The following is a 71,895-nucleotide window of genomic DNA, read 5'->3' as shown; positions in this document are numbered from 1 at the left end:
AGGGATGCTAAGACTCAGTTGAAACTCAACACCAAGATACTGATCAACCTGAGCAGAGATCACAACTGCCTGGTTCCTACTCATCAACAGGACCAGGCTCATCCAGGCTCAGCAAACCCTGTTCATAAAGGTAGACCAGAACTCCCTTCTGCCCTGGAATCCTCTCTTGGGCCTGAAGATATCCTGCGGATCACAAATAACAGGACAAAAACTTGATATCTCTACCATCATTTACAACTCTCTGCTTTGCTGCTTAGATAGTGGGTCAGAGTCCTGCTCAACTCTACACAGATAAATCAGACATGCAGGGAGTGTTCATGCCAAGCCGGCAATCCTCCAGCTCAAGGCACCGAGGGGTCCTGTCCCATGCCACCTTGTGCTGGTGGTTCTCAGCTTTCTGCTAACTCAGTAACCTATTCACTGCCTGAGGTTTATCTGGGCTCCAGCACCACACAGGGGATACTCAGGTTCTGCAGTTGGCCTCACCAGAACAGCTACCTGTATATGAGGCCAGGATGGTGGGCAGGCTCAGTGTGCAGCTCTTATTTGCTCCTGTGCCCACTCTGGTGACCTTCAAAAAAAAAAAGACTAAATTCCAGGATTAAAGTCAAAAGATGCAAGCAGAAAATGGCAAGCCAGTAAGTCAGTATGAGGCCTTTGAGAACCTGCAGCTGTCCTACTGTGTTCTTGAGGAGCGTGGGAGAGCCTACCTGTGCTCTAGAAGGAACTGTCTTGGCTGTCATGGAGCACTTGAGTGGATAGGACATGTGACAGAGTATACAACTACAGAGGGGATCAGGGTGCAGTGAAGGTCCCTGACGCTAGACACCTGCTACCCTTCCACAGCCAAATTTCTCCCTATAAACGTCCTTGAGAGAAGCCTGCTACTGTCAGGACAAACTCACAGTGGACTTGCCTGAGAAGGATCTCTGACCTGCCCACTGTCTACTTGCATCTGCTCAACTCTGCTCTCCCTCCTGTGGTGAATCCCTGCACCACAGCCTATGAGACTAGATTCCCAGCTTCTGTATAGTCAGGCCTGTTACTGCAGATCTGGCCCCTCCTCCCACTCAGAAAAGAAAAGCTCACCTCCAGATCTGACTGCTGAGCGCTGTGCTCACAGCTGCCTGTGTGTATCAGGAGTCATCAAATCCACATGCCACCGAGTCTTTCTCTCCCTCTCCATCTGACCCTTGGCTTTCTGGTGAGCCTGGGACATTGTCTATAGCATCCCCAACTTGGGTGACGTGGACCACTCCCTGTGAACCTTCTTCTAGGTGCTGAGTCCTCTAGGAGTTCCGTGAGATTCTTATTTTCACCCAGTCCAGGACTTCTCATCCCACATCTATTATTGCCAGAATCCTCAGCAAAACCAATGGTTTCAAATAAATAAATAAATAAATAAATAAACAAATACGGCTTCCGTGTGTCTTTCCATTCAACTATCTATCCCTCTATTCACTGGCTGTTTAACCATCTATCTTGTATTTATCTACTTCTTTTTGGAGGCAGGATCTTACTATGTACTCCAGGCTGGCCTAAGGTCTCTGAACTCCTCCTTCAGTCTCCCAATTGCTTTTCTTACGGGTGTATGCCAACAGCCACCACAGCTTGCTTGAACTATTCTTTTCCATCCATTCCTGGACATGACAAGGTTCCGGAATAGAGGAACCGATTGGAACATTCACAGAGAATGGCTCACCTCACCCAAGTTATGATGGCTGCAGACTATGTCCCCAGCTCTCCAGCATGTCATTTGCAGGGTCAGAGGGAAGGAGAGAAAGGAGACTCAGTGGCATGCAAATTTGATGGTTCCTGATGCAAACAGCCAGCTGTGAGCACACCACTTGGTCATCACTGGACATGAACTTGTGTTTATGCTACAAGGGAAGTCTTCCTGAGCCAGAGAGCTTCTGGTTCCAGGTGATGTGGGGAAAAGCCTCACCATTGAAGGGTGGGACTCGTGTGCCAGAGACACTCATGTGACAAGCTGTTTGCTTTAGCACATTTTAGAACAAGGGGACTGGCCTACCTCACTGAAGTTGGGGATGCTGCAGACAATGTCTCCAGCAAGGTGGAGTCCAAACAAGATTGGAAAACATCTTTCCTTTTCTTTTCAACACTAGGGACAGATGCCAGGGCCTCATGCATGCTCGGCAAGAACTCTACCACTGAGCTATACGTCAGCTTCAGGGACTTTTGAATATGGGTGAAGAGTTAGTCACCCATCCACAAATTAACATATATATGGACAGAATTTTACAGGATTGCTGATCCCTGCAAAAGAAAACATTTGCATAAAGAATATTCTGTAATTACGTCTCAGTCTCTTGGCTAATGTCAAGCGAAGACTATTCTTTAAATAGTTTTTCTTTTAAATGATAAGGGATACTGTTTTCTTCTTTAAAAAACAAAAAAGAATGTTCTTTTTTTTAATGGCAAACCTTTTTGTTTTTTTTTTTTAATTTTTATTTATTTATTATATGTGAGTACACTGTAGCTGTCTTCAGACACCCCACAAGAGGGCATCAGATATCATTACAGATGGTTGTTAGCCACCATGTGGTTGCTGGGATTTGAACTCATGACCTCTGGAAGAGCAGTCAGTGCTCTTAACCACTGAGCCATCTCTCCAGCCCAAGAATGTTCTTTATTTGTATAAAGCATTAGCGTTTTCAACAGTCTCCAATCACTTTCAACAAACTCTTTACTTTATTCCCTCAACTATTTAACATTATCCAACTGTTACATCACCTGTCAGCCTCAGGTGCTCAACTAAGACAGAGACAGTGCCTGGAGCAGCAGGTGGGGAAAAGGGAAGGCCACAGACACTTTCAAAGCTCCAGTAGCGGTGCTAGATTCCTGAGTATCATCACACTTACCATAAGGTTCAGGGGTGTTTTGAAATTCTTTTTAAAGGACAGGAGATTAGGACTACGGAATCTGAGGAACTTGCACTGTGGGTTTCTATGTAGGTTATCAAAGCCCCTAGACTGGAAGACGAAATTAAGTAAAAAGAGGAGAAAGCAGAGCTGGGAGGCAGAGGCAGGAGAGATGGAGAGCTTGGAGAAGATGAAGTCTCTGGTACTTGTCATAAGATCAGGGAATGAAAAGTCGCAGCCACAATTCTGGGAGATGGACTAGAGGAGAGAAAACCTGGGACTTTATACCTCCCAGGAGGTGACACTAAATCCTACCTTGGCAGGCGCTGAGCTACCTCTAAGATTAAACCACCTGCTTTTAAGAATTGTCACCATTCTTTGACAGATTCTAACAGACACTGAGAATTTAAGAGTGTATGTCACAGGAGTGCAGCCACCCCAGAAGGCTGAGCATCTACTCAGTAAAGGACTATAAGCTAATTAAGTCTAGAAAGCAAGAAACCAAGCAAGTACTGCTACCATCAAGTGAAAAGATTTCCTTCACTTGGGGCTTTTTATTCGTTTTCCTAAGAGCAACCATTCTGACCATTAATACCTATTGTCAGTTACTGCACAACCAAACAATTTGCCAATTACTGTACAATCAAACAATTTGCCAACTACTATACAGTCAAACAGGTGACCATGATCAAAGCCCCATTTTCCACCCTGAGCCTTTAGTGCCTCTATGACTTGGAACACAGCAGGCAACATGGAAGTTATTGCTTTTTTGAAGGGAAATGGGATAAAAAACTAGCTAGCCATATACGTAAGTAAACAACCGATACCAAACTATACAGCCATTCAGAATCCCTTACAGTAAAAAGTCATAACCTCCAGGTTGATGAAGCAAAACACGTGTGATGGTTTGTATATGCTCGGCCCAGGGAGTGGCACTAGTAGGAAGTGTGGCCTTGTGGGAGTAAGTGTGTCATTGTAGGTATGGACTTTAACTCCCATCCTAGCTGCCTGGAAGTCAGTAGTTTCTAGCAGGCTTCAGATGAAGATATAGACCTCTTAGCTCTGCCTACACCATGCCTCTACCTTGGACACTGCCATGTTCCTGCCTTGATGATAATGGACTGAACCTCTCTGAACGTGTAAGCTGCCCCAATTAAATGTTGTTCTTTATAAGACTTGCATTGGTTATGGTGTCTGTTCACAGCAGTAAAACCCTAACTAAGACAGCAGGTATCTGTAACTCAGATGCTCTGAGTCTGGGAAGAGCTGGTTTGGATCTTTTTGTCCAGGTTTTAGTTTGATCTCAGGCATCTGTGCTGAAGACAGCTGTGCATTGCAGGGAGAGGCATCACAGGTCTCAGGATCTCAGGGTGGTCCCTTCCACCGTGCCGCAGTCTGCCCACTCTCTCCATACAGTTCTCCCTCTTCATTCTGTCCTTCCTTGTGCAGTCCTTCCTCACCCTGTTTTTGCCCTTTTCTTCTAAATCTGATTTTTTTTTGTCTTTTTCCTTCTTTTGCTCAGAAACTTCCTTCTTGCCCCTCTGCTCCCGCCTGTATGCTTCTAGAGCGTCTCTCAATGGTGTAATGAACCATTGGAATCCCATCTCTTCCATGGCTGACAGCACATCACTGGCATTGAAACTTTCATTGTGAAGTTATCCACACAGAATGTGGCATACAGAAGGAAGACACCGGCGGGCAGGAGGTGGCACTTTGGCTTCCTTGGAGATGTTAATGCGGTCCAGGAACGCCTCCTTGTTGATCCTTGTAATGTAGGTGGTGGTGGGCAGATTTTGGTCCTCAAGCCTCTCCGCTATTGCTCGGGCCTCAGGCCTGAGAGCTTCCTCCATCTCAGGCATCCTCTTCAGACAGGTCTGGGGTTTGGACTTCCCACGTTGCTAAGATCTCGCGAATTTTGTTTTCAATACTGACTTTTTGTTTGTTTACAACAAATTACAGGGTAGTCGTATATATATTTAGTTATGTGAGTTTCTACCAAAGACAAATTCTAGAGAAATCTAACTTTTATTAAAAATTCTGTCCCCAACATGTCTGATGATAAGTGGATTACCTTCCATGGAGCATACAAAACCAACAACAAAGCGTTCTATGATATATTTTTTCTTAAAATGGAAGAAAAAATAAGTAGGCCTAGACAATAAACAAATGAGAGACAAGTTTCAATATGGGAGTAGATTGGATTCAGCCAACAGTGAGACTGACTGTAGGTACCGTTGAGTGCCCACTATGTGATTCTGAAAACCATCTGTATTTGATGCAGACATTGGACAAAGTACTTATAGCAGACATGGTTTCAAAAGCCTTATCCTAGTTGTTGGTTTAGGACCACAGGACAGGGGACTGAGGTGAAAATTTACATATCAAAGCAGACCTGGCCTCCAGGTTCTCCCAGCATCCCTCAGTCCCTGCTTGGCATAGCCTGCCCCCAACCCTGAACTTTCCAGCCCTTCCCAGAGGCTCTTACCTGTATAATCCAGACATTTTGGTCTCCTCCCTTCTCTCTCTTTCTCTTCTCCCACCTCCACCCCTCTCCTCATGCTGACTTTCCTAACCTCTGTCCACGGGGCCAGTGAACTCACCAATAAATGAGTAGTTTCCTAATAAACCCACCTTTAATATATTTTAATCTGGCTTGAATTGGCTCGTCTCACTGGTAGAGAAATAGTTTATCAGTGGTGACCTTTGAAGATGCTTCACAGTGCTGAACCAGGGGCGTGTGGGCTGAACATCCAAACCCAAGCAGGGATGGGGAGTGGTCATTCTACAGTAAGCGAGCTGATTCATCTGATAACTGGGCAGAGGGAAGAGGGAAGGCAGAATATCCAATCCCAGTGATGGGGGGTGGGGAGGTCCCAGGTGAGGGAAGAGAGGAAGAGAAGATGTGGACAGACCAGGTCAAGGAACCAGGGGGAGTTCTCAGCATCACCTGGCCAGCTTCACAGGTTCCAGAAGGCAGCTCAGCAGATGGACAGGGAGAATCTTAGCCCCAGGAGCAAGGCTGTGAATGGAGACTCAGACCTCACAGTAAGCAAGAAGGAGGAGCCTAAGAACAGGCTGGGGCTGAGGGAGGCAAGTGGGCTGTGTCCTGTGCCAGGGCCAGTTGTTATAACCCTGGCTGTGGAGCAGAGCACACAGGAGGAAATACCTTTAGAGAGCCCTGTAAAAGTAATTTGGGGATGGGGAGGTTCTTTCCCCTTCTCCGAAATAATTGCCGAGTGTTTCTATGCCCACTTTAGCCCGTTTTAGCTCCCGAATGAACAACACTGAGACCTAATAGATTTATTAACAAGCTGGCAGCCCTAACTGGGCAGATATTAATTTATTCTAACCCTACAAGGCTAGCTTGGCTAGTTCCCAGCCACATGGTCCTTGACCTGTAATCTGAGTCTTGCTCAGACTTGTTCTATTCCATGTGCAGCCTCATGGTGACTCCACCTGGTCTGTCCACATCTTCTCTTCCTCTCTTCCCTCACCTGGGACCCCCTTCACTGGGATTGGATAGTCTGCCTTCCCTCTTCCCTCTGCCCAGTTATCAGCTGAATCAGCTCTTTATTAACCAATCAGAGGTGATGGAAAACAATTTTTACATAATAGTGAGACCAGAGATGCTTGACTGGGACCAGATGTCTGGGCATAGAAATCAGCATCTGAATACACGGTGCACAAAACCATCCCCCAGCAGAGCCCAGACAGCCGGCCCTGCCTGACAGGATACTTCCTTAAGTCTAGAAGCTCCTGTCATCAGCTCATGAGGATAAGGGTGGTGGCCAATCAGAGTCCAGAGCTGGATTCAAAGAAGGCTTGCTAGTGGCCTCCTGGATGTACCCTCAGTCAAATGCATATCAGCTATGGCCTTGAGCCCTAATGTCATCTTTGCAGGGTACCCTGGGCTCTAAGGGTCCTGTTAGGTTACAGAGAGGTATCATCTGTCCTCCCAAGTTCTGTGCAGGACAGGAGGGCAAGAAGGTATGTGGCTCACATCAATGGCTCTAGCAAGGTCTAGTGTAAAAATATTTTTAAAAATCCCGGCACATTTTTTTTTCTCCCATTTTTGACCGTTTATCTTCCCAGATGAAAGACATTTATAGCCTTTATATTTTTAAATATGCCTTCGGCAGCACGATAGCTGGGCAACTGCCTACCCTCCATGTTGTTTGAACCCACTCTCCTTCTGATAACTCTAAGTTACTACTTATCAATTTCTATGTTCTGTCTGTGCTACTCTTAAGTCCAAATTGGCCATCCCACATGCCCATGCTCTCCTGGATCAGCTATCCTGTTGTGGCTCTCCTCCCTCCTGTATGCTCTTCCTCTTCTGTGCTGGCTCCTTTCTCTCTCCTCTGTCCTCTTCCTTGTGGTCTCAAGCCAGGGAAACCTAAGCCCCGCCTATGTCTCTTCTCCCCAGCTATTGGCTGCTGGCATCTTTATTTACCAATTAGAATTAACTGGGGGCAGGGTCCCTCAGTGTCTTATGTGTAGACTTTCTCATCTTTGGGGCAGTTTTGGGGGACCCAAATTAGCATTAGAATACAAACAGCATTAGGCTAACCCACTACATTTCCCCCTTTTGTCCAATTAAAAAAGCTCTTGAACAGCCTTAATGAGACCTTACATCTGTGGGGCAGCAGACAGGCTAGGAGTCTGGAACCCAACCGTGGACCTAGGACACTACTGGCTGTATTGCTGAAGTCCTCCTGGTCCCTTTCCATCTTGGTAACAGGAAGTGACACCCAGGTGGTTCCAGAGTAGAGAAGGGGGAGGAGGTCCAAGGCATCTGAGGTTCTAGGCCTCTCCCTCTCTTCCTCTGTGCACAGCCCATCCCAAGACTCATGAGCGCACCTCTGTTGGGAGGCATCCTAAAACTTGAGGCCTCCTCTGGCTCAAACTAATTCCAGTACCAAGACTTCACAAGTCAGAGCTGCAGTGGGAGAGGGGAGGTCAAACACCATAGCCCAGACGCCCATGCAGCCTAGTGCACACAGTACCTTCCTTGCCCATGTCCTGTCTCCCAGGATCCCACTTCATCCATCATCACTGAGTAAAATAGGAAATACCCAGACTTGCTGTAGTCGTTGTTTTTCTTGTTTTTGTGATTAAAGCAAAAAGTAAGCCAAAGAGAAAAGGGTTTCTCTGGCTCCAGTTCAAGTACAGTCCGTCACGGTTGGGAAGGTGTGGTGGCAACAGCTTGGGGCTGATGTTTATATTGCATCTGCCATCAGGAGGCAGAGAAGCCTGAGACCATGACATTAGAACCTCAGGTAGGTCATTTCATTCCATGCTTCTCTGTCTGGTCATGTACATGCTGAATAAATGAAGAGACTTAGACCTGGAGTCTGAATGGATGATCAGGGGCAGGTGGGATTCAAGAGGCCCTCTTGCCTGGCTCAGGTCACCAAATCGCCAGACTGGTGATACTGCCCAGTCTGTAAGGCTTCACAGGTCAAAGCTGGACTAGAGGAGACGACCAGAACTCCGGTCCCTCTCACTAAGACATAGATACCTAGAAAACCACACTTTTCAGATGCCTTGAACCTGAAACACCGGTAGGCATATAACCATAGCAACTGTGGTGGTCTGGAGTCAAGTGCCAGGTCTTATTACCTAGAGGTAGCTGGGAAGGACAGTAGCTCTGCCAGCCTGGCACATGCTAGAGGCATCTGTAGTTGTAGCAACCCAAAGGCTCTGTTCTTTTGGCTTCCCACACTGGTACTGTCTGGATGCTTCTGGGAGCCTCTAAGGCCGGAGAGGAGGCCTGAGTACTGCTGACAAGAGGGTGGGATGCTGGCCAGTTTAAAAAGGGAAAACATGATCTGGAAGTGTTTAAAGGAAGAGAAGTAATTATACCTGTTATATGTATATTCAAAAGGCTTGGCAGCTTGGAACTAGGGCCCGGATCTGCCATTTCTTCCGATTTCCTGTAATTTCCCCTGCTATTGTCCAGGGCTCCCTGAAGCAGCTCGCCCTTCTCCCAGATGGTCCCGTCTCCTCAACAGCTGTTGGTTCCCAACCAGCCCTGCCAAAAGACTCACTTTAGGCCAAGGAGACTAGTGAAAGGGGGTGGCTCCTACTCTTAGGGAGCACTAAGCATTGACATCAGGGGTGACCAGGGTCACCTTGCTGGCCACAATGCACCCCTGGGCTGCAGAGACTTGACAACAGGCAGCTGGTAGCTGGGTAGCTGCATGGGGACTCCTGAGGGCAGAGGTGTCTGCCACATGAGATCCAGGGCATCAGGGGCCAATTCATTGTGTGGACCTTGAGATTCTCTTTGTCCAGAGCCTATCTCCAGGTTGAGCAGCCCTAACCATCCAGACCTCCTCAGGGTCTGTCCTCAAGACTGCGCAGTCCACAGGTCTCAAGACTCTGGACGTGCTCTGTAAAAGCAAGACTCCACTGACAACAGCAAGAGCCCCTGAAGAGATGGATTCAAGGGCTGAACTCGAGCAGGACACCTATGCGACAACGAGACACTTCCCACTGGGCTGTAACCAGAGGGTATTGTTCGGTCATGTCCTTAGCTGCAGCTATGTTCACCTCCCAAAGTGGCAATATGACTCATGTGACCTTTAAAAAAATGAATCTGAGCTGGTGGTGGTCTGGGAGGCAGAGGTAGGTGGATCTCTGGGTTTGAGACCAGCCTGGTCTATAGAATGAGTTCCAGGATAACCAGGGCCACACAGGGAAACCTTGTCTTGAAAAAACAAACAACAACAACAAAAAAAACCCTACCACTACCACCAACAAAAACAGACTGGAAAATGGTCCTAGGTCGGAGACATGTGCTCAGGTACCATGGCTGATTGGGTACCAGCTAATGGGGTACTTTTTTTTTTTTTTTTTTTTTACCTCCGCTGACACTCTTAGGTGCTTAGATACAAGATGAATGAGCGCTAAGGAGGCAGGGATATCAGCAGTGACTCCTGGTCCCTCCCAAGGCACAGCATACAGAGCACAGGGCAGGAAGCATATTGACAGTTGGATGTCTCTACAGAAATCACACAGGACCTCCGAGCTGCTGTGTGCCAAAGAGTATCTAAGAATGTTGAAGCTTCCTTCTCTTGGTGGCTACAGTTCCTCAATGAGTTACTCCTGTCTTGTGACAAGAGTGAGCTCAGGACCTGAAGGTTGGCTGTGATGCTGATCAGTAAGGCTTCTCTCCCACTCCAGTGTGGCCTTTAACTCTTCTCTCTCACAAGGAAGGAAGTGTCCTTCTTTCATTACCTGGGTTTCACCAGTAACAGGGTCTGGGGGCAGCCATTCATTCTCTCCAGCCCAGTCACTGAGAAAGTCGGAGTTGGACCAGCCAGTGCATTAAAAGGCTGACAATACAAAGACCCTTTTCAAAAATAACTGTTTTGACAGAGGGCCTGTAGGATGAGGTGATTAAGGGCAGGGGCACACATCTGGCCATACCTCTGCACCTGTGGGGCCCCTACCAGGTGTAACCACCCATTTCCTGTATAACCACCCCTGGACCAGTTTCCAACCAAGAGGGTCCTTCAAGACAGTGCTGTTTATTTGACTGTCCAGCTCTTACCCATAATGAAGCTCTCTCTAGCTCTGTCTCACCCCTCACCTCTCCACTGCTCCGCTGTGCTTCAAGCAACCTGAACCTCTAAAGGTCAGACTGAAGGATGGAGCCAGGCAGATCTGTGCTGCTTCATGCAGGGAATGCCAACTACGTGGACTCCCTGTGCCTCCGGAGGCAAGGGGTGGTCCACAAGCATAGACAGCTTCAATTTGAAGCTGAGCTTGCATTTCCCTGCTGCAGGCTGTGGAGAGGATTGAAGGGTGTGGGGAGTGGTAGTGATCTGAGATGGAAGGTCCCCACATTTGAATCTTACCATCTGTTGGGCTGTGTCCCCTGGGACTGTGAGGAGGGAGGCTGGTGTGTGTCTTTGTCTCAATCTGGTTCCCAGGTTGGCTCCAAGGTGGCAAGTTTCATTTCTTGCCACTGACCTGCTGCCTGAGGCCCCATTCACATGCCACTGCTATGTCCCACCCCTGGAATGCCCTGGCTCTGGGCCCCTTCCATTCACTCTGCCACCAGGCTACTGAGTTTGGTAGGAACACAGGGGCCCTCCACTTCTAATCCACACAGCATGAAAAAGACCCTACTGCTGTTGGCACCACCCTTTCTAGGAAATTGGAGGTGTAAAAGATTTGTTTGATTGACATCCTGTCAGAATACTAAAAACTGTCGCAAAAGCCAAGCACTTATGGGTGCCGATGCTATCGTGCTTTGAAGGTCCCTTGCAGTAAGCCTATATTGGAAATCTCTGGTCCTAGGGTGTCTGTTGAGAATTCCAGAGAGAAGAGGACACACTAAAACTCACAGCTTGGGCCTCCTGACAAGGAGCCCAGGACATACAGCTGAAAAGGGTACTTTGCCTCGAACTCTGGTCTTATCCTAATCCTGGGTTTGCCTTCTTTCAGATGAGCTTCCCTCTAAAGAAACCCAACAGGAAGAAGAGACCTGAGGGTTGAGGTCCTGGTAGAAGCACTGTCCTCAGGGGCTGGCTTTACATTTAGATGCAAAACCCAGTGTGACTCACGCTCTTCTTCCCATTCACCCAGCTCTGAGCTGTCTCCTTTCAAAGCCCAAGTTACAGCCCTAACCTTGCTGACCAGCTCCAGGGCAGGCCTGTCTCCTGGGCACCAGCACACACTGCTCACAGCCAATCCAGAAGTCCCTTTTTGTAAACAGAACACAGGATGTTTCCAAGCAATTAGGAGCCAGCAGGCTTTAGAAGAGGGCCGTATAAAACAAGAGAAACTTGTTCATTCCTGTTGCATTGCACAGCCAGCCACACACTTACATCAAAGTGTAGCCCGACTGCAGGTCCTTGGACGCCCTGGTATCCTTCATCCTACAAGTGGCCACCCAGTCACATGCTGCCCTCACTGAACTGCTTTGCCTGGTGAGTGGCTATTTGCCCTAGCACTATGGCTGTGTGGTGGGTTGCAATTGGCAGCAGTCAGACACCTGGGGAGTATGCCAGCTGCTACCAGGCTGCAGGCTGACCCTAACTCTGCTGAAGACGAGGAAACCACATCCATGAGGACTTCCTCTGTCAACAAAAAACACACAGAACCAGTGTTGAGACAGTGCTCTGTTCCTGATCCTCAAAGTGTGGACGCTGCCAATGTGTGCCATTCAAAGTGCATGGTTCTATTTCAGCTCTGATCCACATTTTAAAGGGTGGTAGGTAGTTTGGTGACTGATGAGGTACTGCACTGAAACCAGACCAGAATATTTACCAGTGTTTTCTCAGGGCTTCACCCTGGAGATCGGATGAGAATACTCATCTTCCTCTGCCTAACACACAGAATGAACACGGGAAATGGGCAGATGGACTCCTGTAGCAAGACAAATCACAAGTGTCACACTACACCCAGGGTTTTAGCGCCATCAGGGAAAGATCAAGCACGTGGACTCTCAGGGATGAAGTCTGTGCTGTCATGCTAGCCACCATGGCTGAGGTCTCTGGGCAGTGGCTCAGCATCTACTGCTGGCAACACTGCCATGCCTGCTATGTGGGTTTTCAGGGGCAGCAGTGCCATCCAGCCAGGGACAGTAGGTAGAGCCAAGATAAAGACGCTTTCTTTCTCTTTAACCCTCTCAAGGGGCTTACAAGCTACTCAAACCACCAAATTCCAGAGCTGGCCCACTTCAGAAGGGGAGGGGGAGGGGCAGCAGGCAGGTAGGTGGCAACAGCAGTAAGGCCAGCTTTTCTGGAAGATCAAAGTGTTCTCTTCTGTACTGTTTAATATTGACCTGCTCCCAACCATGTTCTGTGCATGCCTGAATGGAGCCCAGTGCTACTAGGGAACTGAGTGCTAAATTTCATTAAGTTTTAATTAAGTTAAATGTAAGTTACATGTGCTCAGAGGAGTCACAGCAGGGTCTCAGTACAAACTCATAGCTTAGGACAGACAACTTAAAGGAACTCCGGAACAGCAATGCAGGCTGACACCAGTTCATAAGGATTACTCCCCCAGGTTCCATACAGGTGAACAGTAAGACGCCACTGCTCTTTTCACTTGGGACTGGCACCCTTATTTTGGATAACGGCATCTGTACCCATATTCTATGCTCTTGCCCTTCAGAGATAAGAGTATGGAGGCCCCGTGGGCGGCCAAGGAGTGAGCCTGCTCTAAGACACAGTTCTGCTAGTCTGTGGTCATTCTTCTTTCCCTTTTTGCTCAAATGTGCTGTTAAAAGAACAAATGCTTCAGAAACATGCTTCAACACTGTGGGAGACCCAAACTGCAGGGGAGGGCTAGAGGGGCGGGCTGGAGGGGAGGGCTGAGCATCCTCAGCCACCAGGCACAGGTGTGCCATGCAGACACAGGAGGAGGAGCTACAGAGCGGCTTTGTTTCTTCAAGTTGGGAGGGCTCAAGGAAACAGCACTGGGACACGATGGGGCTTCCAGTGGGAGCTGGGCTTTCAGCAGACCAGCTGAAAGCAACTTTGTTTTGTTTTTTTCCCCAGATGATTCCAAACCAACACTAGAAGGTTCCAGAACCTTTTCAGCGGAAGCTAATTCTTTCAACTTTGACTAGGTATGGGTCAGACTCTTTTTGTTAGATCATTTTTTTTTTCTGGCAATTTCTTGATCATTTGCTTTTTTCCTGCTGTCTTGTAAGGCTCTGGAGCTCACAGAGTTGGGCAGAGCAGATATCTTCATGTGACACAGCTAGGCAGAGGGGACCATTCACTTCAGCCAGATCCACTTGTCCCCCACTTCGGCATTGTACCCAGGGGCGTACATGCGGCCTGGCAGCTGTTGGGGAGAAGGCATTAAAACACTGTTTAGAGAAAAGACCACTTTCCCGACCCCCAGAGTTGGTCAGTTACCACCCATCCAGTACCAGGGACACCCGGGAACAGGGATCCATTGTAATGAAGCAGCCTTGCCCACAGAAGTCCTGTTCAGGACAGAGATCCAGATAGAGACAGACCCCCTAGCTGATTTTTTTATTTTGTATGATGAGCAGGAGGGACAAGAAACCAGGGGCACTCAGTGATAGTTGGTGGAGGAAGCTGGGCCCAGAAAATGCCTTGTTCTTAAGCCCTGACTGCCTGCGTGACTGGTGTGAATGAGACATTAGGTTAGCTTTGGGAACCAGCGATGAACTCATTCTGAGAGGCCACAGTCGGAGCTCTCTGGCTTCTGTGACACCATCCATATGGACTCATCAGGACTCCTCCTGGTTATCCTGCTATTGCCCTGAATCATGGAGATTCTGCAGCTGTGGAACACCAGGACTGGCCTTTTCATGTACCCCAACCAATGGCAGATGATATGGACTTAGGGGTGGGCGAATTCAGAGCCTGAGTTTGGGCTTGGGTAGCAGCCGGGCTGTCAGCCCATCAACTCCCCTTTGTCCGCACCACCGAGCGAGCTCTCCTGCTCTCAAGCCTTTGGCACCAGCTTACCAGCACAGCCAGCTCTACTGCGCTGCGCAGTCAAGCTCGGCTCTCCCGAGTGTGCAGCCTGTGAGAGACTGGCTCACCAGTGCCTTTGCCATCTCGGGCCAGCTCCACTGGAATGCCCAAGGGAGCTACAGTTTAACTCCTCCCTCTCCCCAGTGATACAGCCAGTGAGGGAGCAGGGCTAGCTGTCCCACTTTCATGACCCCAGGGTCTAGCTCTCCCCACTGCTACAGATGGTGAGGGGCAGAAGTGAAACAGGCATAACCTCCACCCCCACATCACCTCACGACAGTGAGTGGCAGGACCAGCTCTCCTGAGACCACCGACTCACTGCAATGGACATTTACAAGTGAAGATGTGTGGACAGAGGGACATACTGTGGGACAAACTGTGACACACTACAGCTTCCATGATAAGACGTTTCTATGCTTTTTGTTGTTGTTGTCTTTGTGTGTTTCGTTTTGGGGGGAGGTGTAGCAGGATATCTTCCCACTACACTTGTATAAAGCCCGGCGATAGAGGTGTATGAGAGGTAGGCGGAGTGAGGAGAGGTAGAGGAGAAGGAGGAGGAGGAACTAAGAGAGGGAGGAGAGATGTAGGAGCCATGGAGAACCGTGCACGGGTCCAGGGCAGTCCTGGGTTAACGATTTATATCATAAGGTTAGATATTGGGAAACAACTCTAATTGTGTGGGCAAACTGTTAACTGAGCATTTCTAACTATATAACGCCATTGGATATTAATTATGCTTTAGAGTATCATTTCTACTGGGTACCACGTGGATGGCTGGATGGTCTGGGCTCAGCCAAGCATCTCGTGGGTGCCCGGGTCGGTGCTTCGGCCTGAGCTGAGCAGTGGTGGAAGCATGCTGCTGCTCATGGCCTCAGGCCTTGCCTAGTTGGGAACATGGCAGCCCCGTTAACAACAAGCCAGATTGGGTGCCACCGTTTTTACTATTAACCGCAACAGGGAGGCTGCAAGACTGAAGACTGGGTACATAAGAGGGGACGAGTGGGACTGGGGGCATGATGCGAAACTCACGAAGAATCAATGAAAAGAAAAAAGCTATTGAATTACTCATGAATTTTCTATACTTATTAACTGATGGCTCCCACAAGATCACCAATACTCAAAATATTTGAGGAACTAACTTCTTCTTTTGGTGTCTTAGCTAATATTAATTTAAGAACCAAAGAAAAATTCTGAAAAGTTTTTCAGTCAATGGTTTATTTTGCAATATATCCATCTGAACCTTCTGGGGGATAGATTTTTTTCAGAATTCATTATTGTAACTCCTTCAGATCATCTTTGTGAGTTTCAGCAGTCTGTTGTGTGGGTAACCATGTATTCAGAGATGTGTACTGTGGTTTCCTGTCCTGTACTGAGTTTATTTTTTCCTTTTTAAGAAAAAACAAAAAAAGAGGCCATGGTCCCCAGGGCCTTGGTTTGGAAGGAATACATAAAGGGAGTGTGACCTTACCATACCTGGGAAGTACAGGCAGGTAAGGGAGCCAGCAAAGGGCTGGGGGCATGGAGGACGCAGACAAGGTTAGGCCTTGGGAAGCCACTGAAATGCCCAGGCCTGAAGAAACATCAGCAAGAAAACTACTCTGGAAGCAAGGAAGCCATGGGAGAGCCTCTGGAGCTGTCACTGGGCTGGAAGGATGGAGAGCTCAGCCTCCCTCTGTCAGCAGCTTTGTCCTTCCCTAGCTGATGGCACAGACAAGAGCCCAGGTATGCACAGCCACAGAGCTCAGAAAGAACTCCTGACAAGTGAGGCCTGTCTATCATGGCAGGAGGATGCACTACACAGCCACAAGGGCAGTCTATCAGTACACGGCACGAGGGCAGAGGTAGCAGCAAGAAGCTTGCCTGCAGAGAAGGTGGTGTGTCTAGAATGGCCTCAGGCAAGACACACAGGTACAGTGTGTGGGAGAAGCCCAGGCAGAACAGCCACCGAAACACAGAGCTTCTCCAACTGCCATCCAGCTGAGGAGGTCACTTCTCATTTGTTGAACAAATCCTCACAACTATGTCTGATGAACAGAATACATACACCCTTTAGAGGATTATACCTACACTGACTGTCACTGCAAACAAGGCACCCCTACCCATTGTGTGCAAGTTGACTGTGGCGGCTTCACCAAGGTCCAGTTGGGAGCTTGAGAGGCAGTGGCAACTGTCATCTTGTATATACTAAGTGAAGCTACTGAGGTCTGGATTACACCAGTGGCCAGTTGGCCAGCATGGCCTGGGACCTTCAACCACCATTGTCCTGAATTTTAAACTACAGCAAATAAAAACTAGCTGAAGACCACCAACCTGCTGAGCCTCACCAATGTCTCCTAACTGCTTCACAAAAGCCACTCTCTGGAATTCTTTGGGCCATTTACTTGGCCTACAAAATCCAGTGAGGAGTGCTCTGTCCTCAGGTTTCTGGGAGAAAGCACAGCACTTGAACAAACATAAAAGCCTCCTAAATTCCCAGTATCTAACTGTGTGCTTGTCTGTAGGCTGGAGGCCATGCTGAATCTAATCAATTAGTTCTTTGGGAGGTTGCAGAGGAAGCCCAAGATCCAGCTGCCTCAGAGGAGGGCCCCAGCAGCTCAGGACACTCTGCTGTGCCTCTTCGATGCTACAGGATGCACACATACTTCTGTTTTCAAATGGAGTAAGTCACTTGCCTGAAGCACACAGCTAGCTATTCCATCTACAGAGCAAGAACCAGCCCCTCCTCAAACACAAGTACAAGAGAGATCTCAGTCTCCCAACTCTGGAGTGGGTCCTCCACTCAAGTCCCTAGACGACTCATCTACTCAGCCCAGTCTGAGGGTGGACCTGTGCTGCTGAGCCCTGCTGTTTCCAGCCCCCATTCCACCTTACAATGTTTCCCCTTGCTGCGTGCATAGGATAAACTCCCAGAAACAGAACTGCTTGCTGAAGCAAATCAGCCTGAAGAGCAGGTGTGGAAAGCACCCCCGCCATGGGTTTAACTCGACAGTATGGAAGAGCTGGTCTGGATTACTGTGCGGAGGCTTAGGCAAGGGCGTAGACTCAGCACCGTCTTTCCTTAAAAATCGAACCATAATCTTGGTCTTCTAGGACCTTCACTGGGATCAGCAAACTGGCTTCACTTCACCCCTGGTCCACTGACTGTTACTGCAAACAAGGCACCCCTACCCACTGTGTACAAGTCGGCAGTGGTGTTTTCACCATGGTCCTACTGGGCGCTTGAGATGCAGTGGCAACTGTCATCTTGTGTATACCAAGTGAAGCGACTGAGGCCTGGATTCAAGTAACATGAAGGAATGGGGTTCTGAGTCGTAAAAAGTGGCTCCTCTACAGCCACAGCCAGTTTGAGTGTAGAATTCAGTCTTCAGCATGGACCCCCACACCCTGTACTGACCATATACTGGACTTGGGTCAATTTGTAACACAGCAGCCTCCAGGCCCTGGACTACAGTATTGGGGCCTGAGAACTTGAGACCTGCCAGACTAACTATCATCAAGTACCAGTAGCTTCCCAGCTGGAAAGCTGAGACCTACACCCTATCTGACTTTGAACAAGCCAAAGTGTAGAAAGTCTAGGCAGAGAAAGAGCTCCAAAATTTGTTACAGGGCCACTGGTCTTTGGCTGAAGACAACGTCCATGCTAGGCTGGACAAAGAGCCTCCAGGAACTGTGAGCAGAATGAATCCATGGCTACTGACAAAAGGCTGTGGGTTCCCAGCAGCTCCTCCTCACACACAAGCACAGGGATCTCAGGCCATATTGTACCCCAAGAAGGGATGCTAGAGGCACTGGAGAGCTGGAATTCAGTGCTGGCAGGCTTAATGCTGATGTGCATGTAACTGCACTGCAGCCAGAAAACTTCTAACATTTGTCTCAGAATAGAACAAAATCTAGCATTCCAAACCATGAAACTCACAATGTATTGCAGCCAGTGATACATTTCCAGACATGTGCAAGTGGAAAATATGACCCTAAACCAGAGGGAAAATCAGGCTGACTCTGAAATGACGAAGACAATGAATTAGTGAACAGGGATATTAAAGCATCTATTAGGAAAGTGCTTGGTATGTTCTGGGAACAAAATGACAGATGACAGAAATAAGGGAGAACTGGAAAACAGAAAGGACCAGGCAGGAGTTCTGAGTGTAACAATAAGATTCCTGAAGTACAGTTCTACCGGATGGGCGTAGGAGTCATGCACATGTGCTATGTGGGGCTATGAAGGACTAGCCCTTGGGATTCACTGCCCATGGCAAGCCACACCCTCACTGTCAATGCTGGTGCAGAGTAGTGCCAGTCTGCTTTGTGGCCACAGGCTTTTCCCAGAGGCACCCTCTCTAGCCTGGATCACATCTCCTGGATCTGTTCTCCTTGCTCAGGCATGCCTCCAGCCCCCTGCCCCTTCCAGTCTACCTCTCTCCCAACACTTCCTTGCTGTTGCTTCAACACTTCTGTGTTTTCTGTTTCCTTGAAGAGCCAAATGAACACAATGGAACACCAGCTCATTTCTTAACAGCATAGAAGAGAGCATGAAGACCTAAGAATAAATAAAGTAAACCGACTCCAAATAAAGTAGAAAGAAAAAGGCCAAAACAGTTTCAAGGACCCATGAGAACCTCCGTCTAGTGCATGTACAAAAAGAGTCCCCCAAATCCTCAAAAGTAATGGCTAAACCTTTTCCAAATGCTTTGAAAAATATAGCTACTGCACCGAGAAACTCCGCAAACCTCTGCAGGATACAGAGAGAAACCACAGAGGCACATCACAATGAAACTCCTGAAAGCAAGCAGTAAAAGGGCTGCAGAAATCCTGAAAGTAGCCAGAGATAGAAGGCAACAAGGGCACCAAGACCAAGAATGACTAGACTTCTCACTAGAAACAAGGCAGGTATGAGGGACAGAGAACCTGCCATGTGTTGTAAGAATGATCCAGCTAGAAGCTTGTATCAGTTGAAAATACCTCTCAGATTGAGTTGAAGTAAATAGCTTTTTTTAGAAAGCTAGCCACTGGAATTTGTCACCATTGGACCCATATGTAAAAACTGTTCAGTTAGGCAGGCAAAACCTGGGTCCAAACAAGAAAATGGAGTACACCTAACATGACAGCTCAGAAAGAAGACAGAAGCAGATCCTTAAATGGTAGTTTACTGTATCTTTTCTTCCAATCCATTGCCTCAACACTGCTTCTAGAAACATTACAGCCATGGAGGAGACCTCTCCTCTCTCCCCGTTTAAGCTTGTTTTCTAATTGGCTTACAAAATAGGAGGTCTTGATTTTTTTTCTTAAGTCCATTGTCTTTGTTAACTCTTTCATCCCATACCCTGTCTTCCTTATTCCATCTATGTTCCTATCACCTATGCTCTACCAGACACCCTCCATTAAGGGGTCACCAATGGCTCCTTTCTAGTTCCTGGCTTCTACATATGTTCCAAGTTACACAGCTCTAAAGAGTCTAAGATGGATCCGTATATGAGAGAGAACATGTGGTGTTTGCTTTCTTGGCCCTGGTCACCTGTTTTCTAGTTCTATCCATTTACCTGCAAATTTCATTTTTTCCCCACATCTGAGTACAATTCCATTTTGTATACATAGTTTTTAAAGCCATTCAGCTGTTGACAAGATATTCAGAAGGCTGATTCCTGGCCACTGTGTCAAGAGCAGCAATGAACACTGAGGGGCCAGTATCTTCGTAGTAGAATGTAATGTCCTTTGGGTCTATACCCAGGGTGGTAGAGCTGGGTCATATGGTTAGTCTACATGTTGCTTTTTGTGGAACCTCCACACTGATTTCCATAGTGATGTACCAGTCCACACTCCCACCAACAGTGAATAAGAGTTCTTTCCTCATAACCTCGACAGCATCTGCTATCATCTGATTTCTGGATAATAGCCATGATTTCTGATTGGGGTGAGACAGAATTTCAAAGTGGTTTCAGTTTGCATTTCTCTGATGGCTTAATTATGTTGAATACTTTCTAAAGTATTTATTAGCCATTAATATTTTTTATTTTGAGAACTCTCTATCCAGTTCCAAAGCCCATTTTAAAATCAAACTGTTTTCTTGAAGCTTCTTTCCTTTTCTTCTTTTTAAAAGTTCTTTGCACAATCTAAATGTTAGTCTTGTCAGATGTACAGTTGCCAGATATTTTCTTTTATTCCACAGGCTGCCTAAACAAAAATCCCAGTGGCAAATGTAAAATCTTTCCTTACAAGCTATTGGTCATGGAGACCCCAGTCTAGATTTCCAGCATTCTTCTTGGTTACCCACCAGAACTAAATGTTAAGGCATTGTGCATCTTGGTTGCAAAATACAGAGAGATCAAGCTAGAAGTTGGCCAGCTGCTTTTTCCCTATGGACAGCTTTCCCAGTGAGAAGGTGCTATACAGACTAAAGGGTGAGAGACGGCATCAGTTCTTACAGCTGTGAATGCTACAACTATAAACACAACTTGTGAGACAAGATGTGCTTACAAGTACAATAGTGGCAGTACTATTGTAGGTAATGTACAACTCTTGGAATAGAATTGAGGCCTGCTCCACAGGAGGTAATATATGTGTACACACAGACACACACACACACACCTTTGCTCCCAAACTTATGGCTGGGACACTATACTACTGTTGTCTGACAGGACACTAACCTACTAAATACTGAAGGCTTATGCTCTTAGATAAATGCCACTACTGACTCCGAGACGCTTCTTTGTGAGTGACTAACAATGAATGCAGACTCATGTCTGCTCAAGGTGCTAAGAATAAGTGATAGCTGAGGATGTTTATACACCTCCTCTAAGGCTTAATTAGAAAGCACTGTGGAAGAGGGAACTCAAAGAATGTAAAAGTGGGAAGAAAGGAAAAGGGCTGCAAAATCTTCAGGGCATGACTGAAAACATGCTCTCACGGCAGCTATGGTTGGCTGCACTGTGCTTTACAAGAGTAGGCATGTCAACAGTCAACCATGGATAGTGGGGGGACTCATGGGACCTTACCCAACCGTGCTGAACTGACAAATTCCAGAAGTTAGAGACTACAGGTGCATACCCAATGGTGATAGTTCTGAACCCATGCTCCCCCAGTGAGATCCACCATCTGACAAGGCCCCTCCGAAGGTGGCTGCTAACAGATATCAAAGACTGTGCTAAGGACAAATGCAGAGGCCACGAGTGCTGAGATGTGCTATGGATTGAGAACGACCTCTGGGTGCCTGTGTTTTCAGAGACAATGAGAGCAGGAGGGCTCTAACTGTGAGTGGACGGACGTTTAGGATGACAAGGTGCTTGGGAGGTGGAGAAAAGTAGGAGCTGGGGAAGCAGGAGACAGTGACCACTGTGGGCAAGTCTTTAGGGTGATATCTGTTTTTACTCCTTCCTCAGCTTAACTGCCCACCTCATCTCCCTTGCCTGTATGGACATCTCCCTGAAACTCCCAGGAAATAAGTTATTCTTCCGATATTGTTTTTGTCACGTATTTAATTGCAGCTACAAAAAAAAAAAAAAAAACCCCAACTACTAGAAAGTCCGCTGAAATGACAGTGATAGTCTAAGCCCCATGGCCCCAGTGAAACAGCTATGCTTCTGTGCAGTGTGGCCCGGCCAGCTGCTGACCCCTGTCCTAGTCTCCATTTTGTCCTCTTCCTAAGTCTCCTGTGACTCCTCTTCCCACTCGCACTGGCACTCACCTTTGCCTACCCGTTCACGTAAACACTTTCTTTAATAACACTTTCTCAAGGTTCACTGCAGACGCCATGCAGTCATTAAGAAGCACCCTGAGCTTCCCTCCTTGACCTTCCCAGAATACCCAAGGTGCACAGCTCCTGCACCACCATCTTATCACTAGCCTCCTTGCTCCTCATGACATGGGGTCTTGGCATCCTTGTTCTGAAGTGCTTGGGCGGACCCACTAGCTGGCTGCGGGCATTTCTGCACATCCCAGGAGTGCGTGAAGCAGTGCTGGCTCCCAAACAGCAATGACAGTCGTGTTTGCCAATACAGTATAAGCAGACCACTACGTCAGAGTTGTCTGAGGTTTGAGCACAGTGGCTGGAAAACAGTTCTGCTTCCCAGGCAGTGCCTTTGTGAGAGCCGCAGCTGTCAATAGCTGGTGGGAAATGGAGTGAGGGGCCTGATGCATTCATCTCTGAATCATCCACAAAGCGATTTCCAGTGGGAGATTTTGTGATGATTTTTGCTGTCTTTAATAGCAAAGAAAATTCTGTCTCTGAGAAGAAAGTCATTGTACCTATTGCCATGCTTCATTTCAAGCCATCTTTTTAAAATAAAAGCATCTTAGTTTCCTTAAAAGATAAACAAACAAAACATTCCTCTAAATGATCACACAGTTCTTAAGTCAACAAAGAGGAAGCCTGAAAAATATACAGTACTTTTGAAAGAAAGACATAGAGCAACTCTGCAGAGAAAGGCTCCAGGTAATCAGGGTTGGGGTCCTCGATGGCAGTTCTGAGCACTCACTCCAACCCTTACTACCTCACCAATGCCCACCAGAGACTGCACTGCGAGAAGAGCTGCAGAGACCATCTGTGCCATGAAGTCTAGATGGGGTCCTGGCACAGCAGTGACACGCTAAGGAGAGCTAGGTGACAGCTTCAGTTAGCACCCAGTGTCCAGGCCTAGATGGACTGAAAGCTGGTGACATGGAAAGCAATGTAGGTGAGGGAACCCTCCACCAGCCACACAGCGTCCTAGACATACAACACTGTTCTTCAAAACTAAAGTTGCTTTTTAAAAAACACTCAGAAATTAAAAAGAAAAAAAGACTCCTCCAATTATTTGTTTAAAATCTTTAACATTTCTAACATTTAAGTAAATCCACACGTCCAATGCATGGGCGCTCTTTGATATTCAGTCTTAGGTCTCTATTGAACTGATACAACACTATTACCAGAAGCAACTTGAGGAGCTAGGGGTTTCTTTCATCTTCCAGTTTGTAGTCCATCACTGGGGAAGTCAGGGCAGGAACAGGGGCACAGGAAATGGAGGAATCTTGCTTACTGGCTTACTCCCCATGGCTTGCTCAGCCTACTCTCTTACACCATCCAGGACCACTTGCCTAGAGGTAGTGCCACTCACAGTGGGCTGGGCCCTTCCATATTAATTGTTAATTAAGAAAATGCCCCACAGGCCATCTGGTAGGGTCATTTTTCAATTGCAGTTCCTTCTTCTCAAGCTTGAGTCAAGTTGACAAGACACCATCCAGAAGATTATTAGAACACAGAAAACCTTAAAAACACAATGATGATGATGGTGTCAAGCTCACTAAAACCATCTCCCTATGAGTGGCTCACTAGCTGGCTCAGACAAACCCCGCTCTCCCATATGAGCAGAGGCAGACGGCACAGACTGCCCTCCACTCACGGGAATCAAGGCAGGCAGCGGCTGTGTTTTATGGTGTTAATGTACGGAGCAGGTGGGCTTACAGTCAGCATTCTGGGGTCTCCCTAAGTCTCATGAGCAGCAGCAGCAAGGCACCAAACAGAGCTTCTGGAAGCAATGCACACAGTAGGGATGAAATCTATAGGAAAGCAGGAAGGCTGGAAATACATCAGACCTTATGGAACCTACACACAGCTTGATATTAGAAGAGATTATCATTTTAAAAAGTTTGAAGTATTTCCCCCAAACAAATTTAAAAACAAAATAAAAATGAAGATCAAATAAAGATCACTTTAATTTGTTGCAGTAAATTATTCTTCCTAGGAATGATCCTAAGCAGAAGCGGAGCGACAAAAAGAGTGAACCATAGCAGGGTAAGTGTTAGGGCACTTTCCCAGTCTTTAGTCAATACTGTCTCCACAGTCCCCATAGTGACTTGAGGGACTTGAAATGTACGGAGAATTAAGACACATCATCACAACAGCCCACAGGAGGAGTTGGGCAAACAGGGCTCAACACAGCCTGTGACTTTACACTGCCTACAACAGGAAAACTACCAGCATTAGACTCAAATATATCAAAGACGACCATTTTAATTACCAGGTTAATCACTATAGTGGTCAACTAGTAACAGAATGATGACCAGTTGGCAAACAGAGGGACATACATGAAAAACAGAAAAAAATGTAATCTCCAAAAGGTGAAATATAAATAGGACAGGTCAGAAAACACTATGAGACAACCTATGTAAGTACTTCTTCCAATGTAACTGGATAAATATTACAAATACTCAGAATAATTAGAGGGTTTTATTTTTTTATTTTTATTTTTTTTTTGTGTGTGTGTTTTGTTTGTTTTAATACCTTCAGGTAACCAGAAAGAGGCTGACGTGAAAGGGAACAGAAAATAAATCCTGAGCAAATACTAGCTGAAGACAGTCTAAGGTGCTGGAGCAATACTCATGAGAAGAAACTTGAAGGCAAGCTCTGTGGATAGGGTACAGACGGTAATGTCAAAGGCACAAGAAGGGAAGTACTAACCACCCCGCTAACCACATACCTGCACTACCAATGAGGCCAAGGCTGACAGAGGGAGGCAGGTCCAGCAATGCTGTAGCCCGTCCTCCTGAAGCTGACAGAGAGAAAGCTGGACCTGAATGAGGCTATTTATGGCAGAGGGAGGCAGAGAGTCTGTGGACCTGGAGGCCATAAGGAGCAGCTGTATCCACTCAGGTAAGATCTCAGTTCAGACACAGACCATGGTAAGGAGATACCTTATGGCTGTGCTCTCAAATGTATATGGTGAATACAATTATTTTCAAAAAGGCCCAAAGAACTTGTTTAAAAGAAAATGTTGAGTCTTTCAAGTAAGGGAGGGGGTGGGGGAAACAATTGACCACATTGAACCCTTAATCAAAGCTCCAGTGGTCTGCAGCCTCTGCTGCTCAACTGACAGTTCAGGCAGCTGTCTTCGGATGCAGACCCACGTGTTCACTTCCAGGCAATAATTTCACACTTTCCAATAACCAACATGCTACAGCAGACCATGGACAGAGGACATTTCCCACTCCAGGATGCTGCTTGGTACAAGCTACTGGTCTTGTTAGGCCCCTGACCCTGCCTACATGGCTGGAAATAACAGCAATGGAGGAACAAAAGACTTGTGAAGAAGAAGTGTAAACCAGAGGAAGGTATGAGGAGGGGTAGCTGCAGTTTCCATGACTGCATGAGCTCCACCATCCCTGCCACAACGTACCACTTGGTTGGAGGACATTCCATAGAAATGTAAGGCCTCACAAATGTAAGCCTTAGAGATGCAGTGAGGAGTAAGGTGACATCAGATGTCACTGTGAAGAACCAGAGCTATTAGCTAAAGAATGGAAGATATGTGTCCATCAAGACACTGGGTCCATTGTGTGCCTGAGGGCTCACTGCTTTATCACTAGAAATGAGGGGGACAGCAGATTCATTCTTCACAGAGGTGGCTTAGTGGCCACATGTGTCCCTGACTTTGCCCCCCTGGCAGGGCTCACCTTTCTGAAGCTGTCGTAGATCCGGCTGCCCTGATGAGCTCCAATAGTGATTTCTGGGAGGTAGACCGGGATGGTTGTGTAATTTAGCACTTCTGTCTTATCCTGAACCCTGAAAAGTAAGACAAACATGAATTTCAACAAGCCATCAAAATAAATACCATTAGGCAAACATTCTTAGCTCTTCACATATCTATAGGGACTGCAGAGATGGCTCAGCAGTTAAGAGCACTGGCTGTTCTTCCAGAGGATCTGGGTTCAATTTCCAGCAACTGCACAGCAATTCACAACTGTCTAGAACTCCAGTTCCAGGGGATCTGTCACCTTCACACAGACATAAATGCAGGCAAAATACCAATGTACATAAAAATAAATAAATCTTAAAACAGTAACAACAAAAAACCCAACCAAACAAAAAAAGCGAAACCAAAACAACAACAACAACAAAAAACCACCATTAACTAAGATAAACGCTATTCACAAGCAGGCATGTTCAAAGCATCACTTCTTTTGAAGATCTCTGGGGCCATGTAGCCATTCTGCTGAAACAGCTCCAGAACTGAGGGAGTTCTGTGAAGCCCTGATGCCTTCACATAGTGAGCTCTGGATGAAAGGTTTGGGAAATGGAAAAATGGAGCCAATGTGTGCTTCACACAATAGCAGAGAGAAATCTACCAGCAGATGGTAGGTCCCCACGGTCTGCACACTATGCCCTCATTAGACAGATGTAACATCAATGCCAGTGGGGAGGCACTGTCGTGCCTTTCCACAGGTACCAATGCTTGTAGAAAGCAAAGTGACAGGACCACGTGGAACTCGATAGGTAGCACATGGGGCCATATTCGTCATGGGTCAGCTTCATTTCTGGTACTAATAATACCAACTATAATCTTCTACCCTGCTGAGTCAAGAATGTTTATACAACTGTTACAGCTCATTCTCTTCAAAGTTAGGCTCAGCAAAATCACTATGCTTAAAGAGACAAACCCTTCATTTTTTCTTTTTCTTTTTTTTAAATTAAATCTGGGCATAGTCATGCAGGCTTGAAATCCATGAATGCTAGAAACCCTAATACTTGGGAAGCTAAGGAAAAGGAACTGCCACAAGTTTGAGTCCAACCTGGGCTACCTGATGAGACAAATGTCTGAGGGGAAAAAGGCACTAAAATTTTTCTTATTGTTACAGGCTCAAAAACCAAAGTAATTATTTTCAACAGATACTTAGCTACACCTAAGTTGTAAAGGCAACAGAAGGTGCTTCTTGCTTGCATTTCCAAGTGTAGATTCTGTTACTGTATCTGGCTCCTGTGGTTAGACCTAGGAAGTGTCCAGGCTTGCTATGTAAACTTGCAGACAGCCAGTCCCCACAGAACTAGAACAACCCAAGAGGAATGCATGGTGTGTGGGTCCACGGTTCACGCTTCCAAAAGAAACCACAGGGAAATGAGGACTGTGTCAGGCTCAACTTTGTGGGTGGCAGGAAGATCACAGCCTACTGTAGCACAAAGGAGCCACTCCCACAATGATCCAGGGCTTCAAATCCCCCAAGCACAGCTGTTCAGATAGCCCTGCTTGCCAGTCCTCCGGAGTGGGTTTGCACTTGTTTAGGTAAGTGGCCATACTAGACACAGGAGAAGATTAAGATTGCATTTCTTAGCTTTCATATCCTATCCAGTTGGTTTTTTCTGCCAAAAGAAATGAAAACATTTAAAAATAGTTCAAGCATGCAAACAGTAAAGTCTGTAGAGGACTCAGTAGCTGTGCTCTGTAAGCTTGCTCTGATTAGCTATTAGATGAAATTCCACCGTGCCAAAGCCCAACTTCAGCACTACTTTCAAGACCTCCCTCTCCACAGGGACAACTCTTCATGACTGACTATGCCAGCAGCGTATGCACACACAGCTGTCTACTGTAACACACAGGATTATTCTGTACCTGCTAGTGTTTAATTCTGTTGAAGTGGTAACAAAATATTTCAACTAAAAATGAAGTACATGGTAAATGTTAACAAATATCAAAGAGAGGTGTTCTGGAAGTATGTAAAATATAGAACAACAGCGCCATCTATCCAAAATTACAATTTACACACTTCCCAGAAAAAGAACAAGAAGGCTTTAAAAGTACTCCATTCTGTACCTTACTTAAACCTGGAGAAACAACTCTTGGCAGAGCTCAGAAGATGAGAAGAGACACAGCACACCTCCAGTAAATACTTGTCAGATAAGCTAGAGATAACCTCCTTGATCAGAGATAATGAAAAACTAAAGGCACTGGGAAGCCTTTTATGACTCAGAACACAAAGCCAATAAGGAGTTCTGCTTACACAATGCATACTTGGTTAGATACTGCAGATGGAAAAACCCAGCTGAGAACAATGTTCCTGCCACACCAGTGTCCAACTATGATGAGATGAAGTCTCACCAGCTGGTTAGTACCATGGAGAGACAGCTTTAACCAAAAGCACTGAGACAGGACAACAGAAAAGAGTACAACAGCAACTAAGGTTTTATGACTGAATATTTCTCCAATAGGAGAGATCCCACTTTTCTCCCACCTTCCACAGGTTAATTTACTTCCTCCTGAACTGTCCTTCTGCCTGAAACCATGTGGAGAACTTGCATCCATCGCCACAGAACTAGATCTCTGTCTGGAAACTTCCAGCAGCTGCAGTGAACCTCATGGGCAGCAGGTGGGGCTGGGTGGTTGGGTAGGGGGGTGCGTGCACTGACAAATGTAACTGAAATTAAACAGAAATGTTCTAAAGCAATAATTTGGTCAAGTTCTGGACCAAATAAGTATAACTGGCAAGTGGCATGTTTACAGTAATTGTCTCAGAAAACAGATCATAATTTTCACTCAAGAAATTAAGGTCAACACAATTACCATTGAAAACTTATGAAACTGAGGAGGAATACAACACAGGGAAAGGACAAAGCCACAGTAAATGAAATAAAAGCAATTAATTGGATGTTGTAACTCACAAACTCTGGGAAAATTACAGGATACACAGCTCTATACCCTGATAACCATATAACTAAGTAATTACCAAAATTATGATTTTTAAGCATGGGTCAGATCAACACGTGTTTCAGATCACATTTAGAAAATGATATGGTATTATCTGTGGGAGGTCAAAAGCCAGAAATACTTCTCAGTCTCAGTGAGTCTGTTTGGGTCTTAGACAGTCTCTTTCCCGAATGCTAACTCATACATTCTGCCCAGGAGAACTGAGCATAAAAAGCAAAGATTACAAGACATTTGTGTGACAGACCCCCAGCATTAAGAGGAGGTGTCATGGTGGTAACAAGGCAGTGGTGACTGCACAGGCTGTGAAGAAATGAAGTTCAACACTGGGCTTCAGATCACCAGGTGCTAGACCAGGACAGAGGCTGCAGTTCCTGAGCCAATGCAGAACAGAAATGTCAGTGCCTGGGAGCACTCTTCATAAAGGGGAAACAGGAACTCTCTTAACTTAAAAACAAGCAAGCAAAACAGACCAACCTCTGGAGGTGTACTGGAAAACAGTTAGTAACTGACCAGAAGCAGAGATCCAAGATGAGGACGTCTAACCACCACGGCAGAGACAGCAGGGTCAGGAGAGAAACCACAATGGAGTACATCAACCTTCAGACTAGACTTAAGGGAGAAGTGAAGGTTAGCATGAACGGAGGGGCCTAACTTACCATTACAGCCTCAGACTCAACCCCAAGCACATGACAGAGCAGGGCAAGACTGGCATAGGCTCAGAGCACCGCAGCAGCTCCACTTCTGGAGTTCTTCCTGACAGACATCTCACGGCATCTCCAACATCTGAGGTCTCCACTGCAAACCAGCCTTTACTTTCTCAGCTTCATGCAACTATCTTTTTGGCCTCTTGTCCTCTTAGGGCCAGCCTTCATGCAGGACTTCCCTGCCACATGCTGCCTGGACTCATAGCTCTCTGAAACCACAGAAGAATTCCTGACTCCTCAATTCTTGTGTATTTTGTGCCTCTAGATCCAATACCATTTAGATAACACTGCCAAGCTCAGCAGCCAGCTTGGGATAGCCCCTCACACTGCCAAGTTCAGATACCAGCTTGGGATGGCCCCTCTTTGCCTTTGACCACATTGGTATGGTGAAGCTTTCTAGAAAAACCACTCAAGCTTCCTCATAAAGTGGAAGCTTAGCAGGACAAGGTCTTGTGTCCTGGGCAGCTTATTCCTCCAATGAGAAACAGGTGGACTCTCCTTAAACTAATCTATTTAAATAATTAAAGCCTCTCTTGACCGAGATGCCTTGGCTGAAAACATTAAACTTCCTAGTGCTTTTTTCTCCCAATTATTTATGTTGTTATTTCTTTCTGTTCCATTTGCTCTTTCTTAGTGTAGAATTATATATGGATTATCAATAATAACCAAACCACAGACTCAATGGTATACTCTCTTGAAATTTCCTCTGCCAAAGAGATTAGTCTATTACTTAATTAACTTCAGGCAAGTTCTCAGGACAAAGGCAGAAGACAGCCAGATTCTTTGCCAAGATATCACAACCTAGTTGTTGGTAAAGTCCATACATGAGTATGACCCTCAGTGCTACTGACTTTCAAGTTCCTATTAGAAAAGTCCACTAAGTTCTCCTTACAAAATTCAACTACTTTACTAATCCAAAACACCAAAGCCTTCCACATTCCTTAAAACAAAACAAATAAAACATGATCAAGTTCTTCACAGCAAGAGCCCACTCTCTAGGATCCAAACTTCTAGAACAGCAGGGTATAAGGCCATAGAATCAGGAAGCAAAAAATTTCTTACTGGGATACTTGGGGTGACAGTAAACGGAATCATTCTTATTTCCACACTCTGATACCTAGACTGGCTATAGGAGAAGCAGCACTACATACTGAATGCTGATTCAAAGCACATACTACCTTCTGGAGAACCCTGAAGGGGAGGGAACTCTTCACAGTGAGCACAACTATGGGCAGCATACATGGTTGTACATTTTACTTGGAAAGAGGAATAGCCAGATGTGTGAGTGTCTGTATATTGATTTATGGGCTGTGGACAGTATTTTGGCAGGATGGTCAGGGCTACAGAAGGAGGTAACTGCTTCCAGCCTGCTTGTCCTCATTTTTGCTAGCAAGTCTGTCTATCCTGCTGTTGCACTATTCATGCACCAATATTAGCACCAACTTCTTCGGTATTCTAATGTATACTTAAGACTCTAGGAATCCTCCAGGCCTTCAGCACCAGATAGGACCAGTTAGGACCAGATAGGGAGATCCAGCCTCATGGACTGAACCCCTGCCAGAGTCTCAGCCCCTTCAGTGTGAAATAGCTATTCCTGGATTATCACAACAGCATTCTATAAACCAATCTAACAACACACACACACACACACACACACACACACACACACACACACACCCCTACCTCTTCAAGGGAACTGAATGTATGACTCCATTTTAAGTAGTTATAGGTATGCCACGGTATCCACAAGGGATGATTCCAGAGACCCTGTGGATAGCAAACTCTAAGGACATAAAAAGCACAGTAATGTCACACAGCCTCCATCTTTCCAGCCACACACTTTCAGTAATCCTCACTGTGGACACAGCTGTCACACCACAATGCTTGAAGAATACTGAGAAGGAAAAGTCTCCACATACTCAGCACAGTCACAATATTTAAACAACAACAGCAACAGCAACAGCAACAACAACAACAAAAACTTGGCTGATGTTGTGGCTAAAGTAGGCTAACTGCACATTTCTTAGATGATGTTACAATATACTAAGAGATTATATCTTGCAGCAAAATGGAACCATGCCAGCAACACTATAAGGGACAGAGGGTGCACCCTGCTGTCAGCCACCTGCCCTCCTGTGGAATGACACTGGACACAGATGAGCTAGGAATGATAGGAAAACACAGCAACTGAAAATGTAGGGTTTTTTTCTAAAGTATGAAATGCTGATACTAAGAATATATTAAATGATCAGTTAAATTCAGAGATGGAGAAAGAAAACAATGTAGTAAGTAGAAAGCACAAACCATGGAGAAATGGATTCCAATAGTACTGCTCATTTTAATGTAAAAGATCCAAGTTTAGAAGATTCAACTGTCAGACAATATGAAAGAACAAGACCTAACTACTTGCTGTATAGGAAAATGACTTAAAATTGAGATAATAAAAGTCAAAGAATGGACAAAAAGATGCCATGCCTCTGAGAGCAACAGTATCTTTAATATAACATTTCAGACAGAGGAAATTTCAGAACAAAGGAAAACAGCAAGCACATGCAGATGAGCACTACCTAACTAGAAGATGTATTTAATAACTATCGAAACACAAGGCAAAAGTCAACAGGACTCAGTGCAGACCTGGGAGAACAGAGGGCACACATGACCCATTCACCACATGCTCGGCTCTGTTTATAGGCAGGCGCAGCACTCCCTGTCCCACAGCAGAACCCACACTATCTGCTCAATGGACCATGAGCCAAGACAAAAGGCATGCCAGCCAGAAGACACCTGAATGGAGGAGAAAGAAGAGAAATAGGCAGCATGTTTGCAGATCACAGCAGGGTGTGGGGATGAGGGAGGAGAATGGTAGATGGAAAGCCCCAGATACAACACCAAACAACTTATTCCTAAATCATATGTGAGACAAGGAAAGTCTCAACAGAATTCTGAAAATATTCTACCTTAGTGAAACTAACAATATTCTTTATCTGCTGTATAGCCTCTGGTACCTCAGAAACTCCAGGTTCTCTGTGGTGTTAAGTTAGCTGGGAAGCTCCTGAGACTATTTTTGTTGTAGTAGTTTGTTCTTTGCTGTGAATGTGGCAGGAAGATGCTCCCAGCAGTCTTAACTGGAAGGAAGAAAGTAAGTGATGGGCTAAATGAGCAAGGTGTATAGAAAAGGCCTGAGGAAGCAGCACTCAGCTCTCTGTGTCTGAAGGTTACCAGGAGTCAGACTTGGGAGTGGCCTTTATAACTCAATAGTTCTATGCCCTAGTTTGCTTGTATCTCCCACTATAATGTGTCTCTGCTGAGAGCAGAAATTTTATTTGATCCTAAAGTCTTTCAAACTAAAACCAAACCTGGCACAGAGCAGAAGCAAAATAATGACAGAATTAATAACAACAAACCACTATGTACTGAGCCCACCAGAGAGCTCAAGAGTTGCTCAGAAGGAAAAGGGCAAACACCTCAGTTGTGGCTGGTGCAGTTGACAACTCAGTTGAAGCATTAACTATTTAAAACTGTCTACTTCTACAGCATGCAGCAGACCCCTGCAGTGTACACCCAGGAGTAGTTTGTTCCCTCCCCAAAAGCTCTCCCAGCGACTCACAGCATCCGCAGGTTGTGAAAGGTCCGATCATCCTGTTTAAGCCAAGGCCCTTTGTTGTAGTTAAGGTATTCAATGTCCTCTACCACCTAAAACAACAGAAACAGAGAACCCCAGCTCAGAATGTGAATGAGGCAGCACTGCAGGTTCACAAAGTCTTGGCAGATCACACAAACCAAGACGACATACAGATCAAGAAGAATAAAATGGCGGGACTTGAGTGGGCTCAGCATGACCCTGCCTCATCAACATTCCAAATTAGCAAGGGAACAGAAACTGTCCCAAGACAGGAAGAAAGGTAGGATGAGAGGAAAGCCAACATTAAGGACAGAGTACTTATCTTCCTAAACAAGTTCCTTCTGGAAGGGAAGACAGCCACACAGAGAAGCAGAGGAACCTGCACACCAACATATTCCTGGAGAGCCCAGGCCTCTAGTCCTGTCTTTCAGAGAGGCAATCTTCTCACATTCACTGTTCTTCCAGAACATGCCCAGCTCCGACCTCATTTAAAAGTCAGAGGTTCATTATTCTAAGATATATCATCTAAACATATGTCTAAAAACCAATCAAAAGGCACAAAAAGAAACTGAATATGAACAACTTGGTGTTGGTCCAGGAAGGTAGTGAAACTAGCCTTTCAGTCCAAGTAGGACAAACCAGGAACTAACTCAAAAGAATGCTTATAGGAGGAAGCAACAGAGCCACACTAGAACACAGCCTCCTGAGAGCAGAATGCTGTTCCCTGGTAGAAGAGCTCACCAGGTCCCTTTCCTCCTGCCCTCTGTACAGAGGAACTGAGCATGTAGGTGGCTCACAGTCATCAGCTCTCCAAGCTCCTTCTGCAGGTCGGAGGAGCCTGAGCTGGCACTTAAGTCCTGAATTTGTATGCTTCTTATAGTTTACTAACCCTTTGCTGACCTTCATTTCTGTCTAAGACTGGGTCTCGCTATGCAGCCTTGGCTAGCCTGGAACTCACTATACAGATCAGGCTGCCTCACACTTGCAATAATCTTCCTGCCTCTGCTTCCCAAATTTTGGCATTACAACAAGCCTCACTAGGCCAGGTCTGTTTGCAGGTAATTGAAGTTTTAGATACAATGAATATACAATGAAACATAAGGCAGAACTCCAGGCTGGGGTGGTGGTGGTAGTTAGTTTTTGTTAACAGGGTCTCACTAAGCAGCCCAGGCTGGTCTTGACTTACTATGTAGTTCAGGCTGGCCTCGAACTTGTTTTTGTTTTTTCACCAAATGGGTATTTATTTACTTTAATGCCATTTAAGAAATGATTTACTCCCTCTTATTTTACTTTTTGACTATTATTATCTTGAAGGAACTCTGCCAAACTAAGATAGTCTTCCTGTTCTGTTTCTGCAGTCTGGTGAACCAAAGCAAACTCACAGCGACGGGATGATCTGTTATTTTGGCACTAACGACACAATCTTTTCCTTACAGTGCATACGCTTTTGTACTTGGGAAAGCAGATGTCCTGAATTACTCCTTTTCAGAATTTTCTTGGTTGTTACTCATTAAGTTCCCTGAAAACTCTATCAAGACTAACTGGAATTTCATAAAATGCAGAGTTATTAACTGGAATTTCACAAAATGCAGACTTAAGGAAAACAGATCTCTTTAAATAACTAACTTTTCCTCTGAACTAACACAAGGTTCTGTCATGTTTTTTGATACAGGTTCTAAGGCATTTTGCATCTTTGCTATTTATGATTTTAAGATCATACACACAAAGCTATTTTTTGAAAAGTCAAAAGTTCCATAGCTCAGGGAGGTTGATGAGCAGGGTACTTCGGGTGGATTTTGCCATTTGATTACGAAATGCCAATGCTTGTCAACTCGTAGGAATCAAATTCCTCATGTGCTCTGGGGAACCCTGTACATCAAGTTGAAAAGCACCTGCCGCTGGCTGGCATCACCCCACCTTGGTCGAGTCTTCAGCTTCCCAGGAACTGTACACCAACACCTCGCACATCTCACTGTAAGACAGATCGAGAGGCACAGGGTCAGCATTTCCAGGGAGCAGGTCTGCTCAAATGCCCAGCAGCCACTAGAACCCCTTGCTCTGACACAAGCGTCCCCCACCATCTGTGACCTGGATGTCCTGGAACTCACACAACCAGAGTGTGACACAAAGATCACTCACTTCATTTTGTTTTTATTTGTAGTTTTAAGGACTTTGAGGATTTAAACAACACCCTGAAGATTTTTCAGTCTCAAACAATCTAACTGTTACACACAATACGCCAAGGACCAGAGAGCCATGTGGAGTGAGGACAGCACAGTTCCCTCACACTCTAACACAACAGGGATGGAGGGAGATTCATCTGGTAATGCTGACCCTAACTTTGCTGAAGGATGCCCCCTCGAAGGACCTCTGGGACTATGTATTCATGGCCTTCCTCCTCGGGCATGCTGAGTGTTTTTTCTAGATATCTACCCACTACCTGAATAAGAATGCACAGGACCTCTAGTGCTAAGACTTGTCATGGACTGGAGCACAGATTTACTTTTAGCATCAAGAATTTTAAGGATAGAACAGGAGAGGAAAATTAAAAACAAAAACAAAAAACCCTACCCAAACAAATGTACAAAACCTGAATTGAAAAGGCTCCTGTTGGCTCTGCAGCGAGGCCATGAGTGGAGAGAAAGCACTCTGGGATGTATGGCTCCAGCCTCTGCAGGGCAGTTTGAGTCTTACACATTAGCACTGTGCTGGGCTCACCTCATTTGGGGGAGGAAGGTTTTCTTGTAGGCATTCTCGATGTCCTGGAGATAGGCAGAGGTGACTTTCATTTCATGTGGCTAAACAAAAGTAGAGAAAACATCCCAGGAGGCGTTCAGATTCTTTTTTTTTTATATATATACATATGTAAAACATGACCACAAGTGGAGGCACTCTTCTAAAGAGTTACCAGCTGCAAGGGCTTAAGGAGACAGGCAGTGAGGACACCCCCACCCCCACCCCAGTCTTTCGGTTGCTCCTCACCAAATGAAGACATTAAGGGACACACCCCCAACCCCGCCCATCATGAGACTTGGAGGCCCGCCCTCTCTGGATGCCCCGCCTCCCTACTGTGGACCTTCTCTCCACCTCAGTGCATTCCTTCCTTACCAACCCCACTAATCTTTTCACTCTCTCGCTTCCCTTGTCATTTGAAGACAATTCTGAAACATTTTAAAATTCAATTAAGAGTGACAAGTCAGAATTTAAAACTTGATAGTTTCCCCCCAGCTAAGATCTGTTCTTTCACCCCGGGTCATCTTCTGTGGCTGTTTGTTTCCTTGCTCACTATGCGCTGCTGGAATGGGGAGCCCCTTTCCAGTGAGCACACAGTCCTAGCACCCTGTAACCTAGGACAGACGTACTCTAGAAACACCATGGGAGGGAAGAGGAGAGGGAGAAGAAAATGACTAGGCCTACTGATTTGACTTATAACATAAAATACTCTAAAACCGGACTGTGATGGGAGCTGCCATAACCTGATAAATTTGCTAAAGCTCAGTTGTAAGCGTCAGCTGGGTGCACGTGATCAAGCATAAGTCACATCTTACTAAAGCTGTTCAGAAAAAGCCAAGAGCCATTTATTTCCTGAGTGCCTGAGGCCCTGGCATCTAGAGCAGACAGAGGAAAATGTGCCGGTCAACTGCACTCTGTCTATGGACATGAAGGGGACTGACTTCCCTGGAGAATTTACTGCAGGAGAGTGGGCACCATGCAGGCACCACAGGCACTTCTGTCTGACAGATGCAGGCACTTAATATGAACGGTAAGGAGCCACAAAAGCACTACTGGGGTGACGGAATGACTCATCACCAGCCACAGCCAAAGTGAAGCAAGTTCACAGGCAGGGGGGATCCTAAAAGATTCCCAGAAACAAACACCTACCACAAAACCACTTAGTGCACACTCCACCCAGATACTGGATAACACATTGAGTTATCAGCAACTCTGCTGAGTGAGGTGTAGACGCCCGTGATAGTTCACACACAGCCTGGAAGTGCAGACTGCACTGACAACAGCAAGCACACACCTCTCCACAGAAGCTCCTGTCTATATACAGCTACTGTTTCTGTGTCGGTGAGGCTAAGACTTGACTTAGAAAACATGTAAGTGACAGCTCAAATGTGGACTCACAATTATTTAAGACATTTCAAATATATTCTCTAACATAACAAAATTGCTTCCTACAGCTATGGAATATGACTTAGGTTTTCTCAATGACTGCCATTAACAATTTTGCTGATTATTTTATTAGGGAGATTAAATATTTGCAGTTCCCTCTGTAATTCAAGTCCTGATTTAGTCATCCAACTTAGAGTGAGCACTTATGCAGTCTGCGGGACAGGCACAAACAAAATGGTTTCCTTGTTCCTGTCAGGGGCAGGGAAGAGCTGGTTCACTTGCAGGGTAAGCAAGATGGCTCAGTGGTGCTCACCACCCAGCCTAGATGCCCGGGCAATCTCTGGAACCCGTGTAAAAGGGGAAGGAGAGGACATCACAAAGTGGCCTCACACTTCCATATGTGTGCTATGACACATGCACCTCTTGACAATTTACAATACGTAGTATTATATACAATAATAGTAATACATGAACATTTTAAAAGACACTTGCAGCCTGCATTAGGAAAGACGCCCCTGAGCCCGTGAGGACACAGCACCGAGGATGGCCACTTTACGCTCACCAAGGCAATCTCCATCTCCACCACAGCACACAGAGGCCACGTCTCCCCCGACCAGCACCCTTTAATCTCTCAGAGAGTCAACAAGAGGGCAGCTGGATATGGAGCACATGGCTCTCTACAGAATCAGGACATGCAAAGGACATCCAAGCCACTTTCATCTCCAGGACAGGAGGACATGAGAGTCCTAGCGAAAAGAAAGGTCCCGGCAGGGTAGACGAGGTGCTCTCTCTGTCTCCCACAAGAATGACTCAGGGACAGATGTATGCTCTTGGTTGGGATCTTCTGCACATGTGTGCTGACCTATAAAGGCCATTGGGAACCGGCACCTGTCACATGCTGATCACAAGAACATGTTGTCACCTGGCTCTTATGGGTAATGACTCACATCTCCTTTCTTCTGGATCCTGCTCTGTATCTCTGGCACAGGCACATCAATATAGATGACCGCGTGTGGTGGCAGGTACTCTGGCAGGGTGAGCCGCTTCACTTCATTATAGTGGTCCACACCTGTAAGACAGCCCGTCATCAGCACACTCAGACGGCTACAGGCTTCCTCTGGCATGAGGATCTAAATCATGACTTAAGCTAACCGCCGCTCACAGGACAGACCCTGAGTGTGACTACCTTACTTCCTGGGCAAGCTGGAGGCACACCAGTGTTCCCTTCATATGTTTCTTGAGCTGGGATGCATGAGATACCTGCTGTGTATCCATTTCTTTACAATACATAGATAAGAGTCTGCTCTATAGGGAGTTCTAAGTATTTCACAAAGACTCAGCTGAAAAACGTAGGCTACACTTACCTGGGTTCAGAATGTCTGAGACATTGACGGACTACATGTAAGCATCTACTGGATCAGATCTCCACAGAAATGAAGTGGAGCACTGTAACTACCAGTCATTTCACCTCGGCACCCAACCACAGACACCACAGTCCTGATCACTCTTGTTATTAGAAAGAACAACCCAGGGTCATTCACGCACACCCTATCCACACTAGCCCCAACAGAGAGAATGCACTAGGTTCACAGTGGGATATCCACACTTGGATACCTCTATGCAGTGTTGAGAAAGCACTGTTTCCATGGTAAATCATCCAGAAGTGACAAGTGGGTGCTTGCACTCAGGCCCATGGAAAGACACTTCACTTCACTTCTGAACATTCCAGTGACCCTCAAGGTCACTGTGTTGAAGGTTATTGGGGACTGGCCTGTGACTAAGACCAAGGAAAACCAAGCGGGAGCAGGAAAAGTGTGATGGAGGAGGCAAGCCCATGGGACTAAGGCACCTGCCCCAACTGCCCTGACCATACCTACACAAGGAGAAAGCTATGGCTTGCCCTACTTGCTAGACTTGCAATGGGCCAGCCCTTGCCCTCTGGTGGCTTCCTCTGTTCCATCTCCATTTGCCTACTTGTTTATGTCAACATTCCTTTCCTTAGGCCGTTTTTCCCTCCCTGGATGCCACCAACATTAGCTACTGCACTTTTCCCTATCCCGGTACTAACATGACTGACTCCAGTCACTAACCCTACACAGGTGAAATCCGACGGTCACCTGCTACAGCACATGTGGCATGGCAGACCCCTCCCTCCCTTCAGCTCTCCGTGTACACACATAGCCATGCAGCTTTACCCTTTGGGGTTTCTGCCTCCTCAGATGTTGTACCCAGGACCTGGCTGCCTCTCTGTTATCACTCATGGGCATTATCAAATCAAAACAGGCCCACTGTCAGTGCTGACAGCAAACTACACCGGCTGGCATCCATTCCCCAGACCTCAGCCGCATGATTCTGTCTATACGTGTATCTTGAGCCCATCTCAGAGAATCTCACATCCAAGATTAGCAAACAGAAGCCCCCTATGCAGCCTACTGACTCCTCTTCATTCTAGAAAGTGGTCTTCCATTACACTCCTGCTGTGCTTCTGCAAGAGTGACCACTGTCCCAGTCTTGTCAGCTGTAGCCTCGGGAGGAGATAGCTCCTGTTATCAGTGTCCTGCAACCTAGGCTACCTACTCCCTCCCATCCCTCTCCACCAGTCTCCTTGCCCTGGACTTTCCCATGCATGTTCTCTCCAGACACTCCTGTGACCACCTAACTATTCAATCTTCCTTCTCACACCTAAAAGCTCAGGGGTCCCTCGGTACTTCCAGAAGGTATCCAAGCTTCCCACCCTAATAAGGTGCTCATCCTTGCCTGTCCATGCCCTGGCTGCCACTCCAACAGTTCCACTAGCCAGCCCCAGCCCTCTTTCTGTAACAGCACTCGCCTAATGCTGACGATTCAGCTGTCCTCACTCCCTCCTGCACTCAGTGGATGATCCCTGAAGGCCATTTACTACAGGAGCTGTTCCTGGCAATGACTCCTGCCCCTGCCACATTAGTCAGATCACAGGGTACTCTTCCATGGTACTCTGGATCAGCTGAGGGGTGTCAGGGATGCTGTTTTGTCACTCCTCACTTCTGCTGCCTTAATGCCTCTCCCCTAGGACAGCAAAAGCCTTGCTTGGTGTGCCTGCGCATCCAACCAGAACTGTGCTCACACTGGCTCAGAAACACCTGTTGACCAACCTCAAGTGCTGCCTGGAATGTATAGGCATGTTTCTGCCACTCTTTCTGCTCCCCACATATGGGAGCATGACCTCTAGCCATCCACCAGAAAATCAGCCAGAGCCTTGGATTGCAATCATTCCTTTGCTTCCCTCAGTTTCCCTGATCAAGTATACTCACGCTGACCTCCAGATTTCAGTGCCACTGCTGCAGCCATCAAGCACACAGGCAAGAACCCGACACTGAAACCGATCCAGGCCAAGCACAGCATGAGCAAACTCTTGACAGATATACCAATCTCCCTAGGTTTCCTAGGCCAGCCTACTTTAACCAACAACCTTTTATTCTCTCTCCTTTGTTAACTGCCAACCAATGCCAATGTTCCTAATATAGGGTCATCAATTAAAGGGAAGCAATGATATTGGCAACTGTGTAGGGCAGAGGGGAAAATAATAAAACAACCCAAGTCCATAAACCCATATGCTAGAAACTGGAGAGTCGAGCACAATTAGTTACACAGGCCAAGGAAAACTAGTGAGGCTGTAGGACTCAGTGAGGTCAGGGGTCTCCTAGGGAATGGCTATGGGAGCTGTGGGATGCCTGAGTATTCTGAGCACCAAAGATGCCACTTTACTTATATGGTAAGTGAAGGGACAAAAGACAGCTATTTAGGCTGAACTTGGTGAGCTCCCTTCTCCCCTGGGGAATATATCATGCCATTGCACTTATTTCATTCAAAATAACCTCCCCTCACCCTCTGCAGAGGCACACCCATCAGCAGAGGCACAAGCACACCAGGGGTATATCAAACAACTTACACTGCTTTCGGATGAAGCCCTGGTTGTACATTGCCTCCAGGAAGACAAAGTCACTGTAGATGGAGCGCTCCAAGACCACACCTTGTCCTGTAAAAATAAATGAACAAAAACTATGAACCAAATAGATAAAAAGTACTTCTAACTAGAAATTTTATTTTAGAAATGGAAAGCCAAGAATAACAAAAATGCAGTCACTTACAATTCCAGTTCTTACCACATACATTCAAAGTCCATGCTATCTACAAATAGAAAGCCCTTTAAACCACATTGTTCATTTGGTCTGAGGTAACAGTGTCTTCTCCATCGCCTGAGACAGAGGAGTGTGGGTCTCTATCAGATCCTGGAGGATCACTGGGACCTCTCCCATCCCGGCTACCTCCCCCACTCCATGTCCTACTCCTCATAGCCATCAGGGCCTTTCAAACATCTATTTTTTTTGTCATTTTTCTGAATATAAAGAACTAAGTATAAAAATGTTTCACGTTCAGGATAATTTCATGACTTTTAGTTATCTCATGTGTCTGGAAATGGGACAAATTCATGGGCCTGTCCCAAGAGGTGGAATGTCAGCATTTGGTATAACGCTGTATTACAGGGTCAAAGCAACGTTCCTTTTTGTCTTGAGACCATCTCCATCATAAAGAAAACTTTTTCTTCTCTTTCAACAGCAGCTTCAGATTACTGCCTCAGAGCAATCACGTCCCAAAGAACACCCTGGCTCAGAGTGTTCTGTTTTTTTTTTGACAGAGAACTGCTTAACACTCCAATCAAATCTGCTTTCTACATGAGCAGTTAGGTAACAAACTCAGATCACTTCTTTCTCTAGGTCCAGTGTCTTCTACATCTTTTAGCATGATCTGAGAGACATACAGCTCCCTGGGGACACTCCCATCTTTGAGGTGGTCGTGCTGAAGAAGCCAAAAGTGCGTGTTCCCGTTGCACTCAGTGAGAAGGTGAACTGGAGGCTCACAGAAGACACCATCTCACAATTGTATCTTGATCCCTCCTTCTCAGCAGCAGGACACTTCCGAATTCAGCCTGATGAAGTTGTGCTCAAACTTCCCAGTGGCCTCCTCTCTCCTCCAGAGTAAAGGCTTCCAAGTCTAAAGCTCTCCGATGGCAACTTCTCATCTTCATTACCAGGATCACCAGCTCCGTCCACTACAGTGTCATCACTCAAGATCTTCAAAAGTCCCTGCATCCATCCTGTGAGGAACGCACAGGCAGAACCTTCCCCTCTGGAAGAATGGGTCCTGGAACACCACTTATCACAGAGAAACTGGTTGTTCTGTAGCTTCACCTAGGTCCAGCTCCCCAGAGCATTCACCACCACTCACTCCTGTCATGCAAATTTCCAGTCAGTCTTTATCCTCCTATTAACATATAAGCCTCCTTCCTGTAGTGTTCCTGGCTTTTGGAATAAGTCTAACACACAACAGGGAGTCGCAGACTATTTAGTGACTGAACACAGCATAAATGGAAACAAATCACTGTGCACTTAACATGTAAAGTGTTTCTCTTTAATTTAAGAAACAAGTAGTTAGAAAATAAGGTAGAATATGCTTCTAAAAGAAAATGAACTGTCCTGAAAGCCAGCATCATTCCCAAGCTACTGCTTGGGTTTCCCTGAGGTAGGTCGTGGTACAGAACCAAAGAGGGAGACTGCAGACCATGTAAGTTTCTAGCAATAACACTAACTGAGACCCGAGCTTCCATCCATGGAAGGAAGTAATCATTAATACAATTGGAAAATAAAAACCAGCTCCTTCTGTGACAACTTCAGCATCACTTGGGGTCTGTGGACCCCTGTGTGTGCTCAGGACCCCCGAGTCCCAGGCCACGGGTCCCAGTGCAAGCTTGTGAAGCAGCCTCACCAACTACCTTGAGGTCTTGCTGAGACACATCCTTGTTCTCACTGCTCAGAATCACTGCGTCAACTTCCAGGGGCAGCGGAACTTGTTTCTAAACCCACCATCAACCACAGGGCAGCCACTGCCACAGGAAGTAGACATAGCCTTGAATATAAACCACCCAGTCTTTCTCAAACAATCTGTCCATCAATCATGGGCAGTCATACAAAGTTGACAGAGCCTTACACACCAGCTACCCCTTCTCCCACTCAATCCACTCATCAGCCGCAGGGCAGCCACTGCTATAAGGGGTAGACACAGACTTAAATACTGACCACATCCTTCCTCCCCGCCTCCCCCTACACTATACACCACTGTGAAGGCAGTTCCTAGGACACACACACAGTACACCACTGTGAAGGCAGTTCCTGGGACATATACACACAATATACCACTGTGAAGGCAGTTCGTGGGACACACACAAAGTACACCACTGTGAAGGCAGTTCCTGGGACATATACACACAATATACCACTGTGAAGACAGTTCCTGGGACACACACACAGTACACCACTGTGAAGACAGTTCTTGGGACATACACACACACAATATACCACTGTGAAGACAGTTCCTGGGACACAGCTTTGGCTACAGGATCAGTGGATGCCCACTGTTCGTTTTCAATCCATTCTGGGTTGAGGACAGGGAAGGGCTGTATTCTGACCTTGTTTACACACACTCTGGCTCTGTAATCTACTCTTCTCTCATGTCCTAACTGCTTCCTAGGCTCTGCTGCCAGTCTCCCACTCTCTACTTTGCTTGCCCAAACATTTACTAGTATAACATCTGAGGACACACTTGCTTTAAACTCAGTGGGCCCCAGGACCCCCACCTCTGCTACCTTTTCAAGGTTTAACTGTTAACCTGATCACTGTCCCTCCAGAAAACCCACTGACTGTCATCCATGTCTCTCTCCATAGGACATGAAGTCCATCCTTATGAGTGTGACTTCACATTCTCCCAGTCACCTGTACACTGTCCTCCAAACACAGTGCCATACCATCTACAAGCTGCAGATCTCCCTGCCGTGGGCAGCAATGTTAGGCTACACTATTCTGAGCATGCATCAACAGGGATTCTGAGGACTTATGATCTTACTGAAAACACAGAACTTACCTATAATTACCTTTTCAGAAAAACTTAGAAGAGAATCAAGGAGAATGCCCTCCACCCCCGACCAAGGACACAACGGTACCTGTGCTCAACAGGTGCTCCAGGGCGTCTGAGTACTGCAGGAGGCGGTTGGCATACAACCAGGACTGCAGGCGGTAGCTGTTGCCATCATTGCTTTTGGGATCGTCATAAAATTTCTCAAAACTACAGCTGCCACTAAATTCTATGTCGAGGGGCTTTCCGTCACCTGTGGTGCTGCTTGCGTACTGTATCCCTGCTTCTGGAAAGTGCTTCATGCCTAAGGAGAGAAGACCTGGATGAAACATGGGCAGACCACTCACTCCTACTTCAAGTATGTGGTTGGACAGAAACCCGAAGAAAATTTGAATGTTATTGTCAGGGCTGCATGTCAAAACCCAAGGAAAAGTCCCCTTTGTGCCCATACTTCATCACATGCCCAAGAAACACATTCTGTGCTGGATAATGGCTAAAGAGTATGTTTCTCCATTCTCTACAACCAAGCAGCTTAGCACAGCCCCTTCCAACCCTCACCACTGCTGCAGTCCAATATCCACACAGGCAAGCAGGCAGATGGCTGCACGAGGAACTGAAGAGACCAGCCTGTTTCCTATCACCCCATGTGAGAGTGGATGTAGTGACAGCTCCTCTGGCAAGGCAGCCCAGAAAAGGATTCTGCTGCACTCCCAGGTAAAGTCCAATTCCAACTGGTAACTGCCATGGATGTTTTAATGTTATCTTTGAAAGATTAAAGATTATTACCTCTTCCCCAATTTAGTCTTTTCGAGATAGGGTCTCCCCTTGAAGCTATGGGTGGCCTAGTACTCACTATATAGCCCAAGTGTGCCTCAATCTCATGGCAGTCCTTTCACTACAGCCTCTCAAGCACTAAGGTTATAAGCATATACTCAACAAGCAATTTAAAAATGTAAAAGACCTACCTTAGGCCTAAATCTACCTAGTCAATAGCCAAGCAAACTCTAGGTGGAATAAGCAGCCACACGCCTGAGGCGCCGCGGCCATTCTGCAGGGTGCGTACCTAGCTGCTCTGCGATCTCCCTCGCGAGCTTGTTCTTCCCCGAGCATATGTTCCCATCGACTGTGATCACGCGGCTGTGCTCATGCAGCTTTTTGGTTGTCTTATCACCAAGAATGGAGGCCAAAAGCCCATACCTTAGCTTGCAGTGCACACTGGTATGAATTCGTCCCTGAAAAACACAACGCCACATCACCACTCTGGTTACTGCAGGATTTAGCAGCTATTACGTAAAACACTAAGGCCCCTCTTGTTTAATGACCTGACTCCTTTCTTCCTCAGTGCAAGCTCTCTGGGAGCTGACTTTTACCTCCTTAGGTCTTAGAACAGGGCCAGAAACAAGGACACTTGCTATGCTAAGGAAAACTAGATGGATGGATGGACAGAAGGGTGGATATGGACAAATGGCAGCAGGGAGGAGGACTTGACAGAATAAAAGTACCTCTCTGATCTAGGCTTTTGCCTTCAGCCTGTTACCTAATTACCCTACTACTGAGTAAACATTTAAGCATGAGAACACTCTAAAAGTTAAGCTTCCGTAGAGTTCCCATGCTCTAGGCCTGAGTATGATGCCCTCAACAGTGGGAACTGTCCACGACCCACAAACAGAGCAATATAAGCATTATTTTTGCCTTTCTTCAATTCCATAATCACCCACAGAAGCTGAATGCCCAGGCTCTGTGGAAGCAGCATCATCTCCCTCTCCTGCTGCACAGATGCAAAGGTCCTCTCGTCCACGTGGCAAGGGACGTCCTCATAAGCAGTCTCCCAGTCTAGTCATCAAACTGAAGCTAAAGTAATCCACTCTCCCCAAATAAAAATCACCAAGCTGGAGACAGTGGAAGATTCATAATTAAAAGGTGAACAATTTTAAAATAAGCAAACTGATCTCACAAAGATCATGCAGATGGCATGTAAGTGCCTAAGATACTCCCTCGGGAACCAGCTATGTGTGGTCACTGGGTGCTCATAAATGCAAATGACTTCTAGCACCCATATCAGCAAGACAGCATTCAGCAGGGTGCTCTGTACTGCTACGGAGTGCAAATGGGACAGTCGATGGAAGACAGATGTTATAAAACTTCAGCCTCACTAACGACCCAGCAAACACATCACCCAATGATAAGAAACATTCCCACAAGAAATCTGCACGCATACTTAAATCAGCTTTTATTTTTCATAATTGCCTTGAAGGGGAAACTACAAAGATGGTCTTCAATAGGTAAATGAATAAATCACAGTATAACCAAATTATGGAATTAAAGGAATGACTAAACAAGCCATAAAGACACGAGTGAATCTTTTTTTCCCTTGCTGTTTTTGGAGGTTGATTTTGAGACAAGAGTCTCACTATGTAGCCCTGACTGGACTGGAACTCCCTATATACTAGACTGTCCTGCCTGTCTCATGCTGGGATTAAAGGTGTGTACCACATCTGGCTTAAGATTTATCATTATTTAGATTTAGTGTGTGTGTGTGTTAAAAGAGAAACAAGTACTCATAACAGCTGTGCAGCCCCACAAATGAATTTAAGTGTAACTGTAAAAGTATATGTAAAGAAAGCACTGTGACAGGTAATACTTGTGACTGACTACAGGAGTCTAGAAAAGGCAAAAGGATAAAAATCATCAAAAGTGCAGTGGCTATCATGAGTTAAAAGGGTAGAAAATAAATGAATATTAAAGACAATAGATTTTTTTTTAGGGCTGTGAACTACTCTGTGTGTACTGTAAAGATCAAGATATAACACTGTTCATTGTGCAAAACAATAAAACTTCACAGCATAAGGAATGAACTCATTGCATGCAAAACTTACTTAGGGCGGAACGCAGAGTGTGACTGAACTTCTGACATATAAATATGTGAAACAACCTCACTGAAGGGGGTGATATGATGAAGATACAAGGAAATGAGTGTAGTCTCTAAGGGTCAAGGACAAAAGTGCATGGTGAATATGCTTTGTGCTCTAGTTGGTGTGACCCTAATGGGGCTTAGGCTGACAGTGCTAATTCATAATAGGGCTTAGGATGACAGTGCTGATCCGGGGTCACATTCACACACACCTCATCTCTCTCTGGCTCACATCCATCCATACCTCTCTACACACAGATCACTCCTGTTCAAAATAAAAACCCTTAGCATGACTGTCAACCTCTTTACAATTTAACACCTATGTACTTCCAGCTACCAGAAAGCAAAGACGTTATGATGCCGTCATAAACCGTGTCCTGTTTCCAGCCACGATCCCCTAGGCACCTACTATCACCCACTATTCTGCATGCACTTTAAGAAGTCCTAATCCTCCTCAATCTACCCCAAATCTCTGCTGCTGCTCCACATCACATCACCCTAGAGTCTACAAGGCGTTCGACAAAGCAGCTTCACCAATCACTGAATGGATGAGCATGCGGGCCCAGGCTCCAGGGCTCCGGCATCTCGGTTCCCCGAGTGCAGCCGGGAAAATGAGTGCCGCTGCACCCGGAGCTGTGAATGGAGGCCTCAAGAGCTCATGGGTCTGACCGACAATGCCGGAGCGTCAGGGCTTGGAGCCGACAGGCCAAGATCCAAGCGAGGAGAGCCACCCGCCGCTCACCACGCGCTGGGCTCCCGCCGCGAGGCCGCGCGCGGGCGCCGACCCCGGGACAAGTCTCAGCAACCTCAAGGCCATTGCTTCACCGTCTGCGCCAGCTCAAGGACCAGAGGGACATGAACGCGACGGGGTCCTATCTTGTTTACGGCGCGCTGTCATGACGTCACTACAGAGTGTTCGCGGCGCCTGTCAAAAAAAATCTTCCGGGATTGGGACAGGGCGGGCCCAGAGGGAAGGGGCGGAGCTTAGGTCTAGATCAAAGCTCTGAGGCGTGGGCTTGGACACTGAGTGTGGGGAAGGGTGAGAAGACCCGCCTGAGCCTTGTGAATTGCACGGAGGCTGCCAGCTTTGAGCTCGGGTTCTCGCAGATGCTTTGAGTTGTATGACAAAAGTGTGACCCCTATCTCCTGGTGTTCTGTGGGGTGGATCCGCTCGCTCCCCAGATTCTGTGGTGAGAACCTGCCGCCTCCACGCTCCACGTCCCTGGGTTCTATGGACGTCACCTACTCCCAGTCTGAGTTCTGTAGGGAGGATCGGCTCCTTGCCCTCCTGCTCGCTGAGGAGAAAGCCCATTCCCCATCTGGGTTCTATGGACATCACTCTCTCTCCCATCTAGGTTTCTAAGAGAAGGACTTTTCACCAGCCTGAATCCTGTGGGTGCCACCCGCTCACGACCGGGTTCTGAGCTCTTGTAGTACTGAGAGCTGAGATGGCCTCAGACCTGGTACCACCAGGTATCTCCAGTGCAAAGCTCCCTGCTTCACTTCCACAGCTGCCGACTTTTTCCAAGTCACCTCTTGAAAAGCTCTTCAGCTCCAAGACCCTCTGAGGCTCAGGAGGAACAGTGTGAAGAAGCCAGGAAAGGGGTGATAGGGAGAGGAACCCCAAGACAATGAGGAGTTCTGGGCTGTGGCTCACCTTCCACGTAGTTGACACAAAACCTCCCCTGCATTTCCGGATTTCTAGAAAGCCCGGCATCCTTTCCAGTACACTGAGAACGGGAGGGGGACCCACTCCACAGTCCTCTTGCGTCTTGATCATCATCTCATTTCCCAACCCCCCTCCAGTGCACTAGGTGTCAGGCTCAGGCTCACCCTTAAGGAAAGACACTGTCCTTACCTCCCTAGATAAGGTCTCTGTGTTTGGCAACTTCCACTGGTGGCATAACGAAAAAAAAAAAAAAACACCGGTGCATGTAATTAGCCTGCAGGTCTTCATGGTGCTACTTAAGCCGCAGTCAATTCATCAGCCCCGAGTTTGCTGCAAGCTTTTGTTGTGAGTTAACTGTGATTTTTTTTTTTAAATATCAACTATTGAGTGAGCCTTGAATCCCTGGATTAACCCTCCCTTCCATTTGATTATATGTCATTCTTATAGTAATGAGTTCTTAAACTTTTAAAAAGAATTCTTTACATGTTCATTAAGAGTAATGGTCTATGATTATTAGCTAGGGACTCTTTTTGTCTTGCCTTAATATCAAGATACTATAGGCTTCAGCAAAGTGACCTGGGGAGCATTTCCACACTTTTATTTTCCCTGGATGCTTGTGACCAGCGAGTGTGTTTCTTGATGGGGGTTGAGGCTCTCCTGGAGCTGTTGGAGGAACTCTTCAGCCATTCAGAGGGAGAATAAGCCTACTTGGGTGGCAGCTCTCATCCCCATCAAGACTTTTCTATAAAATAGCTGGATGAAGGAAGCCTTTCAAATGGCAGCAGAAGGCTCCTGTCTTAGTCAAGGTCTTTTTTTTTTTTTATTCCTGCACAAACATCATGACCAAGAAGCAAATTGGGGAGGAAAGGATTTATTCAGCTTACACTTCCACATTGCTGTTCATCACCAAAGGAAGTCAGGACTGGAACTCAAGCAGGTCAGGAAACAGGAGCTGATACAGAGACCATGGAGTGGTGTTGCTTACATAATGACTTGCTTTCTCTGGCTTGCTCAGCTTGCTTTCTTATAGAACCCAAGACTACTAGCCCAGTGATGACACCACTCACAATGGGCCCTCCCATCCTTGAAAACTAATTGAGAAAATGCCTTACAGCTAGATCTCATGGAGGCATTTCCTCAAGGGAGGCTCCTTTCTCTGTGATAACTCCAGCTTGTGTCAAGTTGACACACCGAATCAGCCAGTACAGCTGGGGACTTGACCAGAGAGAATAATGGAGAATGGAAGTTTCATATCTAGCCCTCAGTGGATGAGTTTTTAAATCATATTTGGTGGCTGAAGCAAAACTGTAGCATCATTAGTGTAGTGCCCCCATATATATGTACAGGAAATATTCAGAATAATCATATTTAGAAAATGGGGGACAATTAGAAGAACCTAAATGAAAGTAATGTTTAGTTCAGCATGAGGAAGAGTGAACCAGCCTTATGGCAGGTTGTTGTAAATTTATCTGCGTACTGTAACACCTAGACTCACAGCTAAGAATACTGCAAAATCTTGGTCCCTAAACATAAGCAAATAATGATGGGATTCTTTTAAAGCTGTGCATAAGGTATCTATTGGAAGGTGGAAGATAAGCAGAGGAAACAGAAAACAGTGATTTCATGTAACTAAAAACCTTCTGCGCAGCAAGAGAAACAACTAAAAGAAGTGATAGCCTACATAATGGAAGAAAATCTTTGCTTGCTACATACCTGTCCTACAGTTGATGTCTAGAATATACAAAGAACTCACCAAACACCAAACAGCCCATTCAATAAACACACCAGTAAAATGAACAGGTAGTTCTCAAATAATGAAACATTGGTGGCCAATAAACATAAAAAATTTAGAGACATTAATGATAAAAAGAAATGCAATAAAGAGTAAATTAAGATTCATTAAAATCAATAAAGTCATACCTAAGCCCTCACATTATATGACAACCTTAGTAGTTCTTTTTTTTAAAAAAAAAGATCTATTTATTTATATGAGTACACTGCAGCTGTCTTCAGACACACACTAGAAGAGTGCATTAAATCCCATTACAGATGGTTATGAGCCACCATGTGGTTGCTGAGAATTGAACCCAGGACCTCTTGCAGAGCAGTCAGTGCTCTTAACCACTGAGCAATCTCTTTAGCCCCAACCTTAGTAGTTGTATGTTGAAGAAATTGAATCTGTAATTCAAAAATCACTTAACTCAAAAAGAGAAATTTCTTAAGCACATATGTTTTACTGAAGAATTTTACTTAATACATAAATATATAACACTAAATGTGTAGAGTCTCCACCAGCAAACAGAAGAGATAACGCTTACCACCGCGTGCTATGCCGCCATAACTGTCAAGTCCGCCAGCAAGCAGAAGAGATAACGCTTACCACCGCGTGCTATGCCGCCATAACTGTCAAGGACAGTCCAAAATTTAAGCCCTCCATAGATCAGTGTCTTTTATGAACTTATGTAAGAAAACATCAGCAAATTGAATCCAGCAACACATAAAATGAGTGGTACACCACAAGCAAATGGGATATTGTCCAAAGATGAAAAGGCACCTGATGTCTTAAAATCAACTAACATAAAAAAACAAAAGAAATATATGTGATCAGACTGCCTGGTTCAGGGAAAGCATTTGACAAAACTCAATATGCATTTAAAATAAAAGAACACATCTGCTCCAACAAAGACTACAGGGTGAATGGGATTTGACTTTTTAATAAAAACCAAGGGTTTCTGCTTTCCCTACACTTACTCAACAATGAAACCCCTGACCCACATAATAAGTACAAAAGATATAAGTAGAAAAGAATGAGATACAACTATTTGTAGATTATTGCCACGCCCGCCTCGCCAGCAAGGATGACACAACAACAGGATCCTTCCTCACGCACTTTATTGGGGAACACACCATTGATTGTAAAGCGAAAGACCCCAAGCCTGAAATGGGTGCTGCTTAAATAGTTATCACAACTGTGTATAAGTGTCTAATTGGTGCTTCTTGCAGAACTTCATTTACATACTGCTCGGGAGGGTGAGGAGCTGCGTCTGAAAGATATGCAGGCTCACAGCAGGTGTTTACGACCCTGAATGCAGTGGTTTTCCACCTCAAACAGAGGAAACAAGCGCCATCTTCTAATGGTGGCTCCTTACAGATTATATTATTTTTACTCAGGAAAATCCAAAGGAGTTGACAAAATAGCTTCTAGAATAAATAGCAAGTTCAGCCAGGCTATGCAATCCAAAAGGGAAAAAACAAACAAAAATAAAACACACACACACACACACACACACACACACACAGAGATAGATAGATAGATAGATAGATAGATAGATAGATAGATAGAGAGAATTATACAGTATTCTGTATGTTAACAGCATATAAGTCAAAGCTGAATAGCAGATAGAATTCAATTTATATTTGGTCTAAGTAAACTTGTAATACTTGAGTTTAAATATAACATATCTGTAGGTGGCAACATTTAAAACACTGATATAAGAAATCAAAGAAGATCTGAAAAAGGTATATGTATCTATCTATCTGTCTATCTATCTATCTATCTATCTATCTATCACAGATCAGAAGAAACAGGCAATGTCAAGTCTTCTAAGTTTAATGGAGATCCAACTAAACCCTCCACAAGGATGTTGTAATGGACAGAGACAAGCTTTATTAAGTTGCAGAAAGGTAAAATGCTAGAATAGTCACAATGAATTTAAAAAGAAGAATGAAGTCAGAGGAGTTACTCTTCCATTAATGAGTTTTATTACGTGTTGATACAGATCAAGAACATGTAGTGGTGAGGAGAGCTATGGTGTTCATAGAACAAGAACCAATGAAGCAAAGAGTTTCCACAAATGAATCAGCACACATATTCTCAGCTGTTTCTACAACGGTGCAAACGTGGTTCCATGGCAGGCCATGGGAGAGTGAATGGCTAGCTGTGGGGAAGCAGATGAACCTTCAATAACCTTACCACAAGGAAACAACAACAACAACCAACAAAATCAAGCTTACCGTCTCAAAGTGGAGCCTGGATTTGAATATCATATGTAAAACTACAAAGCTTTTGGAAAAATAGGAACATTTTGGGCATAGAAGTAAGGAAAAAATTCTAATTTGATATCAGAAGCATAATTCAAAAAAGGAAACAGGTTAACTAGACTTATCAAACCCAGAAATGCCTGCTTTGTGAGAGCCATTCTTAAGAGATTGGGAAGACAAACTACAGACAGAGAAAATATTTACTAGGCACATATTTGACAACAGACCAGCATCTAGGCTATATACACAGCTTCCATAAATTCACATGTGAAATAATCCAGTGATGGAAATGTTCTGCCCCCTGACTACACTGTGTCCACAATCGTCACAAGCGTGCGAATCCTGCGACACATGAATCTGCATAATGGATGTAACTTGAACAAGTGCAGCAGGATATGCCAGAGTCAATGCCCTGCCACTGAGCTATACCTCAGTCACGCAAGACAACACTAGTGAGAAGACCAGGCAAGGAACACATGGGACTACTACCTGGTGTATTTCTTTGCAACTTTCTGTAAATCTGCCATTACCTCTAAGAGAAAGCTTGAAATTATATTGTGTGTGGTATAATAAACTAGCAGGATATTAAATTTTAAACTTAAGGGATACTTTTTGTGTTATAAGTTTTAGAAATTCAAGCACTGGAAAGTAGGACTGCTAACCAAAGCTACCTGGTAGTTTTAAGAAATTGAAATGGTACCAGAAGATAGGTGCTCATTGCTTTCTAGTTAAAAAAATCTCAAAACTGCGAATATAACATTTGTTTCCAAATTAATCTGTAGATTCAACACTGTCCCACAAATACGAACCCACAAGCTTTTCTTTGGTTGAGTTGACAAGCATATTCTAAGATGTATAACTTCCTTTCTGGAAGGCTTAGGAGAAAAAAGGCAACCTAGACTAGAAGCAGGGGAATAGAAGACAAGCTAATGAACCAGGACCTCATGGTACATGAAAAGCCACATTCCAGAAACCCTGTAGTACTGGTGCAGGAAGAGACAGGTTGGCATGAACCAGGTCTGTCTTCAATAACAGGGTCTGAAGAGAGAGGTGCCAGGGTGAGGAAAGGAGGGCGAGAGGGAGAGAAGGAAGAAAGGAGTGAGGGACAGAGGGAGGAAGGAAAAGAGAGAATTTATATTCAAATGGACAGGGAGAGGCTCTATTGATATCAGCAGAAAACCATTTGCATTTGTAAAATGCAGATTTAAGTCAGAGTGGGATACCTTTGGAGCCCAGAAAAAAAGGCTGAGTTGAAACATATGAACATGGACAAGTACACATTGGCCAGGATTTGAGACCACTGGGATTCTCCTACACTACCAACAGGAGCTAAACTGGCACAGGCAGTTGGAAAACAGTTGTGCAGTTTCTACTAAACCTGGCCATACACACACCTTGTGCTGAAGTAGTTACAGACACATAAGCCTTATATGTACCTAGGTCCAGCCTAGATACAGTTCTGTGTAGCTCAACAAACTGCATAGATATCAGTAAGGAAAAAAAAATACTACCTGGATTCCATAGAGCAGCATTACACATCCTAGAGAGTATCCATGATACTGTCAGCCAATAGCAAAGCACAGAACTGCATGATGAGGTACATGTGAATATAATGAAGAACTAATGCATGAACTGCTACACGCAAAGGCAGGGAGACACCCAGAAACACTGCTGAGCCAAAGCAGAACATGAAAGTCTAAGTGCTTCCTGATTACATTAATGAAACTCAACACACTCAAGTTACTCTGTGGCGTTAGAAATCAGCATAGTGGTCCTCTTGAGGCAGAGAGGGTTACTGGGCATAGACTCTAATGCTTGATCTACCTGGGAGCTAGTTCCCTGAGTCCACACTCAGAAAACATATTTGAATGAAAGTTCATTACTGTAGGTAGTTTTACAGGTTTGTTGAATTTCATTAAAATGTTAAATAGAATTGGGCGGTTTAAGAGGTTTTGTTTGAGTTACTCTTGAGAATACTTGATATCTACTGACGAGTATTTCCCAATCCCAAAGTTCTTCTCACAGCATCCTTAAATTCAGTATTCCTCAGACAGTAGATCAAAGGATTCATCATGGGAGTGAGGACAGTGTACACAGCAGAGATGAGCTTGTTGGAGCTCCGGGTATCAATGGCCTGGGGTCTCACATACATGAAGATCATGGCCATGTAAAAGAAGGTGACCACAGTGAGGTGAGAGGCACAGGTGGAGAAGGCTCTCCACCGACCTGTGGCTGAAGGGATGCGCAGCACAGCCAGGGTGATGTGGCCATAGGAGAGAATGGTGGCCAAGAGAGGGAACACCAGGATGATGAAGGCCAAGATGAAGTCCACCAGCTCTGCAGTAGAGAAGTCAGTGCAGGCCAGCTTGAGGATGGGGGAGATGTCACAGAAGAAGTGGTTCAAGACATTGGAGCCACAGAAGGTGGCACTGGAGATAAAGCAGACCTTGATCACAGAGATGGTGAAGCCACTAGCAAAAGAGAAGGCCACGAGCTGGACACACAGCCCGGTGGTCATGATGACTTGGTACCTCAAGGGGTGGCAGATGGCCACATAGCGGTCATAGGCCATGGAAGCCAGGAGTACACACTCTGTACACACCAGGGAGCTGAAGAAGTAGAGCTGAGTCATGCATCCAATGAACGAGATGCGTTTCCTCTGTAAGAGGAAGCCATCCAGCATCTTGGGGATGATGTCTGACACATACCAGATCTCTAGGAAGGACAAGGAGCCCAAGAAGTAGTACATGGGTCTGTGGAGGGAGGTGCTGCTCCAGACAGTGAGGATGATGGCCAGGTTCTCCACCAGCACAAAGAGGTAGGCAAGCAGGAAGAGGAGAAAGAGCAGGTACTGCAGCTCAGGGGCTGTGGGGAAGCCCAGCAGGATGAACGTGCTGACCTTGGTGATGTTCTCTCCCCTCATCCCTATGCACCTGCAAAAGATCAAGAGGCCAATAGGAAGGGGCAAGCACCAGATGATGGGAGGACAGGGAGCCAGCTGGGGACCTCAACTGGAAGACAGACAGCACTCCTGGTTCCTGTAAGCAGCAAGGACAGGAATTTATTCTGCCAGGTCTTTAACTGGGAAGACTTGTGCACTTGTATTTGGGTGCCTACTGAAGAGAGGACGTATAAGGGGAACTGTTGATTTAAGACATAGGGAACCTACAGTGGCCCACGAGGAGAGTAGCTGGAATCTGAAATGGGTTTCTTAGTTGTCTTGCTGGGTTGGGTTTTATATTCTAGGAAGGGGATGCTTAGGTTTTCCAGCCACTATCAGCACCCACCCCCTGTTCAATCATGGCAGACATGATAATACTTAGTTTATATATTTTCCCTTGAATCAGAGGTACCAAAGTAGTGTTTGCTCTGCTCTGTTTTTTGTATCATAAATGTTTACCATGGAGAGAGAAAGCTGGTATAGATGGGGCTGGGTGTGCTACACTGTAGAGGTGAATATAGACAGGGCTTTGCTCCTTAGTCTGGAAGAAAGAGTTTACAGAGGACTGTACTTCTGTCTCTCTGGACCTGTGAGTATGACAGCCTAGGCTGTTGCTGTGACTCAGTGAGGCCTCCAAGGCTCCTTGACTCTGTGACCACCTCCTCCCCACCCCACCCTACATCACCCCAACCCCTCTCTACCCTGAAGGAACTCACATCTGCTCACACAGCCTGACATTTCACACCAGTGGTTTTCAACTTGTGGGTTTTGATTCCCACAGGAGCGCCAATATCAGATACCCTGCCAATATCAGATATCTACATTACAATTCATAACAGTAGCAAAATTACAATTACGAAGTAGCAACCAAATGATTTTATGGCTGGGGGTCACCACAACATGAGGAACTGTATTAAAGGGTTGCAGCGTTAGGAAGGTTGAGGACCACTCCACAGGTTCATAATGGCACCACTGCCTTTCCTGGAAACAGATTGGAGCAGCAGCTAGGAAGGTGGCTTGATTTGAACATGGGGTGGGGAGTCAGCTAAATTTGAACACAGGGAAACTGAGGCCAAAGGAGGTCCTGGAATGTTTCTGGAAGCACTTTGGGGGAGTTAGTCTCTCAGCAGATTAAAAGAAAATACCCAATGATCTCCAGGGTCACAGCTGTAGTTCGAAGCACACAGATCAGAGATCTGGAGAGGGAGTCAGGGTACAGCACCCTATGCAGGTCTTGGCAGGGAGGTCTTATGGTGTGACCAGAAACATTGGGTAGAGTGAGAACAGGTCAGGATGGAGCTGTGGGGATAGTGATCTGAGGTGCAGCTGGGGACTCATGCAGCAAATGCTGGTCCATTGCAGCTCCAATAAAGGGAAACACAAGACAGCCAGGGCTTAGCATTGCTACTTGCAGAAGCTAGTCCACTCATGGGAACAGAGAACAGGCCTAGGTCTCAGAAGTGCTGATAGAATTGGGCAAGGTTTCAGAGCAGACTGAACTCAGGGTGGACAGTGAGATCAAACATAGAGACAGTCATGTGAACACACATGGTGCAGGCCTCCAAGGTTCCTACAGCTTAGGCAGTAAGCTTTGGTACAAGGTCTGGATACCAGGCAACCAAGCTGATCCAGAACTAAACAGGCAGCAGAAGGAGACTCTAGAGGCTACTCACGTTCTTAGAGAACTTCCAGGTAGTGGGGGGAAGTTAGGAGCTATGGCCCCTCCAAATATGGATCCTAGACTTGGGATTATGGAGCAACAAACACCCACCAGCTCTCAATAATGGAGGAACCAGTACCAAGGCCACTGCTCATTCAGGAGGATGGATCTGGGCCCTGGATAGGCCCCCACAGCCACAGATAATTCTTGCAGGTACTAGGGTGGCAGTGAACACAGGCACAGAGCTGTTTCCTACAAACACCCACAATACATGCCACCTGTAGATTAGAGGACTGTGTAGGCTGGTCATAGAGCCACTCTTACACACTGATGTATTCACATTCCCACAGCTTTCCTATCCTGCTGGATCTGCTGACCTCTGGGCCAGTGACTGGGTCTGCTGTCCAGCTTCCTCCTCCACCACCCATTGATAGCTATATTTGCTCAGTTCAGGCTTTATGTCTCTCCTCTGTGGTTGTCCATGAATGATCCCTGGCACCTCACAGTAAGGCTTGGTGTCTGCCCAGCCACACAGCTTCAGCCCATCTAGGTACACTGCTTGAGATGAGGTAGAACCCAAATCTGAAGGCAGACTAGAATGATGGGCACTTGCTCAGGCTGCTGAAGTGATGCCAGTGATGGTGGCCAGCCAGCTGCGGACTTAGAGGGACTGGTAAAGTCTGGAGAAGCAGTTTTTAGGCTTAGTGCTGTCTGAGGCACTGTGATTCTAGCCCTGGAATTCTGGTTTGCAAAAAGAAGATAGCATCATGTGAACACTTGGATGTCCAGCTGACATCAGTGGTTCCATGTTTGCTGGGAAGGGGCAGTGTCTCCTAGGAAGGCTGTGCCATTAGAGTCCCAGTAAGGAGATCTTGAGCTCTGAGCATGGAAGGAATCCTTTCCTTCCTGTTGGTTGTCATAGCAGACACATGATGGTCACAAAACAGACTCAGATTTCACAAATTTCTGACCTCCTTGATAATGGACCTTAACTTCAATGACAATGACTTTATGAAAGACAGCTAAGAATAGACATCTGGGACAGGATGGCCACATGAAAACTCAGGCAGATGTTGAAACCATGCAGCCACAGGCCTGAGGACCCTTTGAGTCACCAGACTCAAGAACAGGCAGAGAGGGGTCAGGGGTCAGGTGGGAGAACAATCCTGCCACATTTTGATATTGAATTTCTGATCCCCAAAACTTTCAAAGAGCAAATATCTGCTGTTTTAAGCCATGTGTTCTGGTTCTCAGTGGCAATAGCCTTGGATACTGGCAGCAAGGAGAGAGGAAGAAGAGACAGGTGAACCCAGTTACTTAGGCTACCGAGGTCATTGCAGTGATGGAAGAATAACAGAGGCTCCTGTGGCTTCTGTATCTAAGAGGGAGCTCTGCCCCCCTCCTCTGTGTGTGTGTGTATATATGTGTGTGTGTGTGTGTGTGTGTGTGTGTGTGTGTGTGTGTGTGCTGTGAGTGCTTCTTGGATAGCTTCACGGCTGTCTGTAAGGTTGTCTCAGGAAGCTTGGAATTCACAGGAAGGAATGGAAAAGAAACATCTAGAAAAGACATAGCACAGGACAGATCTGCAGTTGAGATAGGGATTCCTGCCATCAGGGATGAGTATCCTGTAGGAACCCAAACTTGTGACAGCGGTGGACTATCCCAAGGTAGCAGTTTCTTACTGTATAACACTAGAGTGTTCAAGGCTGAGAACTGACCTCAGCAGCATTTAAAATGACCTCCAGGATGTCATCCAGGCCACGCCTCTTTAAGCTAACTCAGTAACGGCCTTGGCATTGCAATCTCAACATTTGGTCCTGGACACTATGCACTCAGTACAGTTCTCACATATCTCTACTCAACACGGCTCCCATCCGTGCTTACTCAACACAGGACTCATCAATATACACTTAGTACAGAAGTCCTGAACATGTACTCATCAGACTAAGCACCCAACCCACACACACACATTCAGCCCAGTACTCAGAGATGCATAGTCACACAGTGCCCATCAATATTGTGGTACCCGCAGACGACCACTCTGCATCGCACTTACAGATGACACAAATGACCCTTTGCTGTAGCACTGTGAGCCTTCATGCTAGATGCTGCAGCTGTGGAGGTGAATCCTCAGGGCCCAGCCTCAATGTGGACATGTATGATGGGATGTATGCTACATGTAGCTCTTCTATGACACACATTATACAACATACTCTAATATTACCCTGTGAGTTCATCCTGGCTTGAGAAGTACTCATCCTACCTGGGTCTCTGGAAGCCTCACTTGAACAGACTTTGGGAATGAGGAGGGGCCTCTTCCTGGCTGGTGACTCTGAGACTGGCCACAGTGACCAGATGAGCCTTAGATGGGCTCTCAGGACATGGGCTCCTCAAGTGAGGGAAAGAACAGTTATGGCTTTTTAGCTTGAGCCCAGTGTCTCCAGGGCCCAATTACCCCCTTGCAGCTGATGAAGCTGCCCATACTGGTAATGAGCTGGATCAAGGCCTCTGGGGCAGGCTGCCTCTGCTGTTGCCCCTGCCCTTTAGCCCTCAAGCCTGAGGAGCCTATGGAGCCTTTCTTTGTCTCTCCACCCTCCTGGACATCTGGCTGCTGAACTCTACAGCCACACTCCGTGTTTCTCAGTAGCTATCCTGCTATCCTGCAGACTTCTCCCATCCTCTCCTAAGTTCTGAGACAAACTTCTACAGCTAAGCATGGGGATCATGAAACATTTAACAACACTAAATGGTTGCTTAATACGCTTAACAAAGAGCGAATGAATGCAGGGTGGCTGACAGTGCTCTCCCGAGTTGTGTGATGCAACCTCACAACAGTCCTCCTGAACACACCATGAATACCATGTACTGCATATGCCCTGGTGTCACACAACACCAAAGAACTCTGCTCTTTTAGAAGTATAATGTTTTAATTACGTAAATCAAAGCCTTTCCGTATGTTCCTATTGTCATTCCACAGCATCTAAGAATTAGATTACTGCATTAGAATGTTTGATTTATAGAATTGCTGTTTGAGTCACTGACTTGAGTTCCATAAAAAAAAAAAGTGTTGAATTGATTTTGTCTTGAGACCAGGAATCTCCAACAATTTCTGGCAGGGTCCTAAATATACTTCTGCCATTGTGTGCTACATATTTATATGAAGCTGTATTCACAGAGTGACAATTATAAAAGCAAGATGTCTGTCAGCTGAAGAAGTTGAAGATTCTCTATGTCCTTTAGTGTCAAGTATTAAGCCAAGATTACATTTCTTGTATAAAAATAGCAAGCACATCCATGTGATTAAATATGCAAATCTGCCTTTATCTTTAATAGGTGGGGGATTCTTCTATACCAAGAATTGTCTTAAAAACATTTATGTATGTTTTATATCAATAAATACTTGATTTATATACCTATTTTATGTACCTATGTTTCAAAGGTTGTGTAAAATTTCTCATGGCATAAAGAAATTCACAAGTGCAAAGTATCTAAGAAGCCTTCATCTGAGACACAGCTGCCAAGGGGACCCTGCCTCTTACTGCTGCCTGATGATGGAGAAACCCATCACCTCAGGAAGTGTAGGATCGGAAGTGGAGGCTCATGGTGTTGCTTCGTGAGATAGTAGATTGGACAGTCCTCAGCCATACATTTCCTAGTGCATCCTATGCTAAAGACTCAGAAGGAGGCTATCCAGCAGACCAGATGCTCAAGCCCCAGCAAAAGAAAGTGTTTCAGGATTTGAGCCAGCCCAGCCCTGGAGCATCCTGTGCTACACTCATCATATGGTTTAGGACAAATCAGCCAATGTCCAAACACATTTACAGTTGTGGAGTAGGCACATTATGGACCCATAAGGGAAATGAAGAACTTCTCAGGTACAGTGGGACTGTCATCAAAACAACCCCAAGTGACAAACTCCATTCCTGTCTCCGTGTCATGTTGCCACCATTAAGATGACGCTCACATGTGTCAGTCAACACCAAGGCAGGTTGTGTGCTGCATCTGACAGTGCCAACATTGATAAGTAGTAACCCCAGTGCTTCCCGTGCTCTAGTCTAAGCCTCCTCAGAACCATCTACTTAAATATTAGCACCTGTGCTGCTGATTTGATGAAAACAAAGTTGGCATCTGAAGGGACGTGTAAGCATGGCCTCACAGAGGACGCAATGGCTGGTCATTCCTGAGCTTTTGGAGCTTTCTTGTTAAAGGTCTAACTCCGTGAAGCTTGGGCATGGAGAAGTCATCCAGGTTACAAGACGACTGTGAGGTGGCTGCTCCCAGTGTACTGGCATAGCTCCTAAGCAACGTTGGGTTTGTGAGACCTATCATTCCAAGAAGACATCTGCATTTCATGTGTGCTATGTCTGCCGGCTAACAGATGCAAGCTAGGAACTGACACCCTTGATGAATGTAGTTGATCAAAGTTAGTTCAGTTGTCAGCTTGGCACAATGTTGGATGACCTTGATAGGGAGTCTTAACAAGGGGTTCTCTACATCAGGCTGGGTTGTGATCCTGTCTGTGGGGATTGTGGTGATTATGTTAATTGATGTGGGAAGACCCAGCCTAAAAGTAGGTGACACCATTCCCTAGGTTTAGACCCAAAAGTATAAGGAAATGAAAAAAATGAGATGAATACAAACATACATGCATTTCTTTCCCTCTGATCTTGACAGTGGGTGTGGCCAGCTGCTTCAGACGGTGGGTGTGGCCAGCTGCTTCAGACGGTGGGTGTGGCCAGCTGCTTCAAGTTCCTGCCACATTGACTTCCCAGCAATGATAAACTGTAACCTGAATTGTGAGTCAAATAAACCCCTTTCCCCCTTCAAAGTATTTTAGCACAGCAACAAGGAAACAAGAACAACAGGACCTTTGGAAAACATAGATTTGGAGCCCAGAAGAAAGGCCAATTTGAAACGCATGAGCAACACTAGCTTTGGACAGGATGCGGGACCATTGATAGTCTGTTACACTGCTAATGGGAGTGAAACTGGTACATACAGTTTGGAAAACAGTTTTGACACTTCTGCTAAACTTGGTGCCACACACACACACACACACACACACACACACACACACACACTTCGTGTTTCATCAGGTTCCTGTATCTAGCCCAGATTCAGTTCTGTGTCGTTCACCAAACTGCATGGATGTCAGTAAAAAAAATAAAAAATACTACCTGGATTGCATATAGCAGCATTACATAACCTAGACAGTGTCTATAATACCGTGAGCCAATGACAAAACACAAAACTGCATGCTGATACGTATGTGAATGATACTAAGCAATGACACATGAATCGTTGTTACACATGAAGACAGGGCGCCCCAAACACATGATGCTGAGCCAAAGCAGAACATAGAAGTATAAGTACTTCACGATCACATTCATAAAGCCTTCAAAACATCCAGGTTACTCTGGCACTAGAAACCAACACAGTGATTCTCAGGAAGCAGAGAATGTGACTAGGATCTACCTAGGAGCTAGGTGCCTGAGCCCACACATATTTTCTACAGCTATGTCACAAAACATGTTTGGATAAAGACTCATTATGATAGCTGGCTCTGTAATAGTGCTAGATTTTACCAGAAAAATTTTAAAGAACGTTAGGTGTTATAGAAGAAGACTTTTTCTACCACTGTTTACACTCTAGAACATGTAATATCCTACTGTAGAGTGTGATCCAATCCCAGGGTCCGTCTCACAGCATCCTTAAACTCTTTGTTTCTTAGGCAATAAATCAAGGGGTTTAAGATGGGTGTGAGGACAGTGTACACAGCAGAGATGAGCTTGTTGGAGCTCCGGGTATCAATGGCCTGGGGTCGTACATATATAAAAAGCATGGCCACATAGAAGAAGGTGACCACAGTGAGGTGAGAGGCACAGGTGGAAAAGGCTCTCCACCGACCTGTGGCTGAAGGGATGCGCAGCACAGCCAGGCTGATGTGGCCATAGGAGAGAATGGTGGCCAAGAGAGGGAACACCAGGATGATGAAGGCCAAGATGAAGTCCACCAGCTCTGCAGTAGAGAAGTCAGTGCAGGCCAGCTTGAGGATGGGGGAGATGTCACAGAAGAAGTGGTTCAAGACATTGGAGCCACAGAAGGTAGCACTGGAGATAAAGTAGACCTTGATCACAGAGACAGTGAAGGCACTTGCAAAAGAAAAGGCCACGAGCTGAACACACAGCCCGGTGGTCATGATGACTTGGTACCTCAAGGGATGGCAGATGGCCACATAGCGGTCATAGGCCATGGAAGCCAGGAGTACACACTCTGTACATACAAGGGAGATGAAAAAATAGAGCTGAATCATGCATCCAATGAATGAGATGCGTTTCCTCTGTAAGAGGAAGCCATCCAGCATCTTGGGGATGATGTCTGACACATACCAGATCTCTAGGAAGGACAAGGAGCCCAAGAAGTAGTACATGGGTCTGTGGAGGGAGGTGCTGCTCCAGACAGTGAGGATGATGGCCAGGTTCTCCAGCAGCACAAAGAGGTAGGCAAGCAGGAAGAAGAGGAAGAGCAGGTACTGCAGCTCAGGGGCTGTGGGGAAGCCCAGCAGGATGAACGTGCTGACCTTGGTGATGTTCTCTCCCCTCATCCCTATGCACCTGCAAAAGACCAAGAGGCCAATAGGAAGGGCCAAGCACCAGATGATGGGAGGACAGGGAGCCAGCTGGGGACCTCAGCTGGAAGACAGACAGCACTCCTGGTTCCTGTAATAGCAGGGAAAGGAACTCATTCTTCTGTCAGGTCTTAAACTGGAAAGACCTGAGCACTTGTATTCGGGTGCATAAAGAAGAGGGGGAAATAGAGGGGAGGAAGTGCTGAGGATAGATGTTCAGGATCTATGGTGTCTATATTGCCCATGTGGTCCCATCCTGGAGTGTTATATGTAGAGGGTTCCGTGTCTCCTACTCTACCCTATTGATGACTCCATACCCCTACCTGGATCCAGAACGCGGTGTAGAAGGAGTTTTACCTCAGTCTTTAAGAAGTTGAAAATAGTATCCAGGTCCCACTCTGGAAGTGTGAGTGAGTGTTGCTGAGGCCGTGGCCTTCCTTCTTTAAGGTTGAATATAGCTAGGATTATGCTCCACTTCCAAGAATGCATGAGTGCAATGGTCTAGGGGATGTTGGGATTGAGTGAGATCTCCAAAGTTGCCTCACTAGTGTCATTAATTGCTTCCCACCCCACACCCACCTTAGCAAGAATGCACACACACACACACACACACACACACACACACAGGCATGCATGCATGCATACACATGCACACACACACACACAGAGGCATGCATGCATGCATACACATGCACACACATACACACATACACATACCCACACATTCCACATGGTGATAATTGCATCACTGCCTTCCTTGGCCTCAGACTGAAGTAGTAGCTGGAAAGCCAGCTTACTTTGAACATGTAGAAACAGGGGCCAGAGGAGGTCTAGGGCAATGTCTGAAGTCACAGTGGAGAAGGTTGGCCTCACAGTAGATGAATGATCTCCTCCAGGACCTTTTCTACGTCAGTTCAGTAATGGCCACTGTCATCAGGATCTAAACATTTGGTCCTGGACACAGTCTAGGGTGTGACTGTGTTTCTTCCCAGCTGAGTGGCCACAGAGGACTTTGAAACACACATAAGATTCTCAGAGGAGGACCATCAGGACTCTCCTATAGACTGGGATTGCCTAGGGGTAATGCGTCTCATGTCCCATCCAGGTCTGCACACACCCAGAGACTGCTTGCTGTTAGGATGCGGCTGCCCATCACTATGGGTGTGAAAATACACAATGGATTGATGGCACGGATAATATTCTGATCTGCAAGTTGGGCCCCTTCGGAGCTGAATTCCCATTTCACTAGGACCTTGGTCATGGTTGTGTGTACTTTCAAATAAACTTTCTCTTTTAGAATCATTATGGACTTCTTGAAGTGTGTGGGTCTTTTATTCACCTTCCTCAAGGCTAATGGCCATCAGAGTGAGGGCTGGGCCCAGGCACCCTGCTCACAGCTACACCCACTTTGTGTAGCCCTCTCAGTTTCTATGTCCTTTCCTACCCCAGGTCCACACTGGATTTTGAACTCCAGGTCTCCCTAATTGTGAGGGAGTAACTGCCCATGTGTAAAGGCCCAGGCTATGGTCCTCAGTGATCTTGAGGAGAGAGGTGGGTCAGGATACAAATGATTGCATTTTCATGCTGGATTTCATGGTTCTTGTGGAGACTGAGAGGCCACATGAGTTTTGAAGAGGAATTCTCTCATCACACACCAGGTCTGTCATATGCCTCAGAGGGAATGCCCTTGCCTGGCCAAAGTTCAAGCCCAGGTCAATGAAAAACACATTGAGGCTACTGTCACATATGGTAGAACCAGATGAACAAGAATCTAGCCATGGTAGGGAGCTGATGTATTCTGATCCACTCAGTGAAGTAAGGATGCTACCTAAGGCTGTGTGCTTCTAGATGGCAGGACATAGCACAGTATCCAAACTATGCATTCAGCATGGACCTCCAAATATGCACTGAACACAATTCTCACAGATAGTACTCAACACAGCACCCATCAATGCTAACACAGCACAGGACTGACTCATCAATATACACTCATTGCAGTACCCACAGATGACCACTCTGCATAGCACTTCCAAATGCAAGACCCTTTGCTGTAGCACTGGGAGCCTTCATGCTGGGTGCCGCAGCTCTGGAGGTGATCCTGCCCCAGCCTCAATGTGGGCATGGATGATGGGCTTTCAGCCACACTGGACACATAACTCTTCTGTGATGCATTTTATACAACATACTCTAAAATCATAGTTGTGAGTCTGGTGTGAGGAGCGGATACTTATCCTACCTGGGTCTCTGGCAGCCTCACTTCTCACTCTGGGATCAAGGAGGGAGCCTCCTCCTGGCTGGTGACTCCCAGGCTGGCCACAGTGAATAGATAAGTCTCTGACAGATTCTTGCTATGTGGGCTCCTCAAATGTAGGAAGGAACAGCTATGGCTTTTTTAGCCTGAGTCCTATGTCTCTAGAGCCCAATTACCCCCTTGTAGCTGACAAAGCTGCCCATACTGATAATGAGCTGGATCGGGCCTCTGGGGCAGGCTACCCCTGCTACTGTCAATGCCTGTCAACTTGAGGAGTGTCTTGGCTTCCATTCCACTTGCCTGGTTGGCAGGCTGCTGTACCCCCCCACCCCCCGCACTGGAGGGACACTGTAGTGAGGATCCCTGGGCTCAACAGTTATACTAGTGCTTGTGTTGAGAGTCAGGATGGTCCACAGCAGGGAGGATGGGGGGGTGGTAAACACAGAGGTGACTCTCTTGATTTCTCAGGAATCATAAAGTATCAGAGGTGCTGGATAATCCAGCAAATCTTGACTCATGTCCAGACTCCCAGGACCTCACTGGCAGGGAGGCATCTAGTGGACCCACAAAGCCTTCCACTTTCCGACCTTGGCACCCATACCTCAGTTCTCTTTATTTCTCATACTGTCTCCTCTCTCCCTCAGCTCATGTATCTTGAGGCCTCTATGGAGGGTTTTGGTCAAGCTATTCCTTGTGGATTTTCTTTCTACATTTCCAGGCCTCTTCCCCTCACTTCCTTTAGTCTCTGAATACGTCTGGATTATTAGTCTCTTTCTTCCTCTCCCAGTTCTGGTGACTCCTGGCCCCTGGACTGTGGTAGCCTTGTCATCTCTTCCACTTTGTGTGTCAAAGCTGCTCATATCTGTCTTGCAAGGACCTTGTCGTTGCATTGGAAGCTGCCCTGATGATCTACAAGGAACGTGTGATATGAGTTCTTTAACTAATTACAAATGCAACAGCCTTTTTTTCCAAAGGAATTACCATTTATAGATTTCAGAGATAATGACAAAGATGTGTGTTGGGTGACTTCCAGCTAATTACAGTGACAGTATTTTGTTTATATTGTACATGCCCCAAATCCCATTCTTACAGTAAATCATGACTGTGAACCCCAGTATTTAACCAAGAGACACATCTCTGGGCTGATTTCTGAAGGCATGAGGAGATAAGATTACCTAAGCAGGGAGTTTCTTCCTTGGAGTGGGGACAACTTCCAAAAACATGCCTTGATACAAAGAGCTCTAAGGAAAAAACACGTCGAGCCTCACTTCTTTGCATTTCTTAATAGTGGGTGACATTGAACAATTTTCATATACTTATTGCCATGAATATTTTTGGGAGAACTATCTGTTTATGCCATTAGCTCATTTATTGATTGGGTTGTTTGATTTATTGTTTAGCCTTTTTACTTTTAGTTCTTTGTATACCTAGACATCAGTTCTCTGTTCGATGTGTAGCTGGCAGATTTCCTTACATCCTGCAGACTGTCAGTCCTCTCAGTTAACTCAGTCAACTGGACTGTGATGGTAAGAGTCATTAAAGACAATCAGATCCACTCCCACTGCAAAGCACATGCTGATCCCATGAAAACGGTTCATGAAACCCTACAGCCCTAACATTGGAAGCCCACACACCTCCCTCACCCTGCTAAGTTCCAGGAAGCTTTAATGTCTAGGTGGGGTTTCAGCTGGAGAAGGAAGCCTGCAATCTGCCAATCGAGGACAAAGACAGCCAAGCCTTTCATTATCCAGAACTGAAAGACCCAGTTCTCCTCACAGCACCTGAGAAAGACTGTTTTAGGGGCAAGCTGGCAGCAGCTGTATCAAACCCTGTCACCACCTTCCCTGAAACTGTAGTTCATAACTCCAAAGCTGCTACCCCAGCCCCAGTCTTCTTATTGGAACATCTGCTGGAGACACAAGACAATGCTGAGAAGATGGGCAAGTTTCTCCGTGAAGTAGGTGAACACGTTTCCCAAGGGCACAGACAGGACTTTCCTGGCTTGGTGGTGGGATTACTATTCCCTCTTACTTGTTGCTGTCTTACTCTTTCCTCCTCTCCCCTCCTTACAGTCATGGATGACTTTAGCTAGGGTTTCTGCTCCATCAGAAAAAAATCCAGAACAGCTGATTTTTTGGTTTGTGTGCTAGCAGTCAGACAACTTTCCTGGAAGGCAAGTGCCTCTTGGAGTTCTTATCCTACAATCCCAGGAGAAGATTGGGGAGATGTCTCTGACAGTGTAGATGTTGCTGATGCTTGCCTTTCTAAGTTCACTGGAGACATCAGGAGCAATTCCAGTTGGGAACCTGTCTGAATGGTGCTTCAGAAAGATGTGTTGTACAGCTGGAACTCACACATTAAAGACCTGGGTCTGTAAGTCTGAGATCCCACCTATGTGAAATCACCAGATTAAATCCATGATGTCATTTTCACTAAGCATGGCCTTTTAGTGTCGTACTGCTACATAGGGATGACACGGAAGCTTCCTAGACTTCTGGGTGAACCAATGTAAGTGATCTCTGCTGAGACACTCCATGAAGCCCACCATGCCAAACCCTGAGGGTTTGTGCCAGGTTTCTGTAAAATGAACTCCCCCTGCCTTCTTGCTGACTTATGCCTCATTTTGTTTTTTACACTGTCTCATTTCTGCCCATCACCTTTCTCTAAAACGTCTACATGATCAGTGGCTCATATGACTGATAACTGAAATTAGTACCAACTGTTAATTCGAAAAGGCCATCACAATGAGCAAAGACCTACCGTGATTTGGGGAACTCAGTACTGGAAGTAGTAGGGGCCTGGGAGTTTGGAGTTTAACACCAGACTGGAAACTGGGAAAACTCCTTGACTCTGTGTAAGTCAGACCTTCCAGGTATCAGACAGGTGGAAGCCACTCCTGAGTGGCGGGGATAACATGTGTCTGTCACAGAAGCAGACAGTGGCAGATTTGAATGTCCCTTTTTGCTTTTGAGTTTGCGCTTGTGTCTGTCATCAAACAAACTTACTGCTCTTATTCATACCCCAACTTTGCCACTACAGAAAGGTTGACTAAAATGCTACATAAGAAGCCGGGTGTGGTGATGCATGCCTACACTCCCAGCACTTGAAATGAAATGTAGAGGCAGGAGGATCAGGAGTTCAAAGTCATTCTTGGCAGTATATCAAGTTTGAGATGTATCTGGGCTATAGACAGACAGACAGACAGACAGACAGACAGACAGACAGACAGACAGACAGACACCAACGAACCAACACCCCCCCCCAAATATAACAACAAAAAAAATGACTGCTCTTTGCTCTCATCGAATGGAGTGTTTACAGAGAAACTAATGGTTGGTTTGTAGCCATCGTAAGTAGTAGGTGATAAGCTGGGATTCCCAATGATTTTTAATCTTTGTAGTTTCTTTCTAATGAATCTCCAGGTTAGCATGACTTTTGTTACCAAGATAACAACAAAAAGGGATAAATATTTAACAGATACCATTTTAACAGAAACATAGCCCAGCTTCAGCCAATCACAGGCAGCTAGTCACAGGCAGCCAGTCACAGGCAGCCAATCACAGGCAGCCAATTGTTTCACAGGCAGCCAATCACAGGCAGCCAATTGTTTCAAATCTCACCTCCATTTTCTGTCCACAGATATTGCTATGTTCACTACTCTTCTATTTGCTGAGACAAAATACCAGGCAAAAGCAAAGTAAAGAAATAAGTGGGGTTTTGGCTCGCAGTTAGAGGTTGAGGTCCATGGCAGAGAAAGTGCGTTGATAGTGGCACTAGCTATGGCAGTGGGGACAGGAGACAGCTGGTCTCATTTTACCTCCCTCAGTCAGGAGGGAGGGAGGGAGAGAGAGGATGGGCCACGTTCACTTGGTCTCCTCCTTTTTATTCAGTTCAGGGCACCGATGTGCTTTCTCCACCCTAACCCCAGACCCTCCCTTGAACCCTAGCCACCCCATCCCACCATGTGTTCACCACCTCATCCCAGGGCTACTCATCCCTTCTAGAAAAGTCTAACAACCCCTGCACAGTCTCTCCTCCTCCCAGACAGTCTCTGTTCATCTCTTAAGGAGCTGTTAAGTAGACCTAGGTGGGAATTTCAAGCTTTAGCGGCCACACTTGTGCACGCAGAGGACTCTATCCCCAGCATCTCCCTCATTTGTAGACACCAAACTCTAAACCCTCTCTGCAACTCTGTGGTCTGCACCATTTCAGCTGCTTCCTGCCTCAGAGCTTTGCTGCCACTTCCTTTCCTCTTCTCCACCCTTCAACATAAACCACTCATGTTCTAAAATGTAGGAACCACACCATCCAGGTTCTCCTCAACCGCCTCCTGTGCGTTTTCTATCTTCTTGTTCCAGGAATCTTCTGTACAAGCTTCTGCTTCACATGCCACAAGCCATCACTCCCAGCCTGTCTCCTGGTTTGTTAAGGGACACTGGGCACTGTGGTGAATTTTAAGGAAGCAACAGTCCCAATAAGACATGCATAGTCCCCACTTGACTGTCAACTGAGATCAACTCAAGCAGTAGCAGGGCTTTATTTTCTCAGGGATATCTGAAGAGAAAAAGCTGAAGCTGTTTTCCTGAATTGTTACTGAGCATGCCCTATTGGTTAAAACAAGTCTGTGGACTCACAGTTCCCAGATACACTGTGCTTTGGGGGATCCCTGGAGCTTGTGTTGCCATGTCTCAGCATTTTCACGTTTCCACATACTGAGACCTACAGATGCTGTAGACCTGACCTGCCTAGTCCAGCAGAGCTTACTGCCTTCTGAAATGTGCATGGTAGATTTTAAAGGGGTAGAAAATGCATCCAATCTTACCAAGTTCCACTCTGCTCACATATGCAAGGGAATCAGATGGCATTGGTACACAAACAGTGCCCATCATGTCCACTCCACAAAGGAAAAGGTGATGCTCTAAACACCTCCAGCACTACAACAATGGCAAGCGTTCCCATTAGCCTCGGCACCAAAGAGGCATGCTCAGGAGAGGCTCTGGAAGCAGAAGGTGCCCTCCCTCTTACAGTGGAGCTTGACTCAAGCCCAAGGCCTTTCTTAAGGCATCTTTAAATTCTTTGTTCCTCAAGCAGTAGATCAAGGGGTTCAAGATGGGTGTGAGAACTGTATATAGAACAGAGATGAGTTTGTTTGAGCTCCGGGTATCAATGGCTTGGGGCCTCACATACATGAAAAGTAAGGCTGTGTAAAAGATGGTGACCACAGTGAGGTGAGAGGCACAGGTGGAAAAGGCTCTCCACCGACCTGTGGCTGAAGGGATGCGCAGCACAGCCAGGCTGATGTGGCCATAGGAGAGAATGGTGGCCAAGAGAGGGAACACCAGGATGATGAAGGCCAAGATGAAGTCCACCAGCTCTGCAGTAGAGAAGTCAGTGCAGGCCAGCTTGAGGATGGGGGAGATGTCACAGAAGAAGTGGTTCAAGACATTGGAGCCACAGAAGGTAGCACTGGAGATAAAGTAGACCTTGATCACAGAGATGGTGAAGCCACTAGCAAAAGAGAAGGCCACGAGCTGGACACACAGCCCGGTGGTCATGATGACTTGGTACCTCAAGGGGTGGCAGATGGCCACATAGCGGTCATAG

At 46.1% G+C, this 71,895-nt stretch overlaps 4 protein-coding genes across 4 annotated transcripts in view; all 4 read right to left on the bottom strand.

The window, feature by feature from the left end:
* Positions 1–12,744: 12,744 nt before the first annotated feature.
* Ndufa10 (NADH:ubiquinone oxidoreductase subunit A10) lies at positions 12,745–47,977 on the bottom strand. The gene is made up of 10 exons (XM_028755338.1): positions 47,844–47,977; positions 45,254–45,422; positions 44,279–44,494; positions 41,174–41,260; positions 38,193–38,314; positions 35,845–35,924; positions 35,044–35,098; positions 33,112–33,197; positions 25,778–25,886; positions 12,745–13,691 (listed from the first exon to the last, which is right to left on the bottom strand). The coding sequence occupies exons 1-10, from the start codon at positions 47,916–47,918 to the stop codon at positions 13,623–13,625; spliced, it is 1,068 nt and encodes a 355-aa protein (XP_028611171.1). The 5' UTR covers positions 47,919–47,977; the 3' UTR covers positions 12,745–13,622.
* A 6,818-nt stretch (positions 47,978–54,795) lies between these two features.
* On the bottom strand, positions 54,796–55,734 carry LOC114610790 (olfactory receptor 6B2). The gene has a single exon (XM_028755407.1). It carries the CDS (start codon positions 55,732–55,734, stop codon positions 54,796–54,798), a length of 939 nt encoding a protein of 312 aa, XP_028611240.1.
* A 7,343-nt stretch (positions 55,735–63,077) lies between these two features.
* Positions 63,078–64,016, bottom strand: LOC114610794 (olfactory receptor 6B2-like). Its single transcript, XM_028755415.1, has one exon. It carries the CDS (start codon positions 64,014–64,016, stop codon positions 63,078–63,080), a length of 939 nt encoding a protein of 312 aa, XP_028611248.1.
* A 7,296-nt stretch (positions 64,017–71,312) lies between these two features.
* LOC114610798 (olfactory receptor 6B2-like) overlaps positions 71,313–71,895 on the bottom strand; it is a 939-nt gene continuing 356 nt past the window's right edge. Inside the window, exon 1 of the mRNA XM_028755421.1 lies at positions 71,313–71,895. This exon is cut by the window's right edge and continues 356 nt beyond it. Coding sequence (XP_028611254.1) covers positions 71,313–71,895 — 583 coding nt within the window.

The sequence above is a fragment of the Grammomys surdaster genome, unplaced genomic scaffold, assembly GCF_004785775.1.
Source record: "Grammomys surdaster isolate TR1022 unplaced genomic scaffold, NIH_TR_1.0 126059, whole genome shotgun sequence".
NCBI lineage: Eukaryota > Metazoa > Chordata > Mammalia > Rodentia > Muridae > Grammomys > Grammomys surdaster.
Note: the sequence above shows the minus strand (reverse complement) of the source record. Positions and strands in the feature narration are given on the sequence as shown.

What these genes read in the sequence shown, in the direction of transcription:
- Ndufa10 (XM_028755338.1), bottom strand. Translation starts at nt 47,918, where the DNA reads ATGGCCTTGAGGTTGCTGAGACTTGTCCCGGGGTCGGCGCCCGCGCGC. An exon ending in GGAGATCGCAGAGCAGCTAG is followed by an intron (nt 44,495 to 45,253) that starts GTACGCACCCTG and finishes TTCTCTCCTTAG; the next exon opens with GCATGAAGCACTTTCCAGAA. An exon ending in TTTCACAACCTGCGGATGCT is followed by an intron (nt 25,887 to 33,111) that starts GTGAGTCGCTGG and finishes CTTACTTTTCAG; the next exon opens with GGTTCAGGATAAGACAGAAG.
- LOC114610790 (XM_028755407.1), bottom strand. Translation starts at nt 55,734, where the DNA reads ATGAGGGGAGAGAACATCACCAAGGTCAGCACGTTCATCCTGCTGGGC.
- LOC114610794 (XM_028755415.1), bottom strand. Translation starts at nt 64,016, where the DNA reads ATGAGGGGAGAGAACATCACCAAGGTCAGCACGTTCATCCTGCTGGGC.